This window comes from Aplidium turbinatum, chromosome 1 (genome assembly GCF_918807975.1).
Source record: "Aplidium turbinatum chromosome 1, kaAplTurb1.1, whole genome shotgun sequence".
Classification (NCBI taxonomy): domain Eukaryota; kingdom Metazoa; phylum Chordata; class Ascidiacea; order Aplousobranchia; family Polyclinidae; genus Aplidium; species Aplidium turbinatum.
In genome coordinates, this window is record NC_137472.1 from 27,808,812 (window position 1) to 27,870,150 (window position 61,339).

The 61,339-nt window shown below is 38.1% G+C and overlaps 2 protein-coding genes and 1 long non-coding RNA gene across 5 annotated transcripts; 1 reads left to right on the top strand and 2 right to left on the bottom strand.

Annotated features, from left to right (window-relative positions):
• Positions 1 to 4,662: 4,662 nt before the first annotated feature.
• On the top strand, positions 4,663 to 26,125 carry LOC145779136 (gephyrin-like). The gene is made up of 17 exons (XM_082590715.1): positions 4,663 to 4,873; positions 5,235 to 5,313; positions 7,561 to 7,618; positions 8,074 to 8,261; positions 13,953 to 14,019; positions 15,707 to 15,952; positions 18,368 to 18,811; positions 19,035 to 19,083; positions 19,337 to 19,480; positions 19,760 to 19,852; positions 20,485 to 20,645; positions 20,871 to 21,083; positions 21,286 to 21,454; positions 22,643 to 22,757; positions 22,870 to 22,934; positions 23,708 to 23,811; positions 24,088 to 26,125. Exons 1-17 carry the CDS (start codon positions 4,750 to 4,752, stop codon positions 24,310 to 24,312), a joined length of 2,544 nt encoding a protein of 847 aa, XP_082446841.1. The 5' UTR covers positions 4,663 to 4,749; the 3' UTR covers positions 24,313 to 26,125.
• A 9,946-nt stretch (positions 26,126 to 36,071) lies between these two features.
• LOC145772442 (serine/threonine-protein phosphatase 6 regulatory ankyrin repeat subunit C-like) lies at positions 36,072 to 39,576 on the bottom strand. Its single transcript, XM_082584322.1, has one exon. The coding sequence runs from the start codon at positions 39,574 to 39,576 to the stop codon at positions 36,268 to 36,270; it is 3,309 nt and encodes a 1,102-aa protein (XP_082440448.1). The 3' UTR covers positions 36,072 to 36,267.
• A 6,102-nt stretch (positions 39,577 to 45,678) lies between these two features.
• LOC145772534 (uncharacterized) lies at positions 45,679 to 60,295 on the bottom strand. Of its 3 annotated transcripts, none has more exons than XR_014289300.1 (4): positions 59,769 to 60,295; positions 47,419 to 47,603; positions 46,368 to 46,496; positions 45,679 to 45,858 (listed from the first exon to the last, which is right to left on the bottom strand). It is a non-coding gene; the product is annotated as an uncharacterized LOC145772534 (long non-coding RNA). The 3 variants fall into 3 exon arrangements; XR_014289302.1 differs by lacking the exon at positions 59,769 to 60,295 and adding an exon at positions 48,990 to 49,325; XR_014289299.1 differs by lacking the exon at positions 59,769 to 60,295 and having other exon boundaries at positions 47,419 to 48,979.
• Positions 60,296 to 61,339: the final 1,044 nt, after the last annotated feature.

Here is a 61,339-nt window from a genome sequence, read left to right on the forward strand (position 1 = left end):
ATCTTACATTGTACTTGGTATATTTCTTGTCATTTTTTTTTTACTTTATGCGTATTAACTTTCAGAGCCTTTTGCTGAAGCTTTATCTTAGCCAGGTTACCACCAGTCCACCACTTGTTACTGCCTGTTAGAATTTTTTGTTTGTATATAGAAAGCTACGTACTGAATACATTTTTTGTTATTGTCATTGTCATACACAGCGCTGATTATTATCTCAATCTATGAAGTGAAATATAACTATGATGTGTTGCAATTCTAATGATGATAAATATAACATATTGCTAACACTTTTGATTGGGGAATAAGGCACAAACATTGATGGAATATGTTTTGTGGTATAAATTTGCACTAAAATATGTTAATTTGAAGATGTTGGTGTAGGTTTGCGGGTTTGTCAGAAAATTTGTGTTTTTTGCTATCTGCTATCTCGAGGGGAGATGAAGAAAGTATGATCAAGTGGTTATTGAAATTTAGTTTGTTATGGTTTACACTTTAAAGCAATAGTTCTGAATTTTTTTTCAGTTTGCCTAATTCAACGAAGTTCCTGAGCTTGTAATCCACCAATAGCAGGATTTGTGGAGACACGTAGTAGTCATAGTATGTTTTACCGCTGTCAACTCTCTCTGCATCCCACTGCCGAACAATCATGAGGAAATCGAAACAAGTGTTTATGACGAGTTTCAAATGACTACATCATACTAATTGGAGTGAGTCTGTCTGGCTTCCTGCAGTTGATCTTGCACTCAGTTTACTTCATAAACAACACAGTGGGGCGGTTACACCATTGCAATCAGTAAGAGTAGAAATGTAATATCTCGTGAAAATTCAACAAAAATGCATTGGTGTATGCATTGCATAAGGATATGTATGTCTTGTCTTGTGATTCAGATTTGTGTGCGCTTCTGCTTGTGCTTTTTTATTTTGTAGGGTTCTCAATAAATAGTAAGCTAAACCTTGGCAAGACGTGTGAAATAACCAATTTAACACCTGATATCAGTTCAGTTTATTTTTGATTATCAAAGCGAAAAGTATCGCTTGCGGTAACATGCAGGAGGTGTAGTAAAAAGTTTAAACTGCAAGCTGAAAAACGCAATTTTCGACAATATTTTGACACGAACCAGCGAATATTCCACATAACTTCAAACTACCGGTTTAAAGGCAAAAGTTGTCGATTTTTTTAGAACGTTACAAGCTGTATAGTCGTACCATAATATTGGCGCTGCAGCTAATGAAACTACAGGGTGGTCACTAGAAAAGCAGAAAATTTGAAGATCAAATTAAATGATGAATAAAATGTGTGCTCACTCATTTCTATTTTAACATGTTTTTATTTCTTTTAGGTTCTAGGTTCTTTTACGTTGTTTTAAATTGATACTTTCTAGGTTCTATTTGATTTTAATTTTGACACCCACATACGTTGTTTTAAATTGATACTTTCTAGGTTCTATTTGATTTTAATTTTGACACCCACATAATGGAAGAAGGCAAGAAACAGTTTTCAGACTTTGGAAGGCAAGTGATAATTCTTTTCAAAAGTGAAAATCCGACTTGGGGACTGACAAAATGTCAAGCTGTGTTACCAAATTTTTTTTCAACGATTACAAGGAATCAGTTTAATAACGTTGTTGGTACTTTGAAACGAGAAGGACCTGAAACGGCTAGTATACGCAAAAAAGGAACGGGTCCACAGAAACGAATTTCAGATGAGGCACGTGCCACAGTAAAAGATTTAGCTGTTTCACCTGTGCTACATGGTGCAATGAACAGACGTCATTTCAGTCAAAGAGAAATCGCTCGACATCTCAACATATCAAAAACATCAGTGTTTGAAATTCTGAAAGAAAGTGAACTGAAATGCTATCGTCGAATAAAATGTAACTTCCTCAGTGAGCGACATCAGGAAATGCGCAAAAGCAAGTCGCTTGCACTGATCAATCGCTTTGAACCAGAGTGTGCTTGGAAAAGAATATGGTTTTCGGACGAAGCAAAGTTTTCATTGCGACCGCCTTTGAATACACAAAATGATCGCATTTACCGAGAAGTGCGTGTAAAAACTGACATACCTGAGGAAGATCTGCTTGTTGAACATGACAAATTGCAGCCATCTGTTCTTTGTTATGCTGCAGTTTCATGGTATGGTAAAACGGAGCTTCGATTTCTTGAAGGGTATAATCAGAGTTCGGCAGGCAGGAAGAAAAAAACAGTAAACCAACAAGTTTATTGTGAGGAGATGTGTCCACAGATGTTCAGCGATATACGAAATGTAATGGTCGACCAAATATGGACATGGCAGCAGGATGGTGCCAGGGCTCACACAGCAAGGGCTTCGGTTCAGTTTCTTCAGCAATCTACTCCTGATTTCATTGAACCGGAAGATTGGCCTTCCAAAAGTCCAGACTTAAATGTCATGGATTATTGCATTTGGAGCTTGTTATTAACAGAGCTTCAGAACTGTCGATGTGACATAAAATCTATTGATGATTTGAAAACGAGCTTGGGAAGAGCCTGGAACGATATCCCACTAGTTACCCTTAAAAACGCTACACAAGCTTGGATTTCTAGGTTAAGACAATGCTCTGAAGTACAAGGACGACATTTTGAACATCTATAAGTGTAATATACCGTATGCCTTCAAAAAACTTTGTAAAAGTTATTCTTTGTAAAAATAAATAACAGTTTGACAAATTTTCTGCTTTTCTAGCGACCACCCTGTATTATGAAGAGTAATTCTTTTATCTTCTTCGGGTTTGCGAAAACCTTCCGATGCTGACATCCCAACTAGGTATGCCCAAAGTAGAATTTCGAATCCTTGAGATTCGAATCCATCCAGATTCGAATCTAAATACCGCTTTTTTATCGGGTAATTGGATTCGGAAATAATACGGAGAAAAGAAAAAATTATAAAAAAAAAAAAAGTTTGAAAAAATACGTCTGCAAGTCTTGTAACAAAGCAGACTTCCCACTTTTGCACAATTTAGCTGCAAAATACGTGGCCATTCCAGCAACATCAGCTTCTTTGGAGCGATCGTTTTCAAGCGCTGGGCTGACTGTTGGAAAACTCAAAACAAGGCCGACAGGGCAGCATCTGGAGGAGATAAACGTTCTACATTGCAATTCATCACTGTTGTGAACGATTGAGAACTTGTTAAAATGATAGCTTTGTAAAGCTTCTTTTTCATGCCGTTATGTGTATTTTCTCAATAAAAAGAAAAGGTTAAAATTTACGCTGAGGATTCTAGAATAGGATTCGAAATTCTGGATCCGAAAATAAATTCTAGAATAATTTTAGAATAGACAATTATTCTACTTTGGCCATCCCTAATCCCAACCTCTGAGGTTAAAAATCAGCAGGTTGACGTTTTAACTTCGTATCAAATGACGTCGTCCTTAAAAAGACAAAAAGACTCCAATCATCTTGTAATCTACAAAGTGTTTTGGCTGTTTCAATCAACCCTATCACCCAAATTACATAGACAAACACTTTGCTTGAACTTACGTATTCAAATTTGTTTTTTTAAAGGCTTACATAAGGCATCCCTAATCCCAACCTCTGAGGTTAAAAATCAGCAGGTTGGCGTTTTAACTTCGTATCAAATGACGTCGTCCTTAAAAAGACAAAAAGACTCCAATCATCTTGTAATCTGCAAAGTGTTTTGGCTGTTTCAATCAACCCTATCACCCAAATTACATAGACAAACACTTTGCTTGAACTTACGTATTCAAATTTGTTTTTTTAAAGGCTTACATAATATCGTGAATCTTCAAAGTCATACTTGCCATAATTTCAGCAAAAAGATTCTGTCTTTTACCAGATTAAACAAAGTGTGTGTGTTACTGTGTATTCATCAATTGCATGCTTGTAGCTGTGGAAATAACGAGTTTTCGGGCTCATAGAGAGGATGGTTTGCTACTTGTTCATTTGTATCAATGAGTTCATGCTTTTTACTGCACAAGTTTTATGGCTTGCAATCAAATTTAATCGAGAAATTTGCAGCGTGTTTGTTTTAAATCTTTGATGTAATTTATCAACTCAAACTTGGCTAATACATTTTTTCGAGTTGGGATATATGAGTTTATGCAAATGAATTTGTCACCAAGAAAACTTCTACCATGATTGTTTTTGAATAATTACACGCTTGATTGCTAACACTGAGCTTTTGTTACGTAACAATTTGCATTTATAAGGCCACAATGATTTTTACTACACCTCTTTGTTGATTGAGACATTGCAGTGCTTCCTTGGAGTAGTTCTATCAAAGTCAGAGAGTCGATCGTGATGTTTTGTTGACATGTATTTCTTTGGTGTATTTTTTTTGGGTGTTGTACTTTTGTAGCTGAATGCTGACAAAGACAAGAGTCTAGTCTAGTGACTCTAGTCTTTAAATGTGCTTTGGTGAGAATGTTTCTATTTGTAAAAAGGCAGCTGCAAGTTAGTAAACAGAACTTTGCAGAACACGTCGTATTAATTACAAGTACATTGGCACCGACTCCAGCCTTTTAATTTCGATGCATGTAGTTTGTAGACTTTGAGCGTCGTAATAAAGTGGCACGATTTAGGTTTTAATTAACTTGCTATAGTTATTGTGAGGACTGATTTGCAAGTAATAAAACCTAACAACCTATCTTCATTCACCAGATATAGCGGTCTGTGATTATTTTAGATTTATAATAGGAAGCAAACTGTGCATGCCACAGACCAGACGGCTCTACAAGTAGACCTCTTGCGAGCAGTAACGTGCGCCAGCTGTCATGGCGGACTTGCGTTATTGGTCCAAAGCTACTAAATTGGATCGAGGATTACTGGGAACTGCTCTTGCTGTTACAATGGCAGATAAAAACGTAAAGAAATTGCTTTTTGTTGGAATTTTGACAGGTAAAATGACAGTTTTGAAAAATACAAAGAAGACGTTACACTTTTTTACAGGTTGTTGCTTTTCTCCAGTTTGTTTAACCCTAATGATGAGTGATCTGATACCGATGTTGGCGGCCATGATCTTCCAAATCCCACCAGAATTTAACTTACACTATCATAAAATGTGTGATTTTGACTGTTGTGTTTGTGGCCCGTCTATTTGTTTATGGCCTATAGTAGTTTTGTTGTTGTGTGCGTCGTACTTAACTAAACCGATCTCTTCTATAATGGTATCTTTCACTTCTCGGTCACATAATGTGCAAACCAGTGTCCGAATGATCTGCGATGCAAAACTTTCGTAAACATTTATGTTTTTTTTTAGTAAGCGACGATTGTGCCAATGGCTTGGTGAACGACGTTGCGGGACAAAGGATAAAAAATATGATCGATCAAATGAAAAAGTATGAAACTACATTTACGTGAATTAAGTTTATTTTATTTTTTAAAAACTTTATGCACATTGCACAGTATATTAATATTTTATTATCACCTTGAATTGTTTTATTAGTCTAAAATTGTTTTGTTTTTTTGCATCATGTTACGTCTGATTTTTGCTGTTGAAGTCAACATGCTGTCCAGATACGAGGCGACATTTTCTCGATGAACACGCTGCAGCTTATTTTTCTGAATTTATTAATTTAAAAGTTACTTTCCGTAGGCCAACTTATTTCAAGTTAGATTTGTTGCATATAGTTTTTCCTCTTGCTATTGACGGTATTACACTGCAGTTTCCTGATGTATAAGCGAAATGCGATCGTCACTCTCTTGTAAGTCTTCACATTTTGACTAATTACATGTCTGCAGGTGATAATGTCTCAGAGGCATGCTGTAGTGCAGTGGTTCCCAACTCGTTTTTAAGGCGACCCATTTAAAAAGAAAAATCAGTTCGGTACCCAAGCAAATTGTCGTAATATTTTAAAAGCCATACAAGATTGTGTTGCAAACAAACTGCACTACAAAAGCAGTAACTTTTTCCGAAAATAATATGTTTATCAAATCACTAATGAGATAGCTGTGCTGGCTTGCTGTCAGTGAGTTTTTGAAATCGAGGCGTTATTTTGCTTAGGCATAGCCGCATGTTGGCTTTAACTTCCAGCCGGTTTCACTGTTCAGTTTTCAATACACACATGGCGCTAAATCCAATCTTACAAAGCCAAGTTGTTGCAAATGGAATCTGTTTTTGAATCCCTAGTTGTGAAACTGTGGGATAGCCTACACTTTGTACATGGAAGCCCAAAAGTGGATGTTTGCATAATCTTTGAGATATTTGTCTTTGAAGAACGCAAAAGAAATATGGTTTGCTACTTCTGTCGTTGTGTCCATAAACTGTTCTGCAACATGGATGGAAAGTTGAGGCAGATCTTTTCCAACAAATGGATCAATTATCCAATCATTTTGGTTATTAAGTGTTAGAGGTTCTCCATAGTAGTGCACAAACTTTTTAGCAAACTGTTTCAGGTGTCTAAATTATCGTTTGCTTAATATCAACTTCATTGCCACAGATATTTATTATTTATTTGCAATCAGACTCAAAGTCCATAGAATTCAAATTTTTAACAGTATTGCGTTAGCTGAGGAAATATATCGTACTCATCTCTGGTGACATAACTTTTCTAGAATATGAGTGCGATCGCGATCAATCACCGTAAAACTGTTGCCTTGCATATATAAATTTAGAGAATTCAGAGAGTCAAATATATCGGCAAGGTATGCAACTTTTGCCTTGACATCTTCTTGCAATAACTTCTCGGCTAATCTCACACAGTTCTGTTGCCTCAGGAAGATAGCAATCTCCTCTCGCAAATTACAAACTCGCTTCAGGACACGACCTCGTGACAACTATCGCACTTCTGTGTGCAACAGCAATGCTTGATAATAATCAGAATCCACAAAGACGAAAACAAATGCCCATTTAGTGGACTTGTTTTGATGAAGTTTACACACTTCACATCATTCAACACTTCGTGCAGCTCTTGAGACAGCTTTTTTGCAGCAAAGGCCTTTCTGTGGAGAAAGCAATAAGTCCATACAGCACTTGGTGTTTTGTCTTTGATGCGTTCTGAAAACTTTGTCATAGTTTGTCCGACATAGCGTTCGTGACATATAGTGCACGTTACAATATCCCGTAACTTTGTCAAGTTAATTCATGTTTGAGACTGAAATTTTTGTTGGGTTTACATTTAATAATAATAATAATAAAAGCGAAAATTGTTGAAACTTTTTGCACTACGATCATGCTAGAAAGCTTTCCGATGTCTCGACATGAAACTCTTCATGACTTGTGTTTATATTTTCCAGTTTTGTGATCGATCTCATCACGTTTTAAATTTTTTTATTGTTATTTTTTTGCCCAAGATACAATATGCCTGAAAAACAAGCGACCCAAAAAAATTATCAGGCGACCCAACTTTGGGTCGCGACCCATGAGTTGGGAACCACTGCTGTAGTGTATAATGTATTTGAGTTTAAATTTAAACTATTCATATTATATACTAGTTTATTTTTCTGATAGCGCTATATTAAATTTGTTTATAGTTGCCTAAATGCGTAACTATGAAACAGTTTGCACGTGTATTCAATTCGACTGTACAAATCACATATGCGCAATCGCGCATTGCACAATGCATTGAAAGTAAAACTGTTTTTAGATACCAAGTAGTTGTGAAGGTTCGCAAGATTGTCCCACGCAGTATTACCGAAGTAAAAGTAAGTATTATATATGACTTTCTTGCTGCTATAGCAAATGTCTACGTAGCAATGTAATTTTAGCTTGCCAATGAAATAGTTTAACCTTAAATCACTCAAAAAATACCGGTTAGAATTTGGTCAATAACACGGATTAACATTCTCGAATTTCCAAACGGACTATTGGTTCATAGATGTTTTTGTACGCTATTGTTTACATGGTCAGTTAATGCATTGTTGGAAATATGTAAGTGGTAAATCGTGGATCGTTGTTGCTATTTTTGACTGCTGCTTTAGCCTGCTTGATTGCTGGATCTTGCAAATTTTATCAACGAATGGTGATGTAATCTTTCGTAAAAACAACGCTTTGCATATGTAACGTCACCCTTCTAACAGTTGCTCTTTTTATGTCACGTGGTATTGAAGCGGTCTGTAAACAGTAATTTCACCGCCTGAGTTTACCCGTTATCTTGCAGAATACATTGCGAGATTGGTCTGACAGCCTCGGCCTTGACCTCATCCTCACCACCGGAGGCGCCGGAGCAGAACCGAGAGATGTGACCCCTGAAGCGACCAAAGCCGTCATTGAAAAGGAAATGCCTGGAATCGGCATTGCTATGACCGTGGCTGGGTTGAAACTTGACCCTACGTCCTTTCTCTTCAGGTTTGACTAGTCGTGTATATTTAACGTCCAATCACTGTTCATGGCAGTGTTATTGATAAAAGATTATAAAAACTTGTATGCTTTGTTTAATTGTTTTTTCGTTCTTGACTTTGAATGATTGTCTTGTTTTATGAAGACGGTGGCTTGATGCAAATACTGGTCACAAGAGATTTTATATCTTCTTGGCATGATTGGATTGCTTTTGTTTGTCCCTTTGCAATGCTACCAAATCGGATACAGTTATCATCCGGATGTATGTCTTCAGCAAGTGCACTGTCCCACATTTCCACCGTAGGTGACAAACCTAGAATGGTTAGAAAGTCTATTCTGCCCTGTTTGTGAGAGCAAGCGAATGTGCCTCAGCAAGACACTTAAAAGGCATGTGATACGAATGCATATGTTGCTTGTGGGAAAGCATGCACGTCCAGAGGATCTCAAGATCATAAAGCAGTTGAGGAAACATCTTCCAATGTTATGTGGTCAGTATTTCACAATTCACATCGAAAGAAGGATTTCTGTTATTGATATTGCATTAGCAATAGCGAAGTGCACAAAAGTTACGCGTGACGCTACCAACCGCTCAAGGCTATTTTGTGTTAACTCATGAACTATCTGCTTAGTAAACTTGCCTGGCGAAACGTGTTCTTATGAAGAGAAACGGCTTGCAGTTACGAGAATTTGGCTAACTTCTAAGTAGACTCTGGTCTTTAGGTTCATTTCCAATATTTCAAAGCAACAACCGACGCGAAAAGTATTTTCTGTTGCTTCTGAAAGCTAAGCATCTTTTCAGTTGGTCGTGTGAGACTACAAAAACTTCAAAACTTACCCACGCGAGTGAACGCTAAACTCATTAAAACATACAACAACTATTCATCCATTGTGAAGAAAGGGGCGTTCTTCCCGGCTATCAGCACAAGGCTGAGCATGGCGCCTGCTGGTTTTGTTGGCTCTTTCTTTGTTTCCACAAAGATAAGAGTTAAACTGACTGGTAAAGCGGTGGTCGAATAAATTTGTGGCAGAATACGGTGCGATACTGATGAGCCCAGCCTCATGGGCGAAACACGTGTCTATCGCTGTCAATTCTTGCTACAAATCGGCTGCCGAGAAACAAACTATTCATCCACTTACCTGTCTTATTATGTGTTTCATGGAAATGCAAATTGTTGTTGGCAAACTATGTGCGTGCAGAGCGATAAATTTGACAAAGTGCTGCTAATGTTAATTCGTGTACATCGCAGTACCTATTTTTTCACAATAAAAAACTCAACGAAAAACGTCAATCAGTTCAAAACGTTCGAAACAAAATTCTGAACACAACTGAAATGTTTTTCGTATTCCAAGTCAAAAAATCAGTCCAATTTTCATCGATTAACGTTTGCAGACTAGGGTGGGGTAAAAAAAGATTTTTTTTTGAAATTCAAAAAAAAGAGGGTCTAGAATCTAGATCGCTGGCAATTGGCAAAAAACGACAACAAAACTGGTTTTAAGGAGTTGCACCCCCTATTTACCGTGCTATCCCCCATTTTATCGGAAATACTCCCAAAATTCTCAAATTGGCTGTAACTTTGAAACTGTTGGTGCGAGGAACATGAGTTTAGTATCAAATGATGCAGAATCACTATAATAAATGTCATGTGCTGTATAGTGTATATGTCATGTTTTATACACCTACTCTTTGAACCGGTGTCCAGTTAGCAAACCCCACGTCGTGCAGTAACGTTGTTACTTGCTACTGTGTGTGTGTACATGACAAGAGCACTATATTGTATTACCAGTCACACTACTATACCGTTGTATACAGTCACACTACATGGTTGTCTCTGCCAACATATTCTCGATTAACCCCTGTATTTTCTACGTCATGTGTGCGGTATATTATGCATACTATGCTGTATATGTATTGCAATGCAATAAGTATCCGACTTTGTCCAAAACATGGTCAAATATGCGTCTTTTGTCATAACCTTTATCTAGTGAAATTAAGGCAAAAAGTTCTCTTAGAGCAGATAGAAACATTATGATGCTGCATCATTTGATACCAAATTCATGTTCCTAGCACCAGTAGTTTCTAAGTTACAGCCGATTTGATAATTTTGGGGGTATTCTCCTATAAAAAGGGGGGTAACATGGCCAATAGGGACTGCAACTCCCCAAAACCAGTTTGTTTTTTTTGCCAATTTGTCAGAGATCTAGCCCCCTTTAGTTTTTTTTCAATCCACTCTACGTCAGATGTTAAGGCAATATGAAAAGAGCTGTGATTTTGTGCGTAAAACTGGAATTGTTTTATTGCAATGCGATATCGATCAAGCTGTTCAGACAGCAGATTGACGTCGTTTTCCACGCTCCTCTCTCACCTTGCGCATTTGAGTTTGTTTACGTCTTTTCCTCATAAACATCGCAAACTTAAAGTGCTGCATTCTTCGCTGGAAAGGTAACTCCAGTGCGGTGTCTTTTCAAAGTGATAAATTTTAAACTGTCACTGCTTGTAATTTTTTGTGGAACTTCAACGGTAGTTCACGCATGGCTAACTAGAGATACGGCCTGGTTTGTTAAGTTTTGTAGGTTTTCACAGATTTAACCAAGCAACGACACGGTAACATAAAAAAATAAACTAGAAATTGCAAACGTTTTCGGCTATACAGCATGTTATCTCTCGCCCAGCGTCAAAACTGCTGATTTTCAGATGTTATTGATGAGTTCTTTTGATATCTTTGATCACTGCTAGTTATGGTTTTCATTGACTAATAGAAGATTACACGGAGCAGCAATAAATATACTAGTGGCATCGTAATTGGCTGCTGAGTGATGTTCTTCGTTCATTGTCAGCAACAGCTAACAAGTAATGTTCAGTTTGTTCGCTTTCTCACTTCAAGTTACACCCGACCGACGATCTAGCTAGCTTCTCATTTACTGACCCACTCAATGTCGATTTTGATTTTCGGCTTAGCTAAACTTTGTATAAACCATGCCAGGCTGCTAAAGCAATCAGTGTCCTTGTGATGAACCATTAAATCAATAGACTGTGTTCATGCTATGTTGTGCCAATAATCATGCTAAAATTTATTGGGAAAGTAAAGTAAGGGATTTTTTCATAAATAAATATAACTGAAAAAAGTCTGGCCGACATGCAGTTATTCAAAGGTCCCGTCGGTCTTTAGTCCCATTTGCTAATGGATTTCAATTCGATTAGTGTCGTCACCTAACTTTTCAAAAACTGAGCTCTATGAATTTTATTGATAAAAACCAGATTTGCTTATTGATTTTGGGATTTAAGCGTTTCCTCAACACTGAGTTATGTTAGCGAGATGTGACAGGCGATAACGTTTAATTTTTTTTGCTTTTGTCACATCTGCACTTGTGACGTCACGCCTGTCGATTAACTATCGGATAATGAAACCATGTGGAAAATAGCCTATTGCATAAACTCGAAATTATGACCAAATACTTCTTCACTTTCTTGATTTCGAAATTGACCTGCAGAGCAAAACACAGCATGTAGTTGCAAAGTATTTCCAAAAACGAGTTGTGTTTAAATTTTAAAACTGTTGGAGTATTCTATTTTAAAAGTAAGTGCCAAATTGGCTTAGTTTTTGGCGATTTACAAACCGTTGCTCATAGTTATGATACAAATTTAAACTTGGCGTACCCAGTGGATTGGTATTTGAACCAACGTCTTTCCGTCTTTTGATCACTTCATTGCTAAGAAATTAAACTAACTGATACCAAGTTGAATGCTTGAGAAGAGGTTACACCGTTTTACAATTTGTCTCAACCTTTCGAACGCCACCTCGTCGGTGGAGGTTGGGAAAACTTTGTTAGGATTCAGAACAATTGATCACTTTCCGAAAACCATTGTGGTCGTTTCATCTAGGTTATTGCATGCAAAAGTGGAAGAGTCTGACGCTACCAGTTGGTTGTCTGATCGGGGTTCTGCGCTATGTGCGTATGTGTTTTTTACCTGAACGAAACTGGGGTATCTTAGTGATTAAAATACGCTTTTTATATACTTGACAATAATCCAAATTAAATTTATTATGCTTTTGACAAAGCGTTGTGTGTTGGTGGTAATTAAAGTGGCATTCGTGAATTTTTTATTGGCTTCCTTTTGTTGTAGTTTAATTATGAATGGAATAGAGCCAATAGACGGTTGCTGTAGGTTTATTTATTGTTTAATCGGCTTCATTGGTTAAGATACTTAAAAGTGCTTCAATGGTACGATCGTTGTTAAACATAGTTAAATCATTGTTTTCACTTCCAAGTCATTAACGATGGAGCGTTACATTGGCACACGAAGCCCAGCAGCGCAATCAAATTTAACATATTTAAGTTTATTACAAGAATATTTACACAAGTCGAAAAAGAAAACTGCATAGAAACAAATTTCGCACGTTTTCGACATCACAAGATGTCTTCTTGAAGAATAACATACTGTACTTTTACATCTAAACAAAATAATGGTTAAATATTAAATTTATCAACAGAAAAACAACAAAAACTGCATAGTGGTTCTAACTAGCTAGCTCAGGGTGGTCCAAACCCTGGCACGCCGGCCGCACGCGGCCCGCGTGAAGCTTTTGTGCGGCCCGCTTACACTTTGTGCATGCCGGAATTATCAGTGCTAAATCCAAGGTTTAAAAATACACCTACGTTTTATAAATACATTACATTCGCCACAACCCTAAATAAGTTGCGCATAATCGGGTCAATAGGTAACTATGAGGGAACAATGTCGGTTTGTGACGACACAAACGTGTGTTGATATTTTGCTTTTGTTGCTAGCACTTTCTCCGTTATGAAGCGATTAAAAAGCGACACACGGAACAGAATGGCTGATGATACCCTGGATGCCTGCTTACGTCTGTCGACCACTGAATTTAAACCAGAGATCGACACTATATGCAAAAGCAAAAAACAATAAATTGTTTTGGTTTGCTAATTTGTTGACGTGTTATGTAGGCTATCGTACCTTTTTTACTAGCTGAAAATCACTTTTTGAGTCGCAAGCAGAGATTAAAAAGTGAGTTAGGCGTGCAGCAAAACATTAGGTCGATTAGAACAGCAAACTCAGTCCTTTCATTGCAACTGTATTTTGTCAGCGACAAGATTGTTAATGTTCATAGCCTGTGAACAGTAAGAATGCAGGTAAAACAGATAGAAATCTATAGAAAAGAAGGTCAAAATCGCAACCTAGTTAAGTTTTTATTTAACAACGTTTCTACTTTCAGCAACGCGTTATCATTTCTCACTATGCGGCTCGTGAAGTTTTTCTCACCCTAATGTGGCCCTTCATGTTTGCAGTCTTGGACCACCCTGAGCTAGCTCAACATTTAACAATAAATCTGAGTATCGAACCAAGATTTTAAAAGCACTACAAATCAAAAGTAATAATCCACCTTTAAACAGAGAATTATATGCTTGCGTCTTTTTTGCTTTGTGTATTTTAAAATTAGTTTTTTCGCACCTTGCCTATCGTACTATCACATCATGTCATCTGTTTGACGCCATTTGCTTACACAGACAGCAAAGCCGTCCTGTTTACATTAATTCAACGCTTACAAACGTTGAATCAATGCAAAAAGGACGAATATTGCTGTTTGGTTAATAATGGAAATCATGCGTTCCATTCATTTCCTCATAAAATTATATTTTACTCAAAAACTCGGTTTAGTAAATTAGATGACTCTTTTTCAGGGGGTCCAGCGGAGTGAGGAACAAAGTCTTAATCATAAACCTGCCAGGGGGTCTGCAGTCTGCTATGGTAGGTCTTTGACGTTTTTTTTCTTTACTTGCTTTAATTAAGTATATACATGTAAACGTCTGTGTTTACCTTAATTTTATTTGTATATGTGTAATTATCATTATTTATGTGATATTGATAAAGCTACAATACAGCCCAATTCAAGAAAGAACATAATCGTTTGACGTGAACTATTCCAATAACACATGCAAACCATTACTGTTCTTTCGGATTGTCAGTAGATTTGCGCACTTTATAATCCCTTACCCAAAGTCTGTTTTATTGACATGAAAACTTTTTAAATGGTTACTTTTTTATTTATCAAAACTTGGTGTGTTTGGACTTGATCTAAATGACTTTTCAATCCCACTTGACACAAATAATCGATGTCAAACAGGATTATTTATTTAAGTATATTGCTTGGACATTCTGTTATTGAAACATCATGAATCGAACTGGTAATCCTTAATTTTATTTTTATGTCGGTCGATATGCAGTGAATGTTTATTTCACCGCTTGCTTGAATTTGCTTCCTTTGCCCCTTTTATTATTCAGGGGTTCTCAACCTTGACGGATCGTTCCAGCTTAAATAGTGATTAAAATAACATTAAAGCTATCATGTATTAATTGAAATGTATTAGAATAAAAACTATCATGTACATTGCTTTTATTGGGATGGGGTTTATCAAATGCTTTAAGGTTGTTGGTTCAAAGCAGGATTATTTTGCACTTCTGGCTGGTTTCAACAAACAGGTCATCAAAATCTAGCAGATTACGAAAGCAAAAACTAAGCCATAAACTTAAATTCAATGCAGTCGGACGTAAATTCAGCACGATTTTGTCGACCGTATCGTATAGATCTGAACGTATGTGTTGTGTGATTATTCAGTATTTGATTTCTTGTCTTTTTTCGTCTTTTGTCATGTTTTCATGAAGTTGCTCTTAAGTTGATTTGGCATTCGTTGTTTTGTTTCGGAATGGCCCGTTTCGGTGAGTCCGATTCGGTGAGTTCCCTATTTGGTGAGAGCCTTTTTCGGTGAGAGCCCTATTCGGTGATTTTTTTTTAAATTATTGGGTACCGTAGCCTAATTATCATTGCCGTTTAGGGGTTAGGTGTAAGGGTTAGGGATAGGAGTTAGGGGTAAGGGTTAAGGTTAAAGGTAGGGGTTACGGGGTAGGGGTTACGGGTTAGGGTCTTATTTCAACGTTTAGCGACGTTAAAACGATGTAAAAGCGGCAATGATAATTAGGCTACAATACCCGATAATTTTTAAAAAAAAATTAAAAAAAAATCACCGAATAGGGCTCTCACCGAAAAAGGCTCCCACCGAAAAGGCTCTCACCGAATCGGACTCACCGAATCGGACCCACCGAATAGTAGCAGACCCGTTTTGTTTGGTCATGCTTAACAAGTTCTTGTATTATCTTTTACGTTTTTTTTTTCTATCTTCCAGGCACATAACGGGCATCATTCGATATAATGACTCTCTTTGAGAGCTTCAAGACACAGCGTAGTTCTAAACTTTGTATTTTTGTATAATGTGTTGTACTAAGGCTTTGCTTCTTGCGCTTCCAAAAGGGGGTGCTTGGATCAGAGCAAAGCAGGTGTTGAGAAATTTGTATGCTAGCCCATGCTCACATTCTATAAAATATAGGAGTACATACCTGCATCGCCAGATTTTATTCAATCAACGTTTCTTTGTTTCAGGATTGCTTGAACGCCATCATCCCCAACCTCCCATACGCCATCAGTCAGCTGAAAAACTCTCAGTCAGTTAGCGACGATATTCTCGATCGTGAGAGCGTTACTTCCGCACCCGCACACCACAAGCAAATTTTTGCATCACACAACGTCCCGTCATTGAAGCAAACTCTATCTCAAATACCGGTGACGTCACATGGATTGAATGTCGTTTCGTCCCCAAGCCGCGTTGACAGCGGAATTTCTACACATGTTAGTTTTGTTATAATCATTGATATCATGTTGAATAAGATTACGATTTACGATTTCATTAACATTACGTGTGGGATTGAGCAGCATAATTCTGGGATAGGTCATACGAATGCTCCTATAGATGAAATAATTTCCAAACAGAAACTCTTTCTTCAAGCAGAAACTTCATCCTGTATATTTCAGTAATCGGGCTTGCATCAGTGGCTCAAAGCCTCGTAGCTCAAATACAAGTACCGCATGCTTCTTGAGTTTGAGGTCGCCGCAGGTCACGTTGTTAAATCTAGACACAGCAGCCAATGGATTGTGTGTTCATCGAGCGTTGTTAGGTTCACATATTTCTCCTGGGGTCTGTATACAGGACAATGGTAGATAATGTGGTGTGCAGTCTGAAAATCTGAGCCACATGCACAAGGTGGTGAGTCGGCGAGGCCCCATTGGAACATGTTGCTATTAAAACGACCCACCCCAGTCCGCATTGGAAGATAATGCGAAAGTTGCCAACCTCCTCGTGGTTGAGTAATCTAAGTTTTTGAAGCGAATGGTAACAACCAGAGACCGCAAATCACAAGTCGCTAAACTGCCAGGATTACGCTTCCAAAGAGGCATTTTCAGTTCAAGAATAAATGTTTTTTTTAATGTGTTCTTTTGAATTTACTATCGCTATGACAGCTATAAGAGGTTTGATCGGAGAAGCATAGGATGACGAGCGATCTGATTAAGCGAACACCCAACGGCGATTTGTTTTTTCTGATCAGTTAGTTATCTGCAGTTGCAAAATTTGACTAAGATTTTAGAATGTTGAATTGGCGTTTTTACTGCTCGATTTGTTTCCATAGCATGTGCTTGGCCTCAAATAAACTGAAGTTTTGCTTTTTTTGCAAAGGATTCTTTTGTTTCTAAACATAGCTGATCGAACTATTATATAGTAGGTGGGTGTGTGCTTCTATTTTCAGGATGTACATCAAAAGTGACAACGTTGTTGCGTCATCATTATCATTGAACTAATTGCTTATTTGATGCTTATTTGATGTAAAAACTTTGTTGCGGTTTTGTTTGTGGCGTGATGAGGATTATCGTTTTAAAGTGAATATAAAATTTTTGTTCTATTGAAACTTTTCAAATCTCGTTGAAAGTTGAAAATATTTCGAGGATTGTCATGAAGATGTGTTGTTTCAACCTTACATATTGTAAGTTATACGTATTAGTGTTGAATAGAAAGAAACGAAAGAACGTAGCCTACTGGCTAAAATTTTGGCTGTGGTGCCGACTATGACTAGCAATAGAGAATCGATATTTTACAGTCTACATTGTTGTTTGCTTAACCGGCATAAGATATTGTTTCCTATTCCAACTTTTTTTTTTCAACTTTTTGAATACAAAATTTTAGAGGTGATGTTTAGTGTTGAACTTTTCTGGATCTTTCCTGTTAGTGTGACTTCAAAGTAGGCTGGTGTTTGAAACAAGAATGTTAAACTGTGTCGAAGCTTCTCTGAAACATCAGCACGATTATTTCATTAATAGCAATTAATCGTTATGTCATAAGCCCATATCATAAGCTATAAAACGTGGTTTAGCACTTGTTACGAAAAGACTTAATGATACTTGGAACATAATCTGCAAGAATTAAACGCCTCAAGCTATTCGAGTGTTGCGTAACTGGCTGCGGCTTTTTAATGAGGCGCTACCAATGACAAGATGTTTGCCTCTGGGATTACATTTTTAACTTATAGGTTTATTTCTTATAATTTTGGCGTTGTTAAAATGTAATTTCCACCGTTCGATACTGATAATACCAGTTGAAATAGTGAGCGGATTGATTTAATTGTTTCATATCTTTTCACTGTAAATCGTCTTTTGTTATTATTTTTGATGACATGAAAATTTGCAACAAATGAAAAAGAATGCAAGGAAGTCATCCTTCGTGTTCGCCCCCATCATGTCACCAAGTATACAGCTAGGTGTCCGACAAATTGTTCGTAAGCAACTGTTCGTAAAGCAATTCTTCGTAAACTTAATTCTTCGTAAAACAACTCTTCCTAAAGCATTTTTTTGTGCATGCAGTTCAAATTTGATGTATACTAAGAAATGCTTTACGAAGAATTGTTTTACGGATTTCATTTTACGAACAACAGTTTACGAACAATTGTTTTACGAAAAACTGTTTACGAAGAATTGCTTTACGAAGAATTGCTTACGAACAATTTGCCTATAACCATACAGCTATAAGGCATCTGGTTAGATTGGTTAGGTTAGTCGATGCACAATGACAAGGTTTCCGCTGATGCATAAAAAGCATTCTTCCACGTGAAACGTTGAGTTTGCATTCATATTTAAAAATGTCTCGGTTACCCATCTTGGATGTTATCTTAATCAATTTGCCTCTTTGTATTTTCACTTCCATTTTTTCTTTTGCAGCATTTACCTTCACATCACGCATCAGATGTTCCTTCGTCCATTAGCCACCATGACGTCGTTGCATCGACGGGTCATCATGACGTCGCTTCACTGACCGGTCATCAGGGCATTATTTCGGCAGCAGGTCATCACGACGTCACTTCTATGCCAGGTCATCATGACGTCACTTCCATGCCAGGTCATCATGACGTCACTTCTTTACCAGTTCATCATGACGTCACGTCGGTGCCAGGTCATCATGATGTTATTTCAATGTCGGATCACCACGACGTCGGCTTGTCATCAGATCACCATGGCGTTGGATCATCAGGTCGTCAAGTCGACGCTGAGTCGCTGGGTCTGCAAGATGGTCCTGGAAGTCCGGATGAAATGAGGAGTGGATTAATAACACAGGAAGAGCTCCTGGGAGGGGATAGCTTTGAAGGGCTCATTGCTAAGGAATCGGTGAGTACCTGAATGTTAATAATCATCGGTGGTGAAGCAGTGTTGTTTGGATTGTTCGATAAACGTTTAACTTTTTTGAAATAAAGCAGTTTGTGGGTTAGAACTTAGTATAAAGGTTTTCAACCTGGAGTAAATTGTAACTGTACGTAAGCGTTGTTGCAAATGTTATAATTTTTGGAACTAACTTGTTTCTTTGTCTCTCAATTTTGTGTATTCTTTTCAGCTTCGCATCATCGGAGATCGTCCTGTGGCTGCTGCTACTGACAGGACGGGTACATGTGGCTGCTGATTCATGCTTTATTAAAATAAATATTTTTTGCTGTATTTATTTCGAATTGCTCACCTAATGGTTTATTTGCATTCTACCAAGAATTGAAGATTGGCTCAAACACTACGCTTAATTACAAACTGAACGGCTTGTTTTTAAAACGTGAACAACTGAACACATGTGCTCAGTCTCTTCTCGTTGAGGGACAGCATGTGAAAGCACGTATCAAAGTATCATTTTGCCAATTACTTTATCAGGGAAGGCCAACATCTCAGCTGATCAAAGCAAAATAGCCAGACGCCCCAGGTCTTCTCCGTTCAACCAAGTAAGCGTGGACAAGGCCTCTGCCACTGTGTTTGCCATCACCAATCCACTGCCTGTGGTTAGCAAGTTCTTTAGAGGTTGGTTCCTTCCATGTTGCTGCCATGTCATGTTTTTGCTTTCTTGCAACTGTGTATGACTTCGATTAATTCTCTTGAATCGTACTTTGTACTTAAAAAGTTCGTCATACAACTTGCATAGAAACTTAACATCATACATCATGACGTTATGTGGTGGTTTTATTTTGACAACAAGATTTTTAACAATGTCTTTGTTTTGTTGACTTACGCATTATTAATTTAACCACGTTACCATTGTGTGGTTTTCTTATAACGTTGTGGCATCACGTGATATTGCAGATGCATTTGACCAAGTGGTGGCGGAAGATGTGAAGGCTGTCACTTCGGTTCCAAGACAAGCTACTTCCATCTTGGATGGATACGCTGTGATAGGTGTGTACAATGTATTCGAAAAGACTGATTATCTGCAAAGACGATTTTCTTTTTCATTTTTCGGTTGGAGAATTTGTTGGTCGACTCATCTAATGAGTCAAAAATCGTTCGTTTATGATGATTGGAAGTTCGTTGTCTCACATTCATGTATTGCGCTGCTCAGTGGACCGGTTTTGCCGTCACGGCATCACAGAAACAACTTTCAATTGACAGATCAGTCTGATGGCTGAAGATTTCGACACCGCTGCCTCTGTCAGGACAACTTCATAATTCGCTACAATACGTCATGCTTCTAATCCAATTTAGAGTAGAAGTATATCTGGAGTCAGATTCTTTCTTTAATGCAAAATATGTATCGCGGTACCGTAGTCTACAAGATGATTGTCTCTATTGGTTGTTTACAAAAACGCCAGTTTGTTAAAATGTCACCACCGACTCGAAGCTGAGCATTCCATCACCCACTTCGATTGTCATTGGAACACCAGAAAATTACCAGCAGTTGTGTTAACGCAGTTGATACATCGACAAGTTGTCTTAAAACCAGTTTTTCAAAATATATGCCCATGCATTGCCCAAAATTAATGCAAGGCCACAAACGATTCTCAATGGTTCAGCTCACGTTTTCTTTGCAGCTTCTGATACGCCAGGTGATTTGGAGGTTATCCCTAACCCGAAGAAGGATGTTTTAACATTAGGCAAGACAGTTCGGGTCACCACTGGGGCGCCGATGCCTCTCGGGTCCGACGCTGTGGTTCCAGTTGAAGAAACCCTTGTGGTTTCGGAGGCCAATAACGTAAGTGTCGCTGTATAGCGTTGCTAAAGCTGCTTTTGTTCAGTTAAAAAATCTTCAATCAGTAGCCTTCACATAACGGAAATGTAAAGAGGCGTATAGTAAGTTTTGCCTATGTTGAAATCTTAATCAAGAAAATAAGGTTTAACGTTAATCAGACGAAAAGGGTGGACTGATTCTCTAAAGATAAAGTCTCGTTGATGTTACCAACTCACTCGTGAACTACAGGGGCGAACTGAAGTCACCGTGCGATGTCTTGAGCCCTCCACTCGAGGGCAGCACATACGAGCGGAGGGGAGCGATGTTAAGTCCGGACAAGTTGTGATCAAAGCGGGAACCAAGCTGGGACACCTTGAGATCGCCCTCTTGGCTTCTGTCGGGGTGAAGTCTGTGCGTGTTCATCCCTTGCCGGTAGTGGCTGTGATTTCGTTTGGATCAAAGGTAACATGATCACTCCTGGCTTGAGTACTTTTATAATCGGACCGTAAAAGAGGAAATTGTTGCTGGAACTGATGGAATTATTTCTTGTTGTGAATCAAAGACTTTACCTCACTTACTAAGATCTTCCTAATCTTCCTGGTCAACAAGACAATCATTAACTTCGCCTCAAGGACGTTAAACATCAGTCACGCTTCATTTTTAGCTCCGGGAGCCGGAAGACAACGATATTGCTCCGGATGAGATAAGAGACACGAACAGAATGACTCTCCTCCTTGCTCTCCAGAAGAAAGGCTTCCCCACGGTTGACATGGGGATCGTCAAAGAAGGGAAGGTCCAGTTGAAAGACACCATCATTAGGGCTTACCAAAAAGGTCAGTGGGGCTTGAAATATATAGGCAAAGGAAGCGTCAAGATTTATCATGTACGTCCAAGGACAGTGTTTGTAGTTATATGGTGTTGAAAGCAATGTATATATGCAATTGATACTGTGGTGTATAAAACATAAATTATTGTTCATACTAAATTGCCTTTGACCAATAGTCGAAAATGTGGCAGAATCAAAAGTTCATTTTTAATAATTGCTTTTGATTGTTGAGCCACACATTTACGGCGAAGAGAAGCTTGTCAATTCGGTAGAAATCCAATAGATTTGCATTAGAAAAGTAACACAACAATCGCATGGGGGAGCTTTGATTGTTGGGATTATACTTATCTTGGGTGACCTGACCTGTGTCGGTGATGGAAATTAAAAACCGTTGTTATCAATATGCGAAACTACCGATCCTTGCGCATCTCGGAGCGCATCGAGTACAAGATGTGTAGCTGGCAACAGTTGCTTTGTTCAAATATTATTCATTGGTTAACATCGAGCTGTGTGAACCACCAGGGTGAAATTAAGCAACTTGAATTGTGCGGGGAGTGTTTCAGCAATGTCAAGAATTTTGGGGTTTGAGAAAAGAGTGCAAGTCCCCATTGTAACTCGGATGTCTCGTGCCAGCTTTGATTCGTTTGTGATCATTATGCCAAAATTTGAGGCTCTGTTTTTCAACCCATTTTATCATTCGCGGATTCTGTATCTGTCTTTATTCTGTCTCACGTGACTATGCAATTGAAATGTAAGAAGAGCATCGAAAATGAAGAGCAAGCCAAAATGTACGAAGAGCATTGAGCGACAATATTCGCTTTACTTGAGTGTGAGCGGAACTTGATTCAATGGTTCTCAACCTTCGTTGCTGCGACTTTCAAGATATCAACTTCACGATAGGGGCTTGTGCAGGATTTTATTTTAGTCATTGTCGAGGTAGTTATACCTGTAGCACCGTTATGTAACTGCTGTTGGTCTTGTGAATTTGGTAATATTTTTTCTGGGTAAACACAACACCAACGATTTCCATGCAACGGTATCTCGAGGTCGCTTTTACGTTGTAATAACGTTACAACAACGTTACAACAACGATAGCACACTGGTTACGAAACAAAAATGTTTCCCGTTTGTTCCTCTTCTCCCACACGAATACTTTGATTGCTCATTATAATGTTGAACTGTTGTTTTCCTGCAGCTGATGTCATTTTGACGACCGGGGGTTCGGCGATGGGGGAAAATGATACCGTGAAACCTCTTCTGCTTGAACTTGGAGCTTCACTTCATTTTGCCAGGGTCATAATGAAACCAGGGTGAGCTGCATGAATTAATCCTGTATTAATCGTCTTTCAATTATTCATATTGCAAAGCTACGATGATTAATTGATTGCTTGTGGAATCCAAGGATTATATTTTACGTTTCAGAGCTCCTACTGCTTTTGCAACGCTGGAAACTCAGCGTGGAAAGAAGCTATTCTTCGCTCTTTCAGGTTCGATTGTATTCATGCTTTGTTTAATACGAAAATTATCTGTTTCCACAAGCTACTTAAATATGTTGAAATCAAAGCCATTTGGTAGCTGCCGTGTTTTGATAGACTCTCGTGAGCAAGTGAAATTATTATTATTGGCCGCATAGCCGAGGCGTGAGAGCCTTGGTACCGCACTCGAAATGGCGCTAGTTTGTCATCGCCAAAGAACATGCAGCTATGTCTTTGGCCGGCACTTTAGGAGCATGAAGGACCGAACGTGGACATAAACATTGACTTTCTTGCCTTTCAGTCCACTTAATTTAAATCTTCAATCACTGAGCGTAAGCCTGGGTACAACAAAACAAATATTGCCTGTGCCGATAGTCAGATATTGAAATTGAGGTTTAACTTTTATAGGTTAGGTAGATGTCACGTTTCACGGCGCAACTGTGTTGATTTATTCAAAGAAACATATTTGTATTGTTTATCAAACGGTTTTAAGCAACGCCGCTTCAATTTAAAATGGAAATTTTAATGGTTCTATTGAAATTGTGAAGAATTATACCCTTGTGGCAGAATTAGTGGTGCGATACTGACGAGCCCAGCCTCATGGGCGAAACACGGTGTCTATCGCTGTCAATTCTTGCTACAAATCGGCTGCCGAGAAACGTTCTATTGAAAGTTCAGTTTTTCAAGCCATCGTGGTTGATTGATGAGCAGCAACAAGTTTTGACCTTCCAGTAGTAAAGAACAGTTGAAGTTTGATTGACGTTTTCCTTTTTATTTTCATGCAGGCGTTCCCATCCCTGCTTACGTCGCGTTCCACTTGTTCGTGCTGCCGTGCCTGCGGAGACTGAGCGGTAGCAACGACCCGAGGTCGGCTGTGATACAAGCCAGGGTAAGCTGGTGTGGTTTAACGGAAATAAGTTTAAACATTGAGGGTTAGGTTACTTTTCACCTGGCATTTTTTGTTTGTGTGCTTGTCACTATAACCCACAGCGACGGAAAGATTAAGTTTGCAGAGTTTTGTTTTGTAAAAGAAATTGAAATGTTTTGACGTAAAAGAATATCATTAAAAGGATTAACTTTGCCTTGTTGTTGTGGTATATGTCTGACCAGGCTGATACACTTACGAATTCTGGTATTTTCAATTCCACCTTCAATCTTTTTCCAGTTGTCGTCAGATGTCTATCTGGACGCGGTGCCAGACTTCCAACGCGCTGCCTTGCGCAACGAAGGTAAAGACCCCATTCCATGGGCGGATATCACCGGCCGACAGATCATCAGCCGCATGCTTAGTCTTGTCGCAGCCGACGCGCTGCTCATTCTCCCGGCCAAGTCGGATGAACGCATCGTCATCAAGCGAGGCGAGCTGGTCGACTCCATGCTCATCGTGTAAAAGTATCCAAGTCTGCATCCCATCGCGTCTTTGACACTGTTTTACCCCGCTTAGTTTTGATGATACGCCGAACTCATTGGAACTCTGTTCCATCTTTATCTAACTTGTTGTTGCATTGCCACAAAGCCCCATTGCGACTGCACTTGATGTATCACCACGCTGTTGTTGTGTGAACTTTTGTATCATACGTAACCCAATCTTACGCTTTGTTTGCATCATGAGCAAAAATTCGGTAGAAGGGAATTTCCTGTTTCCGTTGCGCTCCTTGTAAATTACCAACTTACCTTTTGTCTGTTTATTGAAAGAGTTTCAGCGCTTGTCATCTCCACTTGGTGTCTCGCTGACTTGTTTTTGTTTTGCGCTTTGGTGTGGTGACGTCACTGCCAAAGGACACTTTGCTTCGTAATCGGCTTTGAACATCATTCCAAAGTTGTCTTGGCTTTTCTTTTACTTTTCTTTGCTTTTTTGTTGCTGAACGCGACGACTCCATTTTGGATTGAAGTAGATCTAAGTTACATCGAAATTGCTGCCAGTATTTAAGTTCTTTCGTGATGAAATATATTGATCGTGGTTTTACAATCGTTTCAAAGAAACGTTTTAAAATTAAACATTTAAACTTTTCAGTAATCAATCACTCGTTCATTTAGATTTTAGAGCAACACATTTCATAATCTTTTTGTAATTTTATTATGTTTTTAATGGTGTTGCAATGAGTAAAATAACATAAAACGTTTAGTTGTACAGTGGAAGGTGCGTTGAGAGCTTCTATTCCCTTCGGAATGTTTTTATTGATCCTTGAAGACCATATGGCGCTCACTACTGGAGTTGCACGTTCATTGGTTTTGATTGGTAGATGGTTTCAAAAAGCGAAGATGATTTGCCGAAAAAAGTATCTCTTGGTCCTGTACAATTTGTAATTACTCACCAACAAATATTCACCATCACATACTGATAACAAGAATCGTAGTTTTGTTTCACATTTTGACTTATATTGTGCTGTTTGTTGTATTGTGACGTAACCAGTTCCAAGCCCGAGCATCTGTACATGATAACCATTGCATTGTACGTTGAAACATTCTTTTGGCATGTGCACATGGTTCGGTAAATAGCCTAGATTGTTACATTTTGTTTTCGTTATAAATCCTAAAGTCTAAAATCGCGCTTATTAGCTGTTCCGTTAAGGTCATCGCACTCTTTCGAGTGTCTTGTATTTCTGAAATCTTGATTTTCATTTTTAAAGTACATGAGTTCAAATGGCAGTACAAAAGGAAAATTGTAAACATTTTAACTGCGTATCTCATACGTTTCTGTTACTAAGATGTGGAATGAAGTTGAAATTAAGTTCAAATTCGTTAAGGTGTTGTCTGACTAAGTTGTAGCTTTTTTTCATGATAGTGACGTAGTTTCTCTTATTCATAGCCCTACTGCTAGTGACGTATGGCAGCATTTCAATCCAACACTTCCTGTTCAACAATGCGAAAGATCGCTTAATCAAGCTGCTAGGAATGTCTTTGGCATTCTCCTCAATATAGGTTTCGTACTTTATTGTATTAAGTTTGCAATGGAATTGTTTGTGAAAATATCGCTCTGAAAAAGCGATCAATGGAAATGTACAAAACGTGAACGGAGGTTTACATGTTCAAATCATCACGTCACTGAATGGGGCAACTTCCAATAACTGCATGGCGCGGCCATGACGAAAGTACACCATCATGGATCGTTTGTTACAGAGATTTTTGTGTAAATATTCACCGCCAGCTTGCTTACAGCAGTTCTGTATTTTTTATCATTAAATACATTCTTGTATAGTTAAAACTTGTATTGGCCATTGATTTCCTTGAGAAAGTTGTGGAAAGATTGTAATGTAAAATCAGCTGTTTTATTTAGAAGATTTTCAGACAACCACTTTGTCTGGTCCAGATCATTACCAGAAGGATAGGCCTACGGGTCTGACCAGATAAAGTGGCTGTCTGGGTTGGTAGCCACTTTAACAAGTCGAAATTCTGCCACTAAACTTGACTAGAATGAAACCGCCAACCAATCATAAGCTACGGTTTAAGTGACGTAAAAAATGGCGAAAAAAAGATGATAGAAAGTAAATTAAGTGATGGATTTTTTGTCAGCTGGTTGGCTTAGGGGTTAGGGTTAGGGCTAGAAAGTAGTCATTTCATTGACGCGGGTTCGATTCCCACCACTGCTATTGCTCTTTTTCTTCTGTGATTACCAAATAAAGTTCAAAACAAGCATTAACTCTCTGGATGAGTGCTAGAAAGGTCACAATTTGACGGTAGTCTCTTATAACATGTTCTGATTGGTTGGCGGTTGCATTGTAGTCATTCGCAGTGGCAGAATTTCGACTTGTTAAAGTGGTTACCGTCTGGGCTAGGTTGTCGTATTCACACTATTGCTTAGCAGTTGAACATTGAAGGAAAGGAAACTAATATTTGTGTTTTCATGCAAATCATCAAGTGTCCTCTCATCAAAGTTTCGTGCTTTCGATTGGCGTCGAACCGACGTGCTTTTGAGTGAGTGAGTGTCGGGCAGTAGTTCTCACCACGCAGCCGACAACTGGCGAGAAAATATCCAGTTCAATCGAAAATTGTTTAATTTTAGGCGTGTGTATTGCAAGCACATCTCGTCATTCACCAGCGCCCCGTGACTGGAATAGTTAAAGGAAACTTTGAAAAGTCAGTCTTGGCAGCCAGCTCACGTCATTAGTTCCAAGCAGCCGTGGCCGAGTGGTTAGCGCGTTGGGCTCGCGGTCGAGAGCCTGCATGTTCGACTCCAGCCACCCGCACTTGCTGTTGTTTCTCTGGGCAAGAAACTTAACGATAATTGCCTCTACCTAGTGATCGATTTCGAGTAATGGGTAGTACCAAATTTAAGTCATAAGTAGAGTAGACAACCGGAAACTGACATTGCCGTCGGCTGCAGCGTGGGTCAGGTGTATGTCGGAAGGCGTACACCGATGCATAGCGCTCAAGTCCGCTTTCCCGCAATGCAGGATAAAGATAAACAAACAAGCGTCCACAGTTTGGCTGACATACTGTATGTTCAACTTCCGCAGGGGTTATTTCAATCTTTACATAAACCTTCCCACACATAGCCTATTTCGACCAGACAAATGTGCAAACCCAATAAGCCTTACAGTGGACTGCATTAATTCTCTCAGATTTAATTGAATAAAGATGATGTATCAGGCTGTAAAACAGCGCTTCTTAACCACACTGCCGAAGTTTTCTTAAACTGGTTGCATGGCGTCAAGAAATATAGGCTACAACAGTGTTGTACGTTGACGCTGAGGCTAGTGCCGTCATTTTTTTTTAAATTGACGGAAGTGATAGCGCCGTCAACTATTTTGCCGATTTTAAGCGTCAAGCGCCATGCGTCATTTTTTTGTTATCTCGTTTTACAATGTATTTAGACCAGCGCGACTCATCCGAATTACTCGCTTCCGCGTTGGTTGGAATGGCTGCCTGGAATACAAGCGGAAGAAGTTCGCCAAATGGTGATCACTCATATCGTGAGCAGTATCGAGAATGAGGGATCAGAGAGAGAAAGCGAAAAATCAATAAATGTTATCGCGGAGGTTGAAGATACTTTATTTCAAGAGCTCCATGCCCCTGAAAAGAGCGATTTTGTTGCATTGGACCTCGTTAAAAGATTTATAGCCTACTGTATATGCTAAACCATCGCAGCACGCTTGGAACAGTGATACCTTTCCAAGTGAACCGTTTTCAAGGCTTGTTTTTGAAATACAACACACCAATATCATCCAGCGTTGCTGTGGAACACATGTTTTCACATGGAAAGGACATCATGCGTCCCAAACGCAGCAGATTGTCAGACAAACGTTTTGAAATGCTTGTGTTTCTACAAGGAAATAACACAACTTGTGTTTCTACAAGGAAATAACTAATAGGCTAAAGCAGCTAATCACAATACAGTCTCAAAACATAATACCTGCTCTTTATTCATAGCTATTGTTAGCCTAAACTTGGTTGAAATACTTCCGTTTTGTGAGACCCTGGCTAAATTAGCGCTGACAATTTCTTTAAGAGCTGACGCAGTACTTTACGCCGTCAATTTATTTCATTGACGCGTAGGCTACAACCGTGGGCTACAAGTCGTAATCTGCGTAGCATGTAGGCAACAAGTCAACAGCCAGTTTCTTTATCTTTGATAACGCACCGGTAATTAATTTCAAAACTCGGACGGCGCGAACCGGTTGAATCCCACCACTGCTCAGGCCTGCAACGTTAAAGGTTGGGTGTAGGCTACCAGCAGCGAATCTTTTAAGCGCCCAGAGAGAGTTAACTGTCTAGCTGATCGAGGATCGGTTTGAGCGATATCTGTGAATAGATCAGTAATAATCAGCGGATTATGATTGATGCAAAAAAAACAATCTGCTTTGAACTACTCTGTTGATGATCTAACCAAAATTGGCTGCATTTTTCGGAAAAATTTTTAAAGCGTAGCCTACCCGAGTAACAGTTTTGCTCATAAATCATTGGTTTCAAATTTGAAGGGGAAACACAAAGTGCTTTCCATGAAAATGTGAGACTCACCACAGCAAATTGTGAATCAATCAGAGTTGTTACGAATTTCTGAATAGCTTACGGTGTGTATTATTATTCTATGAAAACAAAACTGGTAAGCTACCCACACAGCAATAACATCACTAGCATGATGTGGCCTTTTTCGACACAATTTTACGTGAATAGGTTCATCCAAGAAATAGACAATCCAACTTTGCAACCTGCAGGTGACCGACTTTATAAACAAAGAAACGGCAAGATCAAGGATGGTTTTACCTAGGGTTTGCTTTCAGTCTCAGGCTGTGCATTGGAGCAACGCACAGCTTTCCATTCAGCGACACCAAGTTGAGGCAATAATTTACAGACAACACTCGAACTAGCAAAGACTTGACTCTGCCAAACAAGGTGACTGCGCTGTTGGTTTAAAATCGTTATAAGTATGCCATACTGCTAGTCAGTCCAAAGATTACTAAAAACAATCTTAGAACTTAGGCTAGGCTTACGCTTTTTCTCATCAATGATCAAGCCAGAGTCACATAGTCCATAGCGTACAACAAAGCTAAATCGGCAAAACAACTAATCCTTAATCGATTTTATTCCTTTATAGATGCAAACGAACAATAAGTTCAACACAAAAATATCACAAGCAAAATCATCAAACGTGCTGCAGTTTTATTGGTTCAAATCATATCAATTGTTTCACTGTAGAGTGAAGTTGACTTCATGTGCAAAAACAAAACTAAAGTTACACAGCAAAAAAACGGTCCTTTCTGCATTGTATTGACCTACTTCAATACAAAACATCTAAAACAAAAAGTAATGTAGCCTAGACAACACAAGGATATGAAAATAGAAACATCAAATCCAAAACTCCAGTACCGGTATGCGAAGAGTGTATTATGTTTTCGGCATACGTTTGACTGTTTCGTTATACGATACCTTAATGATACCAACAAATTTGGACAAATGTCGAAAATTTCTTGAACTTCTCTACTTCGACTAGTTAGAAGAAATGGTCAGAATCCGCAAAATCGCTTGACAGCTTTATTTGGACAAATATAAAAAGCATGAACAGGCTATACCTACCTTGAAAAAGAACTGTAGGCTACAATGGATTCCAAGTTTCAATTGCAATTAAATCATATTGTAGAGTAGGTTACAAGTATTGTTTTACGGGTCTGCTACTATTCGGTGAGTCCGATTCGGAGAGTTCCCTATTCGGAGACAGCCTTTTTCGGAGAGTTCCTTATTCGGAGATTTTTTGAAATTTTTCGGAAACCGTAGCCTAATTATCATTGCCGCTGTTACATCGTTTTAACGTCGCTAAACGTTCAAATCGTGCAGAAAAAAATAGAAATAAAATGTTTGAACAATTAAATGAAAATTCGTCATGTCAGTTCAGTTGAATTGTTTTTATTTGTGACAATACAATTTTATTTATACAATACAATTTATCAATACAATATAATTATACAAATTATCAATTACAATACAATTTATCAAAAACAATACACATCAACATAGCAAAGATATTTAAGATATGAAGTGAGCATTCTGTTGCTCCGGTTTTCTTTGGTAAAGTTATGAATATGGAACGTACCATATCACTAGGGTCTTTCCGGTGTCATAAATATGATTTAAGATCTCAGTGGTTAGGTCTAAGACTCTAAACCCCACTCGTCTAAAGCTTCGAGAATTTCAACTATAAAAGAAATGATATTGTGGAATAAAATACAAAATTCTCTACTGTAAATAAACAGAAGGCGTCGTTGGATTTAGAAGTTTGTAATAGTTGAGGATTCTAATATATTCTAAGTTTGCATGCAGAAGGCGACGCAGGATACATGTCAATTTTATCTGAGCAAACATTAATAGTTCAAAAATAAATTTAATTCGCTTTTTAGTCTTAAGATCTCAATGGATAGGTCTAAACCCCACTTATCTAAAGCTTCGACTATTTTTTTCTGCACGATTTCAACGTTTAGCGACGTTAAAACGATGTAAAAGCGGCAATGATAATTAGGCTACAATACCGACGAATTTTTATTTAATTGTTCAAACATTTTATTTCTATTTTTTTTTCTGCACGATTTGAACGTTTAGCGACGTTAAAACGATGTAACAGCGGCAATGATAATTAGGCTACGGTACCGACAAATTTTCATTTAATTGTTCAAACATTTTATTTCTATTTTTTCTGCACGATTTGAACGTTTAGCGACGTTAAAACGATGTAACAGCGGCAATGATAATTAGGCTACGGTACCCGATAATTTTCAAAAAAAAATTCCAAATAATCTCCGAATAGGGAACTCTCCGAAAAAGGCTGTCTCCGAATCGGACTCTCCGAATCGGACTCACCGAAACGGGCCATTCCGTGTTTTACAACGCCTATCTCTGATACTGATAACAATAGGACGCCTTGGCAAAACGTATCAAGAACAAACACAACATTTCGCACGCTGCTTGAGATTAAGTTTCAAAAAGCAAAAACACTCGATTTGTCATACACGAATTCATTGCCTAAAATATACGTTACGGTAAGTCAAGATCAAAAGCCAATTAAAGAAATGAACTTTGTTATATCAACCGGTTTAGTAATAGGTTTGTTAGAACTTCACGATCTTGTATGCAACATAAAAAAGTTTTTAAGCAGTTTCATTTGACCATGGGACTATACGAATTCCATATGGTGATATTTTCTTGCCTTCTTTCGCTAAACATGTCGTTTGCAGTCAACTTCACAACATAACGGTTCAAACAAATGTGGTGGCATCTTTGTTATAATAATAATAATGTTAGTTTTTATATAGCGCTGTATCCATCGCAGAATGCGTTGACTTAAAATGTTATACCTATGACATTTTAAGAGCCCTGACGTTTCATTTATCAAGCAATAAGATACCCAACCATGTAAACTCGAATATCTACACAGACGCAAATTTAAAATGCTCATAAAGTCATGCACTTTTTTTACCAATTTTCAACTTAGAGCCAGTGTGCTACTGCAGAAAGGATGGCTCCATTCACAATGTTACAAGCAGAAGCTCCAAGCTCATGTTACACATGCTGTAATTGAACCATTCACTAAAACACGTATCAAACTGATATTAAAGCAATACAATTCCACACGGTTTCGTACTCACTTAAAAGGACATTATACAAAATGATAGAACATCAAACTATATTTGTTCACCACTAGAGAAGGTAGTTCATTAATATGTAAAATCTAAACTTTACCGTGCGATAACTTTGCAATAAAAGGCCGTAATGAAATAACACATAGCACTTCTAACAACAGTTCATACAATGGGACAAATGCTAACTTACTAAATTCTGCACAACAGGGTTACATCGCAAAGTTTATGATCGCTCTAATTCATCGAATTAAGCAACTAGAACTATCAGGTTGTCCAAGTCTGCTATGAGGCAACAGATTATGAAACGGCTGCTCGCACGTTGATTTTGTTCATTTCATTGACACTCTGTGTTTTTAGGTAAATAAAAATCTCGATCACAAATTTTTTGTTCATAACTTCTTACTTTATTACAAAGAAAATAAAAGATTCTGTTAGGACTGCATATCACCCACGTCCATGACATTGTGACGCGGTTCTAATGACTTCAACCTGAATGACGTGATTCGTATGCTACTATGCCCGAATAAGGCGAGTCTTGGATCTTCTCGTGTTTGATGTTGAGGTTGCGGTGTTCACTGTTGTTCAGAGGTATCGTTTGCAGCGTTAGTGCCATGAAATTTAATTTCCCATATTGATACATGTCTTCGGATTTTTGTTATTGAATGTTCTGGGGAAAATCACATTTTAGTTTTGACTTGTCGCAGTGGTACGTCACTGCACCCTTGTGTTTTTCATAATTGCGAAAAAGCAGATTTGCATCTGGAGTAGCCTATGCAAGTAGCCTGCCAAACTCTTTTAATTATTATCAAGATATTATGTTAGTTTATGATGCGTCCATAAAGGTGAGAAATGAAAAATCGATTATTATTTACTGGTATATGTTTAATTGTTTAATATTTATATCGTGACTTTGTTGCATAAATTGTGACCTCTGTTTATTGATATTTTACGTTGTTGATTAAAAAGCAGATTAAAAATTCAAATTTTTAAAACTGATTGATTATTTAATAGAGCTTTGATAGAAGTTGATTTAAGTTTATTGAGTATTGTATCTCTGAACAACACAACCTCTACAACAGACACAGGAAATAACCAAGTCTCCGGTCATTTGGGAAGAAGTTATGATGCAATCAATCAAGTTTATTTCGGCATAACTCCAATGCAACAGCAACTTTTGAGTGAAAGCCAATACAGCCTTGCATCATTTGGGTTGGAACAATTCGAACCTCGTGAAGGACTTGTTCCGCATTACGCAAGGTACAAATACAAATTCGAAAAATAAAATATCGGTCTATGGTTGTTTATTGCTTCAAAGCAATAAGATGGGACCATAATAAACTAAAACGAACAGAATGTTCGAATGGTGCAACAAATTGACTTGCAAGCCTTGTTCAGTAAAACGTTTTTTTTTTTTTCTGAAATCGTACACATCTATTACAAGCTTCTTACAACGAGCAAAAACAATATTTTGATATTGAAGCCTTCATGTTTAAATTCAGCGAGCACAGCATACACATTTTTGTAATGCCTATTATGAGCATATAATCTGTACTCAAAACTATAGTCATACCTTGGAAAACACATGTTTTGCAAAAAAAATCTGCAGCACAATATTCAAAACGAAGTAATGCAAAGTAGCGGGTAGTTTGGTCGTCTGGAGACTGAGTCATGAATGAAGTGATTTCATACACCAAGAACTATCGGAATGGCCCGTTTCGGTGAGTCCGATTCGGTGAGTCCGATCCCTTAAAGGGGGATTTTTTTAATTTTTTTTTAAATTATCGGGTACCGTAGCCTAATTATCATTGCCGTTTTAGGGTTTGGGGTTAGAGGTTAGGAACTCACCGAATCGGACTCACCGAATAGTAGCAGACCCAAGAACTATAAACCAACCGAAATACAAAATCTATGAAAACACGCTTTAGAGTGAGTACATTTTGAGCACGGTTAATTAAGATAATGTGGTAAATTTTGCTGGTGCTGATATTCTCAGAACACATGGGATTCGAAAAATCGGAAATCATGTGGTGAAGTTCCCAGAAAAAAATGTATTTTGCCACTTCACAAGTCTATTGCGACAGTTGACTACAGTTTAAATAAAAAATGTTGGTCCCATTTAACACCTCTAAATTTCTGTGATGACTAATATTACGAAATATTATTCTTGGAATGTGTAATGAAGAAAGCACTGCATCACAGCATTGTTACTGTATGTGTTCAAACTATTTGCCAAAAATGTAACATTCTTTATATTTTAACTATGCAAAATGAGAAGTAGCAATATTCGGTACACAACCTAATGCCGCGGTGCAGATGACGCCATCCCAAGGTCGCAAGATCATCTCAAGGTCAGCCATCACATATTGAACTAATGAAACAATAAATTTTAGTAAGAAATAACCAGTCTCGCGTCATTTGTGCCTTGCGACATTCAGGTCTTGCGTCATTCGTGTTCTTGTCACAAAGTCGTGTATCTGCAATATTTATCATTCTCGCAAAAACTACCTCACAATGTAAAATATTTTAAGGCAAAATGTCAATGTACTTACCACCTACGGTAGGCTAATGTAAGTAGCCCATGCTACAAGTGACATTCAGCATGGATGTTTCTGTGGCACGAACAGTAGCCTATATTGTTGAATAACAATTTCAAGAAAAATGAACATTAGTCTCCACTTTAAATTTACAGTCACTTTGCGACTGATAATAATGAAGCCATTTTATTGAATTTAAAACTACACACAAAACGGTTACACTTCGGCCATAAATTACTTAGGTAGCCTTTATATGCATACACTGCAGTACAATATGTAGCCTAACCGACAGCTGAACTTGAAAAGAAGTGCTCAATCTCTCTTGAGAAAGCATTATACGCGAAAATATTTGCTTAAAGTAAAGATAATGTATGATTTTTTAGACGTTTGCTTTGTATTTGCAGCCTATGCCAACAAAAATGAAGAAATCATAGTTTTAATTTTAAAGAAAACATTTTTTTAACTGATGCACAGTTTAACAATAGAAATAAACAATTACAGTATATAATTATAAATATTGACATATTGTCAATTGTATTTGGAAGCACTTATGGCAAACTACTTCAGCTTATAAGCTACATGAAACATCATTCAATTTAGGACCAAAACATTATCTGGGCCTATTGAAAATACAGTCTGGCACATGAGAGGCTAGGGCAGTGTTTCTTAATCTTTTTTACCTCAGAGCACACTTGCAGACCTCTGAAAACGTGATGGAAGTGCCGCATCAGGGATATTTAGTCAAAGTTGCAAATGGAGTGGTTTTAAAAAGACACAAAAAAAAACAAGAAATGATTCGAGTATTTTCCAACTTTCATATTATGTACAGTACAATGTAAGTACCATATGAGATGAATTCCATCAACCATGAAAAAACCTGAAGACCAAACCATCCACTACTTTGTGAACATGTATCAACAGCAGCCAAACTAATTTCGGAATAAATCATGAAAATAGACAGGCTCTATTTTACGCATGACTGGAAAAGTAAAAATGATGTTTTTTACAATTAAAACACCAACATTCAGGATTTTTTTTTTTCTAATTTTAATTGTATACAGTGATTTGCAATAAATTTACTTATAATATACACCATAATAATGTTGAACAAAGATGGGGCATTGTAAAGTAACTGTGAACTTAAAGAAGTCATCATCTATGTTGCAGCGGAATGGCCCGTTTCGGTGAGTCCGATTCGGTGAGTACGATTCGGTGAGTCCGATCCCTTAACGGGGGATTTTTTCAATTTTTTTTTAAATTATCGGGTACCATAGCCTAATTATCATTGCCGTTTTAGGGTTAGGGGTTAGAGGTTAGGAACTCACCGAATCAGACTCACCGAATCGGACTCACCGAATAGTAGCAGACCCATGTTGCAGTATAAGCAAAAGCATTTGAGCATGCACAGCATAAAGCATTGGCATGGAGAAGCTATAGAGACACAATGTAAAGGTTTAGAAGGTATATCACAAAAAGATAAATTAAAGAACACCAATGAAAATGTAATAGTTTTTCATATATATGTACATCAAGAACATCATAACAAAGTAAATTGTTTAGAAAACATCCATTTTTAGTTTAAATGTCAAAGATGATAGTATAGTACAGTATCTCTTTCAAAATCAGTTTGCAGAACTAATAATGAGTTGGTAAATCTTTAACAAACGTTACCAATACCGGCACATATTTTATGTTTCAACTAACACAACAAAGCTTTCATGAAAAAATGGATTGTTCAGAAACTCAATAAGTTTCCGAATCACTATCCTCCTCTGGAATACTAGATTCACTTCCAACAATGTCTGGTTTGGGGTCACTCACTTTAGCCATAGCTGCTTGCTTAGCAAGTCCAATCGAAGATCCAGAACGACGACAAGAATCTAAGCTTGATCGAATAGAATTGAGATCAAAAACCTTTGAATCAGCAGACTTCATCATCACCATCATGATCATAAACAAGCAATCAGCAACATCGTTGTTTGGAGCACAGGCAAGTGCCGGAGTTAAACCTTCATTATCTTCCAAATCAATATTTGAACCTTTTTCTAACAATTTTGTGGTTGCAGAAATCAAGCCTTTCCGAGCAGCAATGTGCAGCGGAGCCTGACCTAGGTTATTTTGAGCATCTATTATAGCTAAATCATCAATAGTATCCAGCAGTAGTAATGCACACTGTTCACTTTTGCTGTTACAGGCAAGATGAAGAGCGTTGTTGTTATCAACATCAACTAAGGCACAATCAGCCTTAGACTTCATTAAAATTTCAACAGAACTTTCATGACCTAGCTGGGCAGCTGTCATGAGTGGAGAGCGACCAAGCTGATCTGTTGCATCGACATCAGAACCATGAGACAAAAGAAAATGAGCACAGTCAATGTTATCGTGTAAGACACAAGCATGAAGAGGAGTTCTCCCTTTCTGATCTTTAAGATTAACTATTTCATCTCCCATAGTTTCTAAAAGTCGGTCAGCACATGCTTCATTATCATTATACACAGCACAATGCAAAGGACTGAAAGAGGAACCTTCAAATTTAACAAAAGAATCGTGCAACAAAATAGCATCAGCACAAGGTTCATTACCTTCATAACAAGCATAATGCAGAGGAGTATAGCCATAACGATCTATTACATTCACAGTTGGTGCAACTTGAAGTAATGTTTCTAACATGCTAGCGTTTGCACGAATCGTGGCAAAGTGAAGTGGGGTTCGACCACTGCGACTTCGAACTGATACAGCAGCACTCACATTGTCTTGGATGTTAGAGCCAGATAATGCTTCATTTGTATTTTCTTTTGATACACCTGATTCTGTTGGACGTTCTTCTTGACCAGAATGACGCATTAAATCTCTGACAATATCTTCATGTCCCACCACAGCAGCTCGATGAAGAGCAGTGCATCCAAATTTGTCCACAGGCCACACCAGTGCATTCCTAGCCAAGAGAAACTCAACAGCGGTGAGGTGTCCATTTGTAACACAGTGCATTAATGGAGTGCACTTGTTATTATCTCTTGCATTGAGATACTTACTGATACCATTTCCTCCCAAAGATGACTGGTCTAGCATAGCTCCTTCCACCAGCAACTGCATGCACTTGGTGTGGCCATTGCAGGCTGCTGCATGCAAGGCTGTTCTTTTATTTTTCAAATTTCTTTGAGCAACACATGCCCCTTGCATTTGCAACACTCGCATACATTCTGCATTACCTTGAAAAGCAGTTAATTCCAAAGGTGTTCTCCCTTCATTATCATAAATATCCAAATACAGCAGATATTCAGCTAAATACAATACCACACTAACATGTCCGTAATAAGAAGCCAGATGCAATGGCGAGGGAACTTTACATTCATCTCCATGAGTTTCTTTAAGAACATTACTATCAGCTGCAACTAACAGTTTCACTACAGTATCATGACCACATATAGCTGCATAGTGAAGAGCCGAGTAACCATGTTTATCAACAGCTAGAGCATTCACACCTCTTTCAAGCAACAGCTCTACACAGCCACCATTAACATCAGTAGCAGAAGCATGATGTAAAAGTGTTCTACCATCGTCATCAGTATCATTTAAACCTTTTTTATACTCTTCAAGATGCAGCACACTATGAATAAGACGCCGAGCACATTCTCTGCGTGCTGAGCTCAAAGCATAATGCAATGGAGTTCGGCCATTAGCATCACTCCGAATTACAACAGATGAGTTGCCTAAATAAGAGAGAAAAACATCTACACATTCCACTGATCCACCACAAGCTGCATAATGGAAGCATGATCTCCCTTCACTATCAGAAAATGCAACCACATCAGCAGCACTGATGCCCTGTTCATCAGACACATGACCATTTATGAGTTTTCTGCAACAGTTCACATGACCATAAAGAGCTGCATGGTGAATGGGAAGTCGTCCACCAGAACCACGCTCAGATGGGTTTGCTCCTGCTTCAAGAAGGGTTGATACCAACAATTCATGACCATGTCTAGCTGCCACATGAAGAGCACTGTTACCATGAATGTCCACTGCTTTCGCATTTGCTCCATTCTGCAACAGGGTTTGAGATCTTGTAAATCGTCCATGAACAGCAGTCATATGAAGTGGAGTCTTGCCTTCCTTGTTGCGTACATTTACATTTGCCTCACTGTTAACCAGAAGTTCTAAACAAAGAGCTCCATGAGTTGATGCAGCAGCATGATGCAAGGAAGTGTTACCTTGTTCATTGGCAATGTTTGCATCAGCACCTGCTTCCAACAATTCATGAACAACAACATCTTGACCATTAAAGCATGCTAGGTGCAGTGGAGTGCACTTTTGTCCATTTTGAGTATTAATGTCAAAACCCATTTCAAGAAGCATCTTAACAGCTGAAATTTGTCCTGCTGCAGCTGCTGCATGCATCGGTGTGTCACCACAGCGCTTGTCCTGGCAATTAATCTCAGCTCCATGGGAAACTAAAACTTTTATAATTTCTGTGTGACCCATGTATGCAGCCCAGTGAATTGCTCTTCTTTCTTGTCTGTCATAAGCATGGATATTTGCACCATGCTTCAATAAAAGAATGACTATATCTAAATGACCATTAAACGCTGCATGATGCAATGCTTGGCGGCCAGCTCGATCAGAAAAGTTTAGGTTACTCAAATGAGGAATAAGCAGTTCAGCACATGCCACAGCATCATTTGCAGCAGCAACATGAAGAGGAGATTGCCAAAGCTTATCACGAGCATTCACATCGGCTTGGTGTTTTAACAAAGCATTCACTGCTTCTTCTGAGCGCGAGGCACAAGCTCGGTGCATTGGAGTCAACCATCTGGAATCTTTAGCATTAATTCTAGCACCACTTAATATTAACAAATTGATTATCTCGACATCACCCAAATATGCTGCTGCATGGAGTGGTGATCGTCTTTCTGAATCCACAGAATTGACATCTTCCTTTTTATATATAAGTGACCGAACCTCATCAGCATCACCATTAAAAATGGCTTGAACAATTGGACATTCATCACCTAAGCTTGTTATAACGGACTGATTTTGAAAAAACGGTTGCATTTTTATGCAATGTATAACTTCTTCTTATAGCCTGGCAGAGTAAAAAGATTTATATTGTAGATATGTACTTGACTAACTGATTAATGAGTCAGGTACCCTGCATTCACCATATAATAGTACATAAGTTCAAAAGCTTAATACCCACCTCTACAAGACACAACTGCAGTAGCCTACTATACGTAAAGTAGCAACATCAACATGCTTAATGTTTATAGGGTGCCATAGAATAAAATGAGTCAGAAAGGAAGCTTCATTGAAACTGTTTTATGTTTAGGCAATTAAGCATTCTACCTTCATATATCACAAATCCAGTTCTAGAAAATTGGCTGTAAAACAGACTGTTTCGCCCTTATTGGGATCACCAGAAAGTTCTGATTTAAATAGAATCATGTATTCTCTAATCCAAAGAAGCACTAATACTAATACTTAATAATCAGGGTTTATTGCACCAATTGCAACAACATGCAATACACTTCAATTACAGATCTTACATAACCAACAACAGCAGAGACATAATAGTCATCATGCCTCGAAAGTCAGCATGAGATGTCAGCAGAAAGTACCATCTAGATCGGGGGTCTGCAACTATTCAGCGAGTCCGTCTCAGCAAGTTCACTATTCGGCAACAGCCTTTTTCGATGAATTTCCTATTTAGCCATTTTTTAAAAATTCAATGACGCCTTCTGTAAACCCAACAATTAAATATTATTCAATATTCAGACATTGAATCAATGTAAATACGAAAGTTCTGTTAGACTAATTGAGTTTTTTGAACAAATCGAATGGCTTTTGTAAATGTTTCTCAGGTACAACCTATACCTGGTCAGCAAAAGTTCCCTTTTGTACATGATTTCAACGTCTGGCGATGTTAAATCGATGTAATTGCCTTTACATTACGTAAAAAGTTTGGAAGTGGCTGCATTTACGGCGCCGTAAATACAGCTGTTCCATGCCTTTTTTTTAATCTTTATGTCGCTTTTACTGCGCATACGCGCTGGTGCGTATTTTTTTTTCTTTCTCGAAATAACAAATGAAAAAAGGTGCATATATAACTTCTAAATTCAACCGCTTTTGCCAAGTGAATCCGTGGCGCGTGCGATTTTTGTCAGGCTTGTACTCCCAAGGATATGAGTTCGATACCACTAAGAGGTGTTTCTTTTTTTAAACTAAATTCAAACCCGAAGTGACTCAATCGTTAGGCAACGCATTTTTGTGGCCGTTCAGTTTAGTTTGTTTTTAGTTCTGATCATCACAACGAAAAAACAATATATGACAAACATAGCAGAGTAAGGTAGAAGCGACAAAACGCGGACGTTATAGTTAGGCTAGCGTGCATGATACCAAAGCAGGACGATCAGTTCAAAATATGGCACGGTCGTAACACCTTTAATAAAATTTTTATAAATTGAGAACAAAGAGAAAAAAAGGCTAGCGAGTTTTTTTCTTTAACAATTAATATGAGTAAAAAAAAATTCTAAATTCATAAAATTTTTAGGTGTTATGACCGTGCCATATATATATTTTAAACTGATTGTCCAGCTTTGCTATCATGCATGCTTCTACGTCGCGTTTTGTCGCTTCTACCTTTTCCTAGACCTCTGCTATGTTTGTCATATACTGTTTTTTCGTTGTGATGATCAGAACTAAAAACAAACTAAACTGCCACAAAAATTGCGATTGAGTCACTTCGGGTTCGAATTTAGTTTAAAAAAAAAACACCTCTTGGTGGTATCGAACTCATATCCTTGGGAGTACGAGCCTGACAAAGATCGCACGTGCCACGGATTCACTTGGCAAAAGCGGTTAAATTTAGAAGTTATATATGCACTTTTTTTCATTTGTTCTTTTGAGAAAGAAGAAAAAATACGCATCAGCGCGCATGTGCAGTAAAAGCGACGTAAAGATTAAAAAAAAGGCATGGAACGACTGTATTTACGGCGCCGTAACTGTAGCCACTTCCTAAAAGTTTTGTTGACATCAAAATTCTTTGACTGTTTTGAGTTACAGCATCATTTTGTGAAAAAGGTTGTTTTGATGTAAAATATATTAGAAATGTCATATATATAAAATCAACGAATAACTTATTTAAAAAATAAATGACATGACGATTGATATAAACATGATGCAAAGAAGGTGGATGACGTAGGTCGTCGGATACATGTCAATTTTATGTGAGCAAACATTTTAATTTAATAGTTCAAACATTTTTCGCTGAATTTCATTTTAATTTATTTTTCTTTGTCGAAATGCAAAAAAATATATTGTGGAATAAAATACAAAATTTTCTAAATAAACAGAAGGCGTCGTTGGATTTTCAAAAAATCGCCGAATTGGACTCATCAAAACGGGCCATTCCGCTAGATCGTTCATACTTATCTGCCGAGAAATAACACAGGAACTAGCAATACAAATCATCATTGCATAGCATGAACATTGAACAATTATTGCAAGAATATCATTTTCATCGCATTCTAGAAAATGTAAATACTGTATCCCTTAGCTTCCATTCAAGCAGGAAAATTTTGATTTTAACGTTGCTTCAATAATTGATGACATTGAATCAGCGTTCGCTTAGAATAGATGGGAGTACCGGTACTTATACACTAATCACGTGCAACTTAGTTCGAGTCTTAAGTCACAATGTCTGGCTTTGAGCTCCGAGTAATATTGATAAGGCAAGATTGGTTACAAACTTAGATAGGCTATTAAAGCAAGATGCAGCAAAATTTGTTACGTTTTGGTTTTACAGTAAGAAAGAAAAGGCACAGGGAAAATTCATTTTGCATTTGTTTCGTTCATGTCAGATATTGTACCTGTTTGATTGTGTGTGAGAGGTGAGAGCCTTAATCCTTAAATTGAAAAAGCCTCTAAAATTCAAAGTTTAATCCTTGCAAAGTTGACCAATAATAATAATCGTGTTTTTATTTATAACATACAGTACACTGCGATTACAGATGCGATAAAACAGACGACAGGAAGCAGCGAAGTGACATATAGTCTTCGAGCCAGCTGCTCCCCATATTTCGAATTGCCATTAAGTGTCTTCGCCGAGACACAGCCGCGTGCTCTGGAGAGGTGTCGAACCCACGTCCTTTCGAACATTGCACAGACGTTCTCACTACTCGCCTACGCAGCCGACTATAGTCAACCGACTATAGACCAGTCACTGAGATAGACAGAGTAAAATTATTCCTTGCTATTGAAATGTTCAAATTAATTAATTCTATTCAATTGTTGCTGCTGAATGGCAAGATCTCCTTGGCAAGTTATCACCACCGTCATTCTGGCAGAATAGTTTTTCCGCTTTCCGCCTAAAAAAGTTATCCGTGAATAAGTGCGAGGCATACACTGCGACATGACATACTTTCGAAAAATCTTAAATAAAACTTTATTCCGCAACACGTACCACTTAAATTTTGCATGCATCGGATTCAGTATTAAATTACCTTTCCAGAGATGTGCATCAATAGGTGGGCATTTGGGAGGAACGTCCAGCAGAATAGTTAAAACATGGAGGATAGCCTATTCTTAAGATGTTCAAGAAAATAATACGATTTTGCATAAAAAACACATCTCCAAACATCTTCGAATAAAACTATATTTTGCAACACGTGCCACTTAAATTTTGCATGCATCGGATTCAGTATTAAATTACCTTTCCAGGGATGTGCATCAATGGGTGGGCATTTGGGAGGAACGTCCAGCAAAATGGTTCAAAAATGGAGGATATATTTACGATATTCAAGAAAATAATACAATTTTTGCATAAAAAAACACATCTTCAAATAAAACTATATTCCGCAACACGTGCCACTTAAAGTTTACATGCATCGGATTCAGTATTAAATTATCTTTCCAGGGATGTGCATCAATAAGTGGGCATTTGGGAGGAACGTCCAGCAGAATGGTTCAAAAATGGAGGATATATTTACGATATTCAAGAAAATAATACGATTTTGCATAAAAAAACACATCTCCAAACATCTTCAAATAAAACTATATTCCACAACACGTGCCACTTAAATTTTGCATGCATCGGATTCAGTATTGATGCACATTCAGTATTGATGCACAGTATTGATGCAGTATTGATGCACATTGATGCACATCTCTGGAAAGGTAATTTAGTACTGAATCCGACGCATGCAAAATTTAAGTGGCACGTGTTGCGAAATATAGTTTTATTCGAAGATGTTTGGAGATGTGTTTTTTATGCAAAATCGTATTATTTTCTTGAATATCGTAAATATATCCTCCATTTTTGAACCATTCTGCTGGACGTTTCTCCCAAATGCCCACCCATTGATGCACATCCCTGGAAAGGTAATTTAATACTGAATCCGATGCATGCAAAAATTAAGTGGCACGTGTTGCGAAATATAGTTTTATTCGAAGATGTTTGGAGAGGTGTTTTTTATGCAAAATCGTATTATTTTCTTGAACATCTTAAGAATATCCTCCATGTTTTAACTATTCTGCTGGACGTTCCTCCCAAATGCCCACCTATTGATGCACATCTCTGAAAAGTTAATTTAATACTGAATCCGATGCATGCAAAATTTAAGTGGTACGTGTTGCGGAATGAAGTTTTATTTAAGATTTTTCGAAAGTATGTCATGTCGCAGTGTATGCCTCGCACTTATTCACGGATAACTTTTTTAGGCGGAAAGCGGAAAAACTATTCTGTCAGAATGACGGTGGTTAGATCTGGGACTGGGTGCAACCATAGAAATAGAATAGATAGAAGCGTCATTCCCATTCATGCTCCACACACCACGATGGCACCACTCGAGTGCGCCCGCCACCATTTTTGTTAGCACAACCAATTGTGAAAGCCTGGCATTGTAGGCATTGTCGGGCATTGTCAGGTATTGTCAGGCATTGTCAGCTTTATGGGGGGTTGTGGAGCATTTTCAGGGGTTGTCGAGCATTTTCAGGGGTTGTCGAGCATTTTCAGGGGTTGTCAGGTATTGTAGAGTAGTCTAACTACTTTCAGGAATTGTTGGGAATTTCCAGGCATTGTCTCGGATTTCCAGGCATTGTCGATCATTATCAGTGGTTGACGGGCTTGTGAGGCATTGTCGAACATTATCAGTGGTTGACAGGCTTGTGAGGCATTGTCGAACATTTTCAGGCATTATCAAACATATTCAGGGGTTGTCGAGCATTTTGAGGGGTTGTCAGGCATTGTAGAGTACCGTAGCTACTTTCAGGTATTGTTGAGAGTTTCCAGGCATTGTCTAGGATTTCCAGGCATTGTCGCTCAATATCAGTGGTTGGCAGGTTTGGTAGTCATTATGGAACATTTTCAGGCATTGTCGAACATTTTCAGGGATTGTCGAGCATTTTCAGGGGTTGTCAGGCATTGTAGAGTACCCAGCAAACATTGTACTTCGGCCCAACGTAGTGTGACAGTTGGTAAAATAATGCTCCTCCGTTGGCACTACGTTGTGGCCGAAGTTGACCCAACGTATCTTGCACCATTCGTCGCAGTTGGGACAACTTCTTCAAAATGTTTGGGCCAACGTTATCCCAACTCTGCACCCAACGTAGTTCATCGTTGGTACCCTACGATGGCCCAACGTATTTTGCACCATTCATCGCAGTTGGGACAACTTCTTTAAAATGTTTGGACCAACGTTATCCCAACTCTGCACCCAACGTAGTTCATCGTTGGTACCCTACGATGGCCCAACGTATTTTGCACCATTCATCGCAGTTGGGACAACTTCTTTAAAATGTTTGGACCAACGTTATCCCAACTCTGCACCCAACGTAGTTCATCGTTGGTACCCTACGATGGCCCAACGTATTTTGCACCATTCGTCGCAGTTGAGCCGACTTATTTTAAAATCTTTGGGCCTACGTAATCCCAACTCTACTGCCAACGTAGTTCATCGTTGGTACCTACGCTGGCCAAACGCACTTTGCACTTTTCGTCGCAGTTGGCCATACATATTTTGCACTAATCGTTGTAGTTGAGCAACGTTGGTTAAACTTAACCTGCAATTTCAAGTTGACACTGTCCTGATGATCCAATATGCCAATACGATGACCATCTTCTTATACTGAGCAAATTTAAGTCAATGATGTAAACAAACGTAAAGTTGTTGAAAAATACATTTATTCGAATGGTAAAATGCACCACCCATGCACAATTCACAGCTACGACAAGACATGCATAAAAGTCTAAAAACACAGTGGACTGAGGTACTTCATGCCTCATCAGAAGACTGCGCCTGGATGTAACAACGTGATCTGTGGCGGCTCAAACGCAAGTACCTATAAAACAATATGCAACATTTGTAAAGAAAGCAGGGATGAAAGAAAATATACTGTACAGTGCAAATTAGGTCGTGTTTACAGCACCGTGAAAGAACAGACTCTAATTGCTACATATCCCATGGATATGTGTATGCAACACCCGGATATGTTACAATAACAAGCATTTTTTTAATACATCCTAACATTCCTCAGTATGTTTTAATTCTGTAATTCGTAGCCTATACGATGGGGTGGGGAATGGGTATACCGTTATGTTCTATCAACCTCTAACATTAATGCACATTCGTTAATCGTGTTAATGCGGTTTGCCTTCTCTAACCAGTGCAAATTATTATTGTTATCGTTTGATGGATCTTCGAAGTCAAGTCTTAAAATGTGTGTATATTTCTTGAAGTTCTGCTCCAGCAATAAACTAATCGCTGCTTAAGTAAATAAAAATGCTTTTATTGCCCTTATTGAGAGAATAGTAACGATTTGTCAGTGACGGAGAGAACAAATGAACATACCCGCAGTACTTTTTGTAGCAAGACGTTTAAGCCGGCCCCCATCGCGGTCTTCCCACGTCTTAAACCAGTCGCCCAGTTTGTGGTCGATTTCTTGTAGAGTGCATGATTTCGTATTGCTCTGGACAACATCTATAAGTAAAGCAGTTTTGTAAACAAATAATGTTACATCGATTTTTATTTTTACACAATCATCTACAGCAATGGCCAGCGGCTCTTAACCTGTGGGTAATTACTCAATCTGGGGAAGTTTGAGGTCTTCCAGAGGGCAATGAGCAGGACAGTGCAAATTATTACCAATTTTCAATCAAACTTAAATCATTGTTGGGTTTGGCTTTGGCTATTCCATTCAATTGATTGCCAAAGACTAATAAAATTGGTACGAATGGAATTAATTTTATGCTGCTGTTTGGAAGTCTTCACGAGAAGATGCAGAACAACGTGTTCTTGTCGAAGGTTGCTTATTTGTGCGACTTTCTCTCTGACATAAACGCCTTGAACTGCTTGCAGGGCAAATGGACAAGGTTATGGGATTTAATAGACAAATAATAGATTTAAGATGCCCAACATGCTTAATTGCTTAAAGTGGGGTAACGAGTCAGAAAAGGTTAAGAACGTTGCTCTACAGAGTCTACAGTCTGTTTCACGTGCGTGGCACGATCATCAGGAGAGCTGTAATAAAAATAAAAGCGAGGACATCACCATAAGCATAGCCGCCGAACCCAGGAAGGTCGGCCTTCCTGACCTTTTCGCAGAGAAGGCCACCCTTCCCTGCGAAATCGGCCAGATCAACTTTCTAATCTCATCTTTTTTACTGCACACGAGTAAACAGCAGGTGTTTTTCAACTAGATCTAGACTGAGGCATTAATCAGGGATAGTAAACAGCAAATTGACAAAAAAGATTACGAAAAAGGTAAACTTCAGATGCTGCAAAACTTATGATATATCCAAGGTTGTTATTTCATTGAAAATTAATCATGAACAGTAAGTATTCTTTCTGGAGACGATATCATACCAACAAGAGGTGAATACAAAACTTAAACAAACACTTACCTACGACCATGTTCTTTAAGTTTTGCATGGAATCAAAAGAAAACTTTTTCTCTCCACTTAATGTATTTTCCCCTTCCCGGTCCGCGAGACGTAACTTGCGACTTCGTTTAACATCACCTGAGGCATCAATCGATTAACCGTGTCGTATAGGCTTTTTCCTCCTAGATACGACACAGTTGTTTGAACTGCAATAGAACAGATGGATGTTGAAATGCATAAGCCGAGATCGTTAAAAACAGCATAGAAAGCAGTCCCATCAAACAGTCGCGGTGCGTACCAGGCTACCAACGTACATAGGTGTCGAAATAGGGTGGGCCGGGTGGGCTTTATTTTAACAAAATATGTTTTGCCCACCCTGTTTTCATGACACCTATGAAGTGTTCGTTACAATTATTTCCGTTTTTGTTTTTAGCTGAATTATCCAACCAACTGCAGTGTAACCTCTGAAGACTTGCAATAAACAAGATCACAGATATGCGTAAATCAAACGCACAATACCACATTCCAATTGACAACTTTGAAGGTGGGTATGTAAATGAACCCAAACCTCCAAACAGTAACATTGATACCAACATCAGATTGTTCCAAATTCCAGTTATTAACATCAAGGCTAAATATTTTCACCAAGTTGTCAACTTAAACCTCAAAGATATCAAGCATCTGCTCATGTATTTGGATTAAAACGTAGAGATGGCCTCATCACTATCAGACAAAAACTAAAGTCCCGAAAGCTGACGAAATTCTTCAATACCAAACACGATTTTAATGTTTGTGCAGACTAATACTGTGTGATGCTGAAACCAGCTTTGAAATTTTTGTGTTTTCAATATGGAGTTGTGTGATACAAACCATACAACAGCATGTCTGTAAGAATGTGAAGGACTGATTCACACTAAGCGTTTTGACTCCAATATGACATTTGAAATACAAATTAAATATGCACACAATGAATTCAGTTTATTTAAGAATTTCTAAAACAAAACTATATTCTGCCTCATTGAAGCCGAACTGTGACAGTGTGAATCAGCCATAAAAATAGTGGGTTACTCGAAGTCCACTTTGAAACTAGACTGTTTTATTGATTCTTTGATTGCTAAGATCAAGTGTATTTATACTAGAAGAGGACTTCATTTGTTTGAGTAAGTTTTTAAAAGTAGTTCTACTTGATGGGGTATGTTTCACAGTCATAAGATCAATCATTATACACTTTTGACATCGCACCCACTGCATCAGTGCTTGATTTTACTTTAAAAAATCAGTAATTTGCTTGTAACTTTTTTCTGTAAATTTTTAAGAGAAAGTTCTTTGGAAATAAGGTAGAAACATGTTACTTCTGCAGCATTTAAGCCAAAAACTAACTTTCTAGTATAAGCAGTTATCAAGATATGGCAAAATTAGCTATTTTCAGCTCGTTTGGTGAAATTGCACGGCCACTAGAGGGTGCAAGAACCCAAAATTATGATAGAAGTATTTCATTTGATATTTGGGGCCATATATCAAGACCACTTTTTGAAATTCAATTTTTTTTATTTTTCACTCCACCCTAATGAACAATTCGTACCCTCAGTTACCTTGAAAAGATCAAGAGAAAAAATTAAAAAAGCAGTCGCTGATCGTAGTTTCCGCAAACATTTTAAAAGGATTAGATATCGATTAGCTAGGCATCGGTATCCGCAAACAAACAAACTGAAAAGATCGAGAGAAAAAAATAGAACATTGCTGATCGCAGTTTCCGTTTTTCCGCAAACATTTTAAAATTTCCGGTAATGCAAACATTTTAAAGTTTCCGGTAATGATTCTAAGAGTTTGCCGAAGTCGCTGAACGCAGTTTCCGCAAACATTTTAAAAGGGTTAAGGTTTAGGGTGTTTCCGCAAACAAACAAACTGAAAAGATCGAGTGAAAAAAAAATAGAACAAAGCCGAAGTTGCTGATCGCAGTTTCCATTTTTCCACAGTTTCCGCAAACATTTTAAAATTTCTGGTAATGATCCTAAGAGCTTGCTGAAGTCGCCGATCGCACTCGCAGTTTCCGCAAACATTTAAAAAGGGGTACCTCTAAATACCCATTGTCAGGCATTAGACAAATCCTAGACAATGCCTTGAAATTACCGACAATGCCTGAAAGTAGCTACTCTACAATGCCTGACAACCCCTGAAAATGCTATAATGCCTAACAAACCCGTCAACCACTGATAATGATCGACAATGCCTGGAAATTCCCAACAATGCCTGAAAGTAGTTAGCCTACTCCACAATACCTGACAACCCCTGAAAATGCTCCACAAACCCCCAAAAAGCCTACTATGCCTGACAATGGGTATTTAGAGGTAGGCCTACCGTTTTAAAAGGGTTAGGCATGATTAGAGTTTCCGCAAACATTTTAAAAGGGTTCGGGATTAGGGTTGATCAAAGTTTCCGCAAACATTTAAAAATTTCTTTAAATGATCCTAAGAGTTTTTGTTTGTTTGCGGAAAAATTTTAAAATATTTGCAAAAACTGTGATCAGCGACTTCGGCTTTTTTTAATTTTTTTTTTGATCTTTTCAAGGTACGAACTGACGGTACGAATTGTTCATGGTGGTACTAATTAGGTTGCATCCGATGCTGCGCAATCTACTTCATAAAACAATCTGCAAAAAACTTGTGGTATATACATAATGCGGTGATACTGATAGTAGCAACATTCGAATCCTGATAAAAAACTTCTCGTTGACATAATAGTCATTTTTATGTCACTTGAAAGTGAAGATACCACTTTTTGAAAAAATCGAGTAGGCTACTTCTAAAAATGTTACTTCAAAACCAATAAACAGGTCACGTAATTGCCGTAAAAAGTATTAAATAGTTTACCCTGAACGAACTGAACGAATTGTAACGAATAGAATTAAGTAACAAAAGTAGATGACACCATTTAATGGCTTTAATAAACTAAATAGGCACTGCGTCTGAAAAACATAGCAGAACATAAATATACCTTCACGTAACAGCAACAGAAAACTATACTAGCACCACCCTACTTCAACCCAAGCAGCGTGTTAATGGTAACTCAACAAAGGTGTAAAGGAAGACGCGACCTTACACGTCAGCGGCGCCGCTGCAATCAACACAAAGCTTTAAGCAACAGAACAGAACTTCACGACATTCACCCCCGGTTAAATGGAAAACTCGACACTACATAAATTACATCACGGCATTATAACAAGTACAAGGATTCAAGCCAAGCCCAGTAAATAAATACATAAATTGCAAAAACTAGGTCACGTATCAAAGCCATAGCGCACAACAGGACGGCGTGTTCGTGTGGAGCGACGTAACGATGAGTTTTGTTCAGGATTGGTAGGACCAGCTTCTGAAGATTCGACATTTTGTAAAATTGGAGCAGGATCCAAGCGAGGTTGAGCTGATTCCAACATTCCAAAATCAATTTCTAATGGCTCCGTTAGCGTTTCGTCATCATGAGTGGTGGTAATCTGTTTAGGATTAGGTGCTAAGTCACGCAATGATACAGTAGTTTCACGTCCATCATTGAGGCGTACGTGAGCGTATTGGGGGTTAGCTTCAATAAGCTCGGCATCTTCAACAAATAAGTCGCTCTTGTTTCGTACATGACGTTTTACATACACCGGTCCTGGTTTTAGCCAGGCAGGCATCGATACCCCATTTGAAGACTTACGAGAATGATAAAACATACGCTCGTGGGGAGTGCAGTTTGTAGCAGTACATAAAAGTGAACGTAACGAATGTAATACATCGGGTAACACGTTTTCCCACAAAGTCTCGGGTAGTTTTTTGACTCGCAGTCCCAAAAGAATAGCTTTCCACACTATGCCGTTATATCGTTCCACTTGGCTATTGCCTCGAGGGTTGTATCTAGTAGACCGACTGGTCGGAATACCCTTTCCATGCAGCCACTCTTTCAGTTCGCTCGACATAAAATTTGCACCCTGGTCGGTGTGGACATACGACGGAAATCCAAACACGGAAAATAAATCACATAATTTTTCGATAACAGTAGATGCCTTCATGTCGGCACACGGATATACAAAGGGAAATCTAGAAAATTCGTCCACGATCACCAACAAGTATCTGTTCTTGGTGGCAGATGCTACAGGACCTTTAAAATCCATACTGATTCTTTCGAAAGGTTGGGTTGCTTTGATGAGGTGTTGTTGCTCTTTGGGCTTATAAAAAGCTGCTTTAATTTCGGCGCAGTCTTTGCATTGCATTGCGACGGCTTTCACGGCTTCCAAAGAATAAGGAAGGTTTTTCGTTTTTATATAATGCCACAATCGTGTAATACCAGGATGGCAAAGTGATTCATGTAGCAATTTTAAAGCGGCTTCTGATGTTGTTGTCACAGATGCCGATGTTGCTCTAGAGAAGGTGTCAGGTGCAGTGTTTTTATTTCCTGGTCTGTAAACGGTAGAGAAGTTATAAGGTGAAAGTTCCAAACGCCAACGTTGTATTTTATCATTTTTTACCTTGGAAGGATGTTTTAAATCGAACATAAAGGAAACGCTTCTTTGGTCCGTAATCAAGTTAAAGTGTCTTCCCAGCAGTAAATGCTTCCACTTTCTTAATGCTTCTACAATTGCGTAGGCTTCCTTTTCAATTGCTGAATGCATTTGCTCCGAAGTTGATAAGGTTCGCGCGTGAAATGCTACAGGACGGCCGTTTTGATTTAATGTTGCGGCAATGGCAAAGTCGGAAGCATCTGTTTCTACAGTAAAAGGAATAGATTCGTCGATTGGTTGTAAAGAAGCATGGGTTAATTTCGTTTTCAGTTTGTTCAAGGCAACCAAAGCCTCACAACTTAAAGGCAATTTTTCTGTTTGCACGAGTGGCCTAACTGTTGCAGAGAAGTTAGAGATCCATTTGGCGTAGTAGGCGAACAATCCCATGATTCGCTGCAATTCTTTCTTTGTTCTTGGTACCGGCAAATCTTGCAATGCTTTGATACGTTGGGGATCTGGTTTTATAATTCCAGCTCCAACTTGGTAACCCAACAAACAAACTTCAGTGCGGTTGTACAAACTTTTTGCTTCATTAAATGTAAAGTGATCTTCTTTAGCAGCTTTGAGTAGTGCTGCGAGATTGTTATCATGCTCTTGTTGTGTCATTCCTCCCACGGTGATATCAGAGTCACTATATATAGTGGCTCTGGTGATATTATCCAAGTAGGCATTCACGCATTTTAATTTGTGTTTTGCAATAAAGTTGTTAATTACTCGTTGAAACGCGGGTACCGCGTTTGTCAATCCAAATGGTAAGTATTTCCATTGGTACAGCTCGTGCGACGACTGAAATGCGGTATAACGGCGATCTTTGGGGCAAATTGGTATTTGATGGTACGCAGATTTTAAGTCTAATGTGGATATATACTTCCACTTGGCAACTTCATTTACTATGGATTCAATGGATGGCAAAGGGTAAGCGTCCAGCAAGGTATACAAGTTGATTGTCTGGCTGTAATCAATGCACATCCTCTTCTTTCCATTACCATTGTCGACGATCAAGGGCTGGGCCCTCCATGGGGAATTGCTTTTCTCTATGCGGCCTTCGCGTAATAATCGTTCCGTTTCGATTCGAATTAGTTCTTGGTCAGCCGATGAGAATTTACGAGTTTTAACAGCCATTGGTTTGCATGTAGGTAGCAAGTGTGAAAACAACTCAGGATATTCGACTTGTGCTGCAGGCATAACAGATGACACAAAAAGTTCAGGCAAATTACCATTAAATTGAAAAGTTACACTTTTATGGCGTTCGAGTAAATCATCGCCTATGATTGCGTCAGAAACCAATTCAGGCATAATAAGAAATTCTGCCTGTTCATAAAAGTGATTGGCAAATTTCAGTTTAACATTACAAATACCATAAATGTCGGTTTTTAACGAAGTGTTAGCCATGTTTGCAACGAAACGAAGAGACGTATATTTAATGTGGTTTTTGTCCACAAAGGTCTTGCTTAAATAACTGTTTGTACTTCCAGTATCGATTAAAGCGTTAGCGAAGGCATCGTTAATTTTCACTTCACTTACAACATGTTTAGAAAATGTAGAATGCAGTGTAGACATTGAAGCTAGACGAGGTGAGTTTATGCAATTGCTTGTAACAACACCCTTACGACTTAAGCAACACTTGGCATAATGGCCAGTTTTGCCACAATAATCACATTTTTCGTCTTTTGCAGGACATTGATTTCTGCGGTGCCAATTACGACTACCACAAAAAAAGCATGTAAACTTGTTCGATATGTGCTTTTTAGTTTGTCTTATTGCTGCGGTTGTGCGATCCTGGCTGGACGAATCTTCGCTTTTACTTTGAGTGTACTCATCAGAGACCCATTATATAGAGACCGCTCACTCTTTTGCTCTTCGCGCAGCTTCACGACAAGCGAAGTGTTACACAAAATTGAGAGATTTTGAAAAAAATGAAAGTTTGCTGATTTGTTACAAGACCCTTTCTCTCGTTTCTACAGAGTTGCCAGGTTACTAAAGAGTTTAACCCACTGATAAAACAGTGGGCTTATTTTGCTACCTTTGCATTTTTTTGCTCAATAACTAAGAAAAAAATTATGTAGAGAGGTTGCTGTTTATACTTAAGAAATGTTAACAAAACAATAGTTTCATTGCATCCGGCAATTACGTTTCTTTTGCTTTTCTTAAGCTATAGTGGAACAAGTAATAATGTATTGCGGCTGTGCCATATTATAAACTGATTGCCTTATTTTGGTATGAAGTACGTTATAACGTATGCGTTTTTTCGCTTTTACCTTTTCTAGACCTCTGCCATGTTTGGCATAGCCTATATTGTTTTTTGTTGTGATGGTCGGAAATAAAAACAATGAACTGAACTTTGTGATTTTTGTCTAGATACATAACTTTTACAGTGCAAATCAGTTTGCAACAATTGCGAGCAATTTTCTTGTTTTTCTCTTTAATTTTACTTTCTTGGTTTTATTGCTGCATGATTTACTTGAAATATCAATTTAGACTAAAAATTTAGCAATACTTAACTTTTGTTGCCATCTCCAACTAACGTTGGTAAAATGGCAGCTCTGCTCACGTGTTGTACAACAAGCAACGCTCCTATTGTACAAGGGAATTCTTTTTCCGATTTGAGGAATATTGGATAGCCTATAAATCTTAAGGTCGCAGAGAGCAAACACTTGACATTAAGGAAATGTTGAGGTTAGGGTTAGATTAATTGCATCTGCAAAACTAGTTGAAATTTAATGGCATTGGTCCAGTGTGCAGACTGGTGACAGAATAGCTTAACAGTATTCAAGCTTATCATCATTGCAGTTTTGCAAAATTTTGAATTTAAAAGCATCATGGTAGAGGATTTTTTTCAACAGTCAGTGGCAACATACTTTACTCAGTTAGCCTAAACATTTAAGCTACCTAGCTTAGCTCAGTATAATGCTATTTTATGATATTGACCAACAATTGTCCAATACACATTTTGCAGTTTGTACTGTAGTGCAAATACATCTTTTGTAATGATTTAATTTTAGCATGCTGTTGAACCATGCCCAATGTTTGCTGTGTCCCTAACTGCAAGACTGGTTACCGATATAAATCAAAAGAGCCCACAGAAAAAATATCTTTATTTCGATTTCCAAAAGAAGAAAACTTACAAAAAAATGGATTAGAGCTATTCCACGAAAAAACTGGAAATTGAATAGTTCACACAGAGTGTGTGCACACCATTTTTACGAGGAGGACTTTCAAGAAGTTTCTGCTGATAAGCGACCCAACCGACGCAATGCTAGAGAAACTCAACAGTTGCAGTATATTCGTTTAAAGGCTACAGCTATTCCTCGTAAGTTTTCTAAGTTGCCAAAATTACTACGGTCATGGTTCGACAAAGTAATGCTGGCACTGGATGAAGTCTGCTTGGTTATAGCTGTTTCTGTAGACAATCATGTTTGCAACAGGTATGTGTCCTATAATCTTATCTTTTTGTTTGTTCTTGAAAGATGAAACTGATTTATATGCATTATATATAGTATAAACAGGACAAAGTAAAAAGTATCTGCTATTGAAAATATCGTACTTGAAACGTATGTATCAAGTACATTATTTTTCACTGAATTGATTTGGACAACCGTTCAATGACCTGTGTCAGAATATGAAAACTTTTATTCATCCATGAGTAACACTCTGTTTCATTTGCAGGAAATTATATGTTGATTTGTGTGGGGGAGACTTGAAGACATGTATTAGCCATCCTACACAGCCAGATCAGCCTTTGTTTCTTCTATTTGATTTTACACATAACTTTAAAAATACTTTCAATAATTGGCTTAACAAAGGTAGGATGTCCATTCCTACTAATGGCTTTGAACACTTACTTGGAGAATCTTGCACGGCTTTATTTAGCCATATTAAGCGATTGTATGCTATTGAGGAGAACAAGGTCTTGAAAGTCGCACATGCCTTAAAGAAAGTATCCTTGGACCCAAGTAACATCTCTCGAACTTCTCCTCAACATGCGTTAAGTAAGTACAACATCAGCTTAAACTGAGCTGTGATCTAACATAGACACACTTGTCAAATTGAAACGTAGGCAATATGAGTTTGAAATATGAATTCATGGAAACAAATCACTTGAATTTTTTAAGGACAATAGTGTGATAACTACACCTAATCCTGAATTTTCTTAACCTGGTTCCATATTGTCAAGAAATTTGACAATCCAGTGTATGTATCATTTAACAATGAGCTGTTTTGATCAATGACTGGTTTGCTTTATTTTAATGACTTTAAGATCAGGTTTGCTGGACATGACTATCCCCAACCACTAGAGAAACTGCATTTATTGTTTGTTTATTTATATATCTTTAGGTGTATTTAGTGAATCTACAGTGCGTGGACTCCAGTTTTACAAAAACAACAATCCTGGATTCACACAAACATCCAGATATGTGCAATTTATTGTTGATGTATGGAAAGTCATGTCACTGAAATCACCAATAAAAGGTAGATAGCTATAAGGCCTGCAAACAGTATGTTTATTGGTTCATAATTACACTTTTCATGACTATGTCTCTATGTCACAATATTTTATGATAGCCCTTTATACTTTTATGCAGTAATATTCATGATCAGTGTCAACACAACTTTTTGTACGTAAAGGCTGTTAATCCTCCAATTCAAAAAAAATTACATTATGTAGAACATGTGTTATTTTGATATCTTGTTCAAATGGGAAATGCATGTTAAAACTACCCATAGCACTGCTAAATGTTTCTATAAATGTATGTGAGATGCATATCCATATATTAACTATGTCAAAATGCTTTAGTACCTTTTGTGACCGCTCAAAACCTTTGTTCAAATTTTTACGGTGTGTGTTTCAGGTTATCATAAAAGAGATGAAATGTGCCAACCTCTTCGACTTGCTGAAGAAGGGACTCACAAAGGCCTAAAGTTGTTGGCTGATGCAGCTAAACTGTTCAAGCAATGGAAGTCATCAAACAGCGTTGGCTTGACAAAAGAAACTTTTTTAGCTTGCAGCCAAACCATAGAAGCTATGCCTGCCCTTGCGAAATATTTGCTGCTGAATCATGAGTGTGATTATGTTCTTCCGGGAAAGTTTTCATCAGATCCCATAGAAGGCAGGTTTGGATGGTATCGTCAGTCCAGTGGTGGCAACTTTTATATGTCTTTAAAGCAGTTGCTTCAAGCTGAAAAAAAGATACGCTGCCTCAGTTTGTTTCAGCAGAAGGCAATCGTTGGCGCTGGTTGCCTTTATTTGCATAGTGGTTTGCATGATAGAAGTGAAGATGGAAATGATGACACCACTTGGCTTAGTGAGTTTTTAACTTCTGCAAGTCTTCATGACTTATCCGATTCAGATTGCTCTGTTATATACTACGTCAGTGGCTACATCGGAAGATCTATTTCCCGTCGCAGGAAATGTCAAGGATGTACAGACCTGTTGATAACAGGCGATGAGGAAGAACATCGTTACCCTTCTCAATGTTTTTCACCAGAAATGGTACGTTTGCTGGAGATGGCAAATCGAGGTGGTTTGTCGAAGCCATCGGAATTCTGCTTTGCAGTATGTGCTTTAGGAGTGAAAGCTTTTGAGTGCATTTCAGAAGATGAACAGGTTAAAAAAAAGTTCTTAACGTATCACAATCAACGTTCTGCATTCTATTCAAGCGTATTAAACGTGGCTGAGAAATCTGACATTGATTGTGTTTTATTCAAACAAAAGTGTTGTGATGGCCATTTCAATTTTGAATTTATTATTCAAACGGCCTTCAATTGCTTTGCAAAAAATGAATTGAAACGTTTGAATAACGTTGTCATTGAGCCTCCAGCAAAGATGACTCGCACTGTTCGAAAACTCACTAGCAGAAGTTCCACTAATTCTACTTTGTGATAAGTTGTTGTATGCTACGCTATTTCATCATACTTGTAGACCGTTAGAGCTACTCACACATTTTCAACGTGATTGATGTTGAGGCAATGTGTGTGTTCAATTCGTATTTTTTCAAATTGCATTTGGTGTCTCTGTATTTTACTGTGTTACTGTCCACTTTAACTCGGTAACAGTCAGCTGCAAACATGAGTTAGCGAGCCCAACCTTTATGAATCCTTGGTTTGCAAAGTTTGCTGTTGTTGTTTTAAATGTAATTGTGTTTGATACCTTATATGTTGTTTGTTCCACACAACTGCGTGAGTGTGTTGATGCTTCTGCATTGCTGTGGAAACGTGTTTGCTGATTTGCAAAGTTGCATTTTGTGTTTCCGTATTCTACTGCGTAAGCGTTTATTTGGCGTTCTTATATGATCTGTCACAGCATAGCCAAACTTGTTCTAAATATCTTCATCATCATCAAGTTCCTTCCTCTCGTCGAGGGTTGGAGGTAATGAGGCGCCAAGTTTCTCTGTTGTGAGATTTTTCTACTGCAGTTTTGTAATTAAGTCCTGACCAGTCTTCAATATCATTAGTCCAAATTCTTGGTGGTCTGTGCCCCTATTTTGTTTGCCGTTCTAAATATCTTATTTACGCTTAATTTTGCATTGTGTTCTGCTTTTGAACAAATCTTTTAGCTGTAGCATAACGATTCAGAAAGACTGTTTGGAAACGTTATGCATATATGGTGATTTTACTGATTACATATCAAAGTTATTGCAAACCGTACATTCGAAATGGGTTGAAATACTTAAATGTTTTGAATGTGCTTGAAAATACACCATTCAGATTATTTGGAAAATCGAAATGATTTATTGCAATGTGTAAAAAATAGTGTTAGAATGTTTTCGCAATCTTAGCTATTTAACACTCCGCTTGTCAATAGCAAAAATGAGTTCCCCATCCCTACCTTATGAATCCCTGGTACTCATGTCGAACTGTCGGCAGCTCAGTTGAACAACTTTGCACAGCACACATGTTGTGGTGAGAATACGTTTCGGACGTGCTTTTTGCTAATTCTAAAGCTCGAGCCTTGGCGTAAGCTTGATCAAAAGTTAAAGTCTGATTTTCGAGAAGACGCTCTCTTATGAGTGTGGACGAAATCCCACTGATTAAGGAGTCTCTCTTCATGTCGTCTCTATAAGCTACTGCATTGACGGGGACAAAGTTGCAATTTCGGCTCAGATTATTTAGACGTGAAACAAATTCGTCAATTGACTCACCGTCTTTTTGTTGTGCAGTAGCAAGCAGATGTCGCAAATAGATCTCGTTTCTTGGCTTGACGTACAAGTTTTTGAGAGCTGTTATTGCATCGTCAAAATTGTCGGCTTCAGACACAGTTTTGTAAGTGTTTGCAGTCAGGAAAGCTGTCAATATGTTGAGCTTGTTGACTGGTTCCTCTCCTTCAGCACGAGGCATGGCTTCCACAAAGTTTGTAAAAGTCTTGAGCCAAAACTTCCAATCGTCTTCTGCTGTTGGTGAATTTGGATCTACGGATAGCTTTTCTGGTTGAAGACATTTCCAGTTATTATTGGCCATCTCCGATTGCTTTCAGGACTTGCACTTTCTATCAACTCTTCTAGCTTCGATTTCTATGTAGTTTATTAAATTGTAACGAATAGAATTAAGTAACAAAAGTAGATGACACCATTTAATGGCTTTAATAAACTAAATAGGCACTGCGTCTGAAAAACATAGCAGAACATAAATATACCTTCACGTAACAGCAACAGAAAACTATACTAGCACCACCCTACTTCAACCCAAGCAGCGTGTTAATGGTAACTCAACAAAGGTGTAAAGGAAGACGCGACCTTACACGTCAGCGGCGCCGCTGCAATCAACACAAAGCTTTAAGCAACAGAACAGAACTTCACGACACCCTGAAGAATAGATTAGAGTCAACTGCAATAAACCTTACCTGAGTTTCATGATGATCATTCATTTGGGCAGTGCTCTCATAAATGAAAACCTGAAAGTCCCCAAAACTACGTCTAAAAATTCCTAGATTACATCAAAGTTCCCTAAATCATTATTACATTCAAACAGTTTCACGTTCTGAAACAAAAAGCAAGAGTTAAGCGGTTTAAACAACAACACTAGCAAAAACCATTCTACATAACTTTGTTGTATTAGTGGGCAAAGTCTCACAGCAAAAAGCAGTACGGTATGTTAAATTACAGTGATGTTTAACATTACAGGGATACAGTGAAGATTTCCCAATGCTTATCACATGCTAAAAATGACATAAACTGTGCACGACTATCGACTTATTCATGAGAGCTAATTCGACTAGTAATTAGTTGATTAGTTCATGTGCTTCAGCATCTGTAGCTGAACTCTTCATGAGCCCTTGCCAACTGCAACAATTTAGCTCGATCCCTTAATCCCAGTTTGTCAGCTGACTTCATACCTTGGGTGTGTAGCAAACCAACTAAACTTTCTGACTTTAAACTGTTCCTGTAGTCAGTTTTAATGTTCTTCAAGCTATCCGTACTAAAAAGTCATTCAACTGGGGTATTTAAACATGGTAGGGACATTAGGCAAGTGACTACTTTGCTATGAACTCAAATACGGAAGAAAACTTGACAAATAAACTTCCATTGATTCTGCAAGCGAACAAGACAAAACTGCAAATGCAAATGGCGTCCAACTCCATTTGGGTTTTCGCGCGTTTTTTACGATTCACGTCACAGACAATTGTAGTTTCTGACTGCGCATGCGCATCGTCATCTCTTTTTAGCGAATTTTGAAAAAGCACGTTCAGATGTCCGCCATTTTTTACAATGTACCAATTACTCGCGTTTGTCAATGCTTTAGATATGGTGTGCTGTGCATATGGATGTAGAAAACGAAGAAAATACAATTCAGATGATAAAAGGAGTAAATATTACTCCAAGATATTTACCAATCTCTCGGATCATGTGTTTGAATGCACCGTTACCAATAATCATATTTTTACACTAGTCAAACTGTGTATAAATGTTATTTAAAAATTAGGTTTTACCGCATTGGTAAGAAAACTTGCAAGCAAATACAAGCTAAATTGGTTCGTAAAACGCTTAACAAAAATTCTGTCTTAACAAACGTCTGTAGACGTTGAATCAGTGTAAAAATGACAGATTTTGTTGTATGGCTTGGCTGTAACAGCGCAGCTTTCACGCAAATTTGAGACAGTAACAATGGCGAATGCCTTTTTTTAATTTCTTCAATCGAGATGCGCTGTCTAGTTGTTATAAGATGTTTATGGTTTTTTTAAAGTGCTTGCCTGAAACACATGGTACGGGAAACTGTGTCCAATTATTCAGCTCAGTGTTGTCATAATTTTTTTCGAAAATAAAATGAAAACTTCGAAAACAAAAATGAACGGAGCACGTAAAAATTGCGAGATGAAACTACAGCCCTGATCAATTTTAAGAAGGCAGAGTATAGTTATATAGAGCCATAGTAGAACACTAAAAAAACCAGCTGCTGCTAACAAACTTGAAAAAC

What these genes read in the sequence shown, in the direction of transcription:
- LOC145772442 (XM_082584322.1), bottom strand. Translation starts at nt 39,576, where the DNA reads ATGCAACCGTTTTTTCAAAATCAGTCCGTTATAACAAGCTTAGGTGAT.
- LOC145779136 (XM_082590715.1), top strand. Translation starts at nt 4,750, where the DNA reads ATGGCGGACTTGCGTTATTGGTCCAAAGCTACTAAATTGGATCGAGGA. An exon ending in GGCTCATTGCTAAGGAATCG is followed by an intron (nt 18,812 to 19,034) that starts GTGAGTACCTGA and finishes TATTCTTTTCAG; the next exon opens with CTTCGCATCATCGGAGATCG. An exon ending in CGGCTGTGATACAAGCCAGG is followed by an intron (nt 23,812 to 24,087) that starts GTAAGCTGGTGT and finishes ATCTTTTTCCAG; the next exon opens with TTGTCGTCAGATGTCTATCT.